This window comes from Carica papaya, chromosome 4 (assembly GCF_054855325.1).
Source record: "Carica papaya isolate Zhongbai chromosome 4, ASM5485532v1, whole genome shotgun sequence".
In the NCBI taxonomy this organism is placed as follows: Eukaryota; Viridiplantae; Streptophyta; class Magnoliopsida; order Brassicales; family Caricaceae; genus Carica; species Carica papaya.
The window spans coordinates 9,327,245-9,398,458 of NC_142312.1; the positions used below are offsets into that span (position 1 = coordinate 9,327,245).

General features: G+C 35.6%; 7 protein-coding genes and 1 long non-coding RNA gene across 13 annotated transcripts in view; 5 read left to right on the plus strand and 3 right to left on the minus strand.

The window, feature by feature from the left end:
• Window positions 1–2,162, plus strand: part of SPPL2 (SIGNAL PEPTIDE PEPTIDASE-LIKE 2) — a 15,011-nt gene extending 12,849 nt beyond the window's left edge. Inside the window, exon 15 of the mRNA XM_022039586.2 lies at window positions 1,944–2,162. The gene's annotated coding sequence lies outside the window, so the exon portion shown is untranslated. The remainder of the gene's footprint in view (window positions 1–1,943) is intronic.
• Window positions 1–4,471, minus strand: part of LOC148266251 (uncharacterized) — a 6,855-nt gene extending 2,384 nt beyond the window's left edge. For 3 of the 4 annotated variants that reach the window (XR_015818400.1, XR_015818399.1, XM_088217779.1), the window contains exons 1-3: window positions 3,592–4,471; window positions 3,214–3,314; window positions 2,981–3,069 (exon numbers count right to left, since the gene is read on the minus strand). Coding sequence is in view for 2 of the 4 variants with exons in the window: in XM_088217779.1 (XP_088073905.1) it covers window positions 2,981–3,069; window positions 3,214–3,233 (109 nt within the window). In the remaining 2 variants the exon portion in view is untranslated. Of the gene's footprint in view, window positions 1–2,980; window positions 3,070–3,213 lie in introns of all 4 variants that reach the window. The other variant, XM_088217780.1, reaches the window with a different exon arrangement.
• Window positions 4,472–9,251: 4,780 nt separating this feature from the next.
• Window positions 9,252–11,060, plus strand: LOC110812748 (aquaporin PIP1-3). The gene is made up of 4 exons (XM_022039588.2): window positions 9,252–9,691; window positions 10,066–10,361; window positions 10,490–10,630; window positions 10,727–11,060. The coding sequence occupies exons 1-4, from the start codon at window positions 9,364–9,366 to the stop codon at window positions 10,820–10,822; spliced, it is 861 nt and encodes a 286-aa protein (XP_021895280.1). The 5' UTR covers window positions 9,252–9,363; the 3' UTR covers window positions 10,823–11,060.
• A 4,198-nt stretch (window positions 11,061–15,258) lies between these two features.
• Window positions 15,259–25,096, plus strand: LOC110812796 (short-chain dehydrogenase TIC 32, chloroplastic-like). The gene is made up of 8 exons (XM_022039644.2): window positions 15,259–15,580; window positions 16,717–16,948; window positions 17,148–17,227; window positions 17,465–17,618; window positions 17,725–17,803; window positions 23,468–23,552; window positions 24,464–24,510; window positions 24,620–25,096. The coding sequence occupies exons 1-8, from the start codon at window positions 15,475–15,477 to the stop codon at window positions 24,782–24,784; spliced, it is 948 nt and encodes a 315-aa protein (XP_021895336.1). The 5' UTR covers window positions 15,259–15,474; the 3' UTR covers window positions 24,785–25,096.
• A 973-nt stretch (window positions 25,097–26,069) lies between these two features.
• LOC110812812 (short-chain dehydrogenase TIC 32, chloroplastic-like) lies at window positions 26,070–36,344 on the plus strand. The gene is made up of 8 exons (XM_022039668.2): window positions 26,070–26,288; window positions 27,283–27,514; window positions 27,709–27,788; window positions 28,024–28,177; window positions 28,287–28,365; window positions 35,498–35,582; window positions 35,832–35,878; window positions 36,006–36,344. Exons 1-8 carry the CDS (start codon window positions 26,183–26,185, stop codon window positions 36,168–36,170), a joined length of 948 nt encoding a protein of 315 aa, XP_021895360.1. The 5' UTR covers window positions 26,070–26,182; the 3' UTR covers window positions 36,171–36,344.
• On the plus strand, window positions 28,372–34,785 carry LOC148266252 (uncharacterized). Its single transcript, XR_015818401.1, has 2 exons — window positions 28,372–30,581; window positions 33,343–34,785. It is a non-coding gene; the product is annotated as an uncharacterized LOC148266252 (long non-coding RNA).
• A 3,890-nt stretch (window positions 36,345–40,234) lies between the features above and the next one.
• On the minus strand, window positions 40,235–58,090 carry YDA (Protein kinase superfamily protein). Of its 3 annotated transcripts, none has more exons than XR_015818403.1 (14): window positions 57,902–58,090; window positions 57,284–57,363; window positions 55,915–56,643; window positions 55,083–55,814; window positions 54,645–54,732; window positions 54,432–54,494; window positions 44,905–45,065; window positions 44,727–44,802; window positions 44,381–44,440; window positions 44,189–44,296; window positions 43,833–44,072; window positions 42,683–42,774; window positions 40,992–41,597; window positions 40,235–40,725 (listed from the first exon to the last, which is right to left on the minus strand). XR_015818403.1 is itself a non-coding variant. In XM_088217781.1 (13 exons), the coding sequence occupies exons 3-13, from the start codon at window positions 56,469–56,471 to the stop codon at window positions 41,090–41,092; spliced, it is 2,685 nt and encodes an 894-aa protein (XP_088073907.1). In that variant the 5' UTR covers window positions 56,472–56,643; window positions 57,284–57,363; window positions 57,902–58,090; the 3' UTR covers window positions 40,235–41,089. The 3 variants fall into 3 exon arrangements, 1 of the variants encoding a protein (XP_088073907.1); XR_015818402.1 differs by having other exon boundaries at window positions 40,235–40,794; XM_088217781.1 differs by having other exon boundaries at window positions 40,235–41,597.
• Window positions 58,091–62,194: 4,104 nt separating this feature from the next.
• On the minus strand, window positions 62,195–64,347 carry CYP86A7 (cytochrome P450, family 86, subfamily A, polypeptide 7). Its single transcript, XM_022031374.2, has one exon. It carries the CDS (start codon window positions 63,951–63,953, stop codon window positions 62,337–62,339), a length of 1,617 nt encoding a protein of 538 aa, XP_021887066.1. The 5' UTR covers window positions 63,954–64,347; the 3' UTR covers window positions 62,195–62,336.
• Between the last annotated feature and the right edge of the window lie 6,867 nt (window positions 64,348–71,214).

The window sequence follows — 71,214 nt, forward strand, 5'->3', positions numbered from 1 at the left end:
CTAGGGTGATATAAATAGGGAGCGGGGGAAAGAAGGAAAGAAGAAAGAAAAAGAAGAAAAGAAAAAGGAAAAAAGGAACGGATGAAGAAGGGGAGCGGGAAAGAGAAAGAGGAGAGGACGGAAAGTTCCAGAAGGAGAGAGAAAGGAAGCGGACCGGAGAGAAGAGGAGACCGCGGACGGTGATAGCGCGATCGGCCGAAAGAAGGGAGATGGAAATGGGAGGTACGGTAACAAATTTCAAATACATATGTTGATTTGAGTTTGAAATGTTTGGATGTGTGGCGTGCGTGGTGACAGCTTACGGAAGTAGCGGTGTACGGAGGAGGCCGTGTAGGGTGAGTGTGTGTAATAAGGCGGGCGGAAGGAAGTTGGCTGCGTGAGAATCGCGGGAGGAGAGAGAGAGAAGGTGACGGTACGGGCGAAGGCCGAGAGAGAGATAGGAGTGCGGAGTGAGTGGAGATCGGAAGAGAGGAAAATGTGCGTGAACTGTGTGAGAGGGAGCGGGTTATGTGAGCAACGCTTGAGGAGAGAGGAAGATATGTCAGGTTAATGAGCGGTGTGAGAGGGAATGTGTTGTGTGAGCAACGCGGGAGGAGAGAGGAAGATGTGTGAGGTTAATGAGTGGTGTGAGAGGGAACGTGTTGTGTGAGCAACAGGGGAGGAGAGAGGAAGATGTGTGAGGTTAATGAGCAGTGTGAGAGGGAACGTGTTGTGTGAGCAACGGGGGAGGAGAGAGGAAGATGTGTGAGGTTAATGAGCAGTGTGAGAGAGAACGTGCTGTGTGAGCAACGCGGGGGAGGAGAGGAAGATGTGTGTGAACTGTGTGAGAGTGAGCGGGTTGTGCGAGCAACACGAACGGAGAGAGGAAGAGTTGTGAGGTTAGTGAGCTGTGGGAGAGGGAACGGGTGGAGTGAGTAACGCGGGAGGAGATAGAAAGATGTTGTGGCGGGAGGATGTGATCCGAGAGAGAGATAGGGAGAGGCAGTGAGTGAACATTGGGGAAGGGAAGGATCCGCGGGGTGAGTGAGGTGCTTGAGGGAGTGGAGTGGGGTAACTGGAGCTTTGGGAGAGAGTAGGACCGGGGAGGAGAAAAGAGAGAAAAAGTGTGGGCCGCGTGAGTAGAGTTCGAGGCGGCGGGGGAAAGACGGCGTGAGTAGGGGCACATAGGGCATGTCGCAGGTAGTGGACGAAGAGGGGCAGTGGGAGTGAATGAATAGTGTGTGTGTGTGTGTATCCCGATAGGGGTCGATAGGTGGACGATGGTCGCCGACGTTGGTGACGCAAGTGAATGAAAATAGTGTACGTGTGTGGCCTGGTATAGGTCGAGAGATGGTTAGTGGTCGCCGATATCAGTGACGGGAGAGAATGATTCGAGTGTGTGTGAGTGGCCTGGTATAAGTCAAGAGATGGCTAATGGTTGCCGATGTTGGTGACGCAAGTGAATGAAAATGGTGTGCGTGTGTGGCCTGGTATGAGTCGAGAGATGGTTAGTGGTCGCCGATATTGGTGACAGGAGAGAATGATCAGAGTGTATGTGAATGGCCTGGTATAGGTTGAGAGATGGCTAATGGTCGCCGATGGTGGTGACGGGAGAGAATGATTAGAGTGTGTGTGCGTGGCCCGATAGGGGTCGATAGAGGAGTGATGGTCACCGATGTTGGTGATGGAAATAAATGAAAAATAGTGTGCGTGTGTGGCCCAATAGAGGTCGATAGGTGGTTAATGGCCGCCGACCTTGGCGGTGGATGGTATCACTGGCACGCCTGGGGTGCCGTCGGGGATCGAAAACCTTGGGTAGGGGGATTGTAGGTACAGGAGGGGAGAAACTGGGGTTCAGTAGTGAACTGTTGGTAGAGGCATGTGATTTATATTGTTGCATTTCACACCTGTATTTTGAGTTTTACTGTATTGGGTTAAATAAACCCACTCTTTTCCTTTTACAGATGATGTAGGGACGGAGTCTGGATCGAAATTGTTGGCTTCCGAACCTAGTGTGTAGAGTAACAGGATAAAGATTCTAGTTTCTTTTGACCGAATGGAATGTATAAAATTGATGGTAGCATAGATATTGAGTATGGTTGTATTGTGTGCGATGACTTGTACATGATTGTAGGTTTATCTTGATCATTGAATAAGGGATTGTGATAGGGTTTCCTTGTGCATGACCGATTAGTTATGGAATTGGTTGCTTTGTTAATTACATCCAACGTGAAAAGAAAAAACAAAATGGAGCGTTACAAAAAATATCTTTGAATAATTGTTCCATTTTGGAATAAAAATTGGGTGATAGTAGTTTCTTTATATTCAAGGCATTATCAGTGCAAAATATTTTAATTTTACATGAAAATTGAATGTCAATCATACTTTAAAATCTTACATATATAGAAGACAACTCAGATCTATTTTGCATCCTATAAATCCATGAAAATTTGGAATAATCATAAAAAAATCACCAAGTAACATGAACCACCCATAGCAGCATGAGGTGCAGTTTCTCAAATGTCAGAGTGAATCAAGTCAAAAGGAGTAGAAGAAATTGTATCACTATTAGAGAATGACAAAGCATGGCATTTGAAATGCTGACTTGAGATATAATCAATATTTTCTGGTTTTAAATGACACAAACAGCCACTAGAAATTAAAGACCCTAATCTAGAACCTAAAAGGTGATCCAAATGAGTATGCCACAATAGATAAAAGGTTTAAGTAAACTTTCAAAACAAGAAAGACATTAGAAAGAGAGAGTTTTGGGTGTTAATTATTCCTATAACTTGAACATGCATAGTTGAATTATCTGCAGTATGAATAATTGGTGTAATTATAGGGCGTGTTTTCCATGTAAAGACAGAAAATCAGATATCATATGTTTGTAACAGTCAGAATCAGGAACCATGAAAAAGAAATACTTGATGTGACAGATGGGACTTGACAGGTAGATTTATTAGATTTTGGTTATAGTTGTTGTAAAAGAGCTTAATACCTTTTATGGAGAATTTAAGGGTGCTTTTAGAAGACGACTCAGTAGTGGTAGCTGCTGATGTACGAGAAGGGTGCAGAAGATTGCTGAGACTGTAATTGATAACACTTAGAGATCACATAGTCATACTTTTTGCAGTAGTTACAGTAGTTTTTTTTGGAAAAATAAAATCTAGATGAGTTCTGAGTGACAGAATTAGATGATGTCTGAACAACAAGAGTATGTTTAGAGGATACCTGAGTAGCAAGAACCACATCTTTGTTCAACTGGAATAATATCTAGACGAGTCTCCTCATAAATCAACTCTTTAATCGCAATATCAAATTTAGAAAGAGGGCTGTGATGGAATATAAAACTCTTAATAGACTCAAACCCATCATAAGCAAATGCCAAACATGTTGGCGATCACAAAGATCAGCAAACATTTTAGTAGCTTTTATGTCAAGCCATATTGGATCACAAACAGACAACTGATCCCACGAAACTTGTAGCTCAAAAATATATGTATGAATGGTTTGTTCAGGTGGTTGTTGCATGTGATGATGTTGATGATACAAGTAAAATTGAGGAATATTATCAGAGATGGAATAACTAGATTGCAGAAAATCCCATACCTCTTTTGCAGTATAGAATCTGACAAATTTTCAATTTGATAACATTGGTACGAGTATTGTGAGATCAAGTCAAAATCTAATGGTTCTTGTCCTCCCATTTCTCAATCATTCAGTTAACTTTTCTTCACCTTCATCTTTTCTTTTTTGTGGGTTTTCGATGTCACCAATCACAATGCAGCATAAAATTCTACCTTTGGGGAAACTACACATCTCTTGAATCCCACATAGCATAATTTGATTGATCAAATATAACATAGATTGGCTTTCAAATATGTTGGAAGAAAATCCATGATGCAAGTATGATCAATAAGCACAAAAATGTTGCGAAAGAAAAATGACAAAACTTGTACTTAGAAGTGGAATTTCAAAAAATTGACTGCAAAGTTGAAGAATGACAGGGCAATAGCTTTTGGTGGTGTCGGAAACTTGAAGAATGATTTATAAATCATTTTTGACACTGCAGCTACCAACAATAGAAGACACCACGAAATGTGTCAACCCAAGAGAGAAAAAGAGAATTCTATGAGGCTCAGATACTAAGTAAGAAACTATGAAAAAGAATGAATCAAACATGCTCTTTATACACAAGAGTCGTAATTGAATAAACTAATTAACTGGCTGTAAAGATGAATATGGACTTGAATCCATTAAGTATGAAATATTTTCTTTTCCGAATAAAATATTTTAGTATATGAAAGAGTGAAAAGGTGTTCTATGTGTTGTTGTGGAATAAGAAACTTTCGTATCTTATTAAATGTATTTAATTTATTTAGGACTAATAGAGTAGAAGAATCCACTTTTTAAAAAAAAATATGAGTTGAAGCAATAATAAGAATATTTTTAAATGGAACATCTTTTATAATTTTTGGACAGAAAGTTCATTACCAGACTAAAACTAAAACATAAGTAATTCGACTTATTCACATCCAAATCATAAATGTTTGAAATATATATATATATTGCAAAAAGACATTGCTTTTGTATAATTCTTAGTACAATAAACTAAATACTAAGTAAACGAGGGAATAAATCTAATTAATACAGTACAATCAATATAATAATTCTAATATAACTAAAATCACATTTTTTAAAAAAAGAAAATTTTAATCTTGATAAATTGTAATTAGACAATCAATAGATTGTTGTATATAAAATGCTTAACAAGACAATAACACAATTGTTACTTGTCAATTTTAGTTCTACTAGAATTTTAGCTGAATTTTGATAAATAACTTTACTTTAAATAGAAGTTTTACATGATTTTAATCAAAATTTTACTAACAATAGATTATAAGTTCATCTAATTCTAAACGAACAATAGATTATATAAATCACGATCACACATATAACATACCTATATATATATATATATTGTTTTCCAAATGTTTTTCAATAATTGAGAAAGAGAGAATACTGCATTTTCTACCTTGTTAATTTCATGATTGACCCTATCAATTAATTTTCCAGCAAACCTACAAATTCCAAGCTCCCGTGATCTCATATACAGTGAACCCACTATACATAAATAAGTACAATATATATCTGCATCATCTACTCCTCCTTAAAAATTGTATTTGTATGGAACACGAGAGTTTAAATCATTTAAAACAAAAAAAAAAACAAAAACAAAAGAAGAAGAAATGTATTCAAAAGACAGAGAACTCTTCTATCCGATAGAGGCTCTCTATTACGTAATTATCGCAATTTGCAAGTTTAGAGGTTCTTAATTTGAGGATTAAGACGTTTAATGTCATTATGATTATAACTCAAAGTGGCTTAATAAACTATTATCCAACAAAAAATGAACTTAATTAGCATTTAATTATTCGATTCTACCCATAAATAAATAAATCGTGACAAATATTTAAATTTTTTTTTTTTTTTGTTTTGGCAACACACGTCTCTTATTGAAAAAATTTGAGGCTATGCGAGAGCTACTGGCTGCACTGCCGGCTGGTCGGTGTGACAGCCGCTATGTTGACGGTACAAAGTAGAAAAATACAGGCACTGACATCTATCATGATTCCGCCACGTGGCTCCATCGTAGAGGTCTGGACGGTTTGACATGATTATAATTTGATGATTTGTATTGTTGTGGGTGGTTGATTTCAATGTCACAGATGGTTGGCAAGGGACCCCACAATTAGGGTTGGTGGGGCTAAACTTACATGTGGTGGTGCAGGTCACAGTGGGGGTTGAGTATGAGTTGTATAGCATGATTGCTCCTTTCTTTTTCACAAAGTTAAAAAATTTCCAAAGATTAGGAGGCCCCACCATGAGGTCCCCACAATACCATTCCATTTTTTCAATAAACTAAGTTTACGCATAAGATCAAGGAATACCCCACAATCGATAGAAAGCTAAAGAAAGTACCAGTGTCGGTTTTACTAGTGGTAAAAAAAACTTAAGCTAGTTTTTATTTCCATTTTCACCCAAATCAAAAAGGTTGAGGATGGCAAATTACGAAAACCCAAAGAAGCTAAGGGCCAAAAAGGTAATTTCACACTGCCATTATCCCGCATGTAGCCGTTGCCCCATCAGCTCATTCAACGCATTAACTTTCCTAACGGTCACTCAACGGTCAAATTTCCGCCGTTGTTTTTGTTGTGGCCCAAATTTCCTTTGCCGTTAGAACCTCGTTGGGCGAGCGTTTTAAATGTAGTTTCTGTAAAATGACTATTCTACCCCCTGCCAAATATTTTACAGATACTCCTTCCGGCTACCAAACAAATCGCAACCGTCCAAACAATTATGCTGAGAAAAATGATTTGACTCCTTAGAGTTTGCTAATAGATGAATGGAAAATTTGTATCTCTTTTTCTTTTAACAAAATAAATATGTAAGTTTATTGAATATGTTTCGTATAAGATTTGGCATACTAGACCAATTAGAAGAATTTATAAAGTAGACTATTAGTTACTAAGTTTAACCAGACCCACAACATACACATTTTACATATGAAGATTTAATATTTAAATTTCGTATATATATAATAAAAAATAACGAGGGTCCGTTAATAGAATACGAATTAGTCTTAATCAAATCAAACTATATATAAGCTTGTTCGTAAAAATCTTCATATTATAAAATTTCAGTTTTTCATTTTGAATAAACGTCTTCTTGACACCTGTGTTCATTGTATTCCATGATTTTGTTTAAAGCTAACATAGATTGATGTTGGTACCATATCTATGGATTGTAGTACAACATAAAAAATAAAAAATAAAAAAGTAGTTTACTACATAAGTAATCTTGATTATTTTCTTTAGACTTTCATCATTTTTTTATATTTATATATACTCTTTACATGAATATGCATTTTAAAATAAAGATAGGTAACTTGTGTGTTGTGATATATTGCATGTGATTTATGTAGATGCTTGCATATTTTTGTTGATTCTACCGTAAATAAAGTAGTTTCATCATAACTAAAACATATGATAAGATATCTTAAATAATTTTGCTTGTTATGAATAGGTAGACTATTGTTGTATTAGTAAAAAAAAAAAAAAAAAGTCATGCCTTAATATTATATGCAGATACCTCTATAATTTGTATATTCCATGTTGAAATATAAACTGTAGCAATCCTATAAATTCCATAACCAGTAATTATAATTTCAAAAAAAATGTTAGTATAAAACATATGTGGGAAGTTGTTAGTGAGGATAAGTCACTATCCTATATGGTGTCTATGTAGTATGAGGATTTCCAAAGTAAATTTAGTAGGTAAATGTAAAAAGAGAGCGTGGGATAAATATTTACTTTAAGATCAACCTATAGGTAGATTATTTAGTGTTACTCCTTATAAGAGGTGTATTTTAAGCACTAAGACTCTTGCGTGCCAGATGTCATACTATAACCAAGTAATCTCTTTAGTCGTGTGTGTAGGAAACAGATCATGTACTAAAAAAATATTTTATGAATAATTAATCCCTATAGTAAGAAAACCTTTTGCCCTTATAAAAAGAGAATTCTTGTAATACGGGGAGAAAAAATAGATAAAGTTGGAATCCAAACATCATCAACTACATGCAGATAAATTAATTGAAATAATAACTTTCAAGTAATATAATATTTATAATTCGAAATATGAATGTATTAGAATATGATCAAAACTTCTAAATCTAATTTACTTTTATGATTAGAAAAATCTAAATCAACATAAATTTTGTATGGAGGCTTTTTAAAGATTTTTAAGAGTTCATGAGGATATTTGGACTTTCCACCAAATTAAACTTGACATTAATAGAAATAAAGTAACCTAATTTGTGTTAATTTGAGTTAGGGATTCATTTTAAGCATGTATTTCGATAGTAAGATTGTTAATTTTAGTAATTTTTATATTAATTTAGCATAAGTCAACACTAACATGTATATATATATATAGAAATTCGAAGTCTAATTTTTTTTAATGTATTTTCTATTTTAGTTTTTAATTTTTTTTACTATAAAATATTTTTAACATTTGACTATTACAATTTAATCATTCAATTAGTTTACCATATTAGAACTAACAAGAATTACTACGCATATATTATATTATGTTTTTAATTTTGTAAAGTAGATGCGATATCATATTTTTATTAATAGTTTAACAAATGTGTTACTTTATAAATTTTATTGATTAACTCCCATTTTTTGTTAATAGCTAAATGTTGTACCAAATAATTTATTGTTATACCATTTTATTTATTTTTATGACCTAAAATTCATCTAAAAGTCAAAATTCATAAATTTATGAAACTTAAGCTCTTAAATTTCACTTATAATAATTTATTATAACTTTATATTATTTTACAACTAATTCTTAACACATTTAGAATTTTTTTAAAAAAATTTATTTATAAATTAATAGTTATTTTATCTAAAATAAATAAATTTTAGTTCGAAATGATAAAAACTGAGTTATATATAATTGCATAGACAATATTAAATTAGTTTCATTTTTTATAGTTTAAATAGAATTTCATATATTTAATTAAAATAAATATAGACTTGAAAAAAGTATACATTGTATTTTTCCATTTTTTATATATTTTAAAATAAATAAATAAATAAACGAAGAAGAAACACCCTGCAAAAAAATGTTAAACCACAAAACCCATGAGCTGAGAAACCACGTTTGCAGTTGAAGGCCATGTTTGGTTGTAAAAGCAAAAAGCTCTTTGTCCCATTGACTAGCACATAACAGAGCAAGAATGGACCACTTGAATTACAAGCTTTTTCTGTCTAATTATTCAATAATCTTGATTAGGTTAAATGATCAGATGGCCCATAACAGCTAATCAAAAGAAATGAAACAAGACACCCCCCCACCACCCTGTACTGGATAAGAACAACCATGAAACCTCTCTCATTCATTCTCATCACCTTCTTTTGTTTCCAGAATCATCCTTTTCTTTTCTTTTTTTTTTTAAAAATATATATATATTTCCACATCCTGTTAAGTTTTCAGAATAATATATGTTTAATTATAAATACTATAACAAGAATATATACAGAGAGACAAACTCCAATCCTCTTATTTTAAAAGAATAATAAATAATTGATAAGAACAATCCTTCTAAAATTAATTGAAAGAATATAATTATTACTGCAACATTATCTGTGTTAATTATATTTATAAAAATGCACCTAAACCCATCTATAAAAGCACCCTTATCCTCACTTTGTCCTTCAACTCAACTTTCTCTGCTCTGCCTTGCTTCATTCTTGGTAGTCCAGTAGCTTAAAACTCCAGAGAAAGAATCTTGCTTTGTTGAGGGTGAAAATGGAGGGGAAAGAAGAGGATGTTAAGCTGGGAGCAAACAAGTTCTCAGAGAGGCAGCCCATAGGGACAGCAGCTCAGACAGATAAGGATTACAAGGAGCCACCACCTGCACCGCTGTTTGAGCCCGGAGAGCTCAAGTCATGGTCTTTCTACAGAGCTGGAATTGCAGAGTTCATTGCTACCTTCTTGTTCCTCTACATCACTATCCTGACTGTCATGGGTGTCAAAAGATCTGATTCCATGTGTGCTTCTGTTGGTATTCAAGGAATTGCTTGGGCCTTTGGTGGCATGATCTTTGCTCTTGTCTACTGTACTGCCGGTATTTCTGGTTAGTATCTCTCTCTAACCTTTTTCTTCACAAATTTCCTTGTAAAATCTTATATGGATATCTCGGATTCTCAGATCTGTTTCATGGGTTTAATCTTCCTGAAGTTTTTTAGTGATTTGTTTTGAATTTGAACTATTTTAGGTAGTATCTTTCTCTAACCATTTTTACTAACTTATTTAGTATATCCTTAAAAACTTTTAAGGGCATGTAAAATTCTCAGATCAGGTTTACTCTGTTTTAGTTGTTTTGAGTTTGAAGTTGGTTTTTTTTTTTCTTCAAATCTTTGATCAGTTGTATATTTGTACTGGAGGTTGCTTAAATTTCTTAATGCAATTTTATTTAGTGGATCTGGTATTATGTGGTGTTGGTAACAGGTGGGCACATCAACCCAGCTGTGACTTTTGGTTTACTGCTGGCACGGAAGCTGTCCCTGACCAGGGCTGTCTTCTACATGATCATGCAGTGTCTGGGTGCGATCTGTGGTGCTGGTGTGGTGAAGGGATTCCAACCAGGTCCATACCAGAGGTTAGGTGGTGGAGCCAACGTGGTTAACCATGGCTACACCAAGGGTGATGGGTTGGGTGCTGAGATTGTAGGCACCTTTGTCCTTGTCTACACTGTTTTCTCTGCAACCGATGCAAAGAGAAACGCCAGAGACTCTCATGTTCCTGTAAGTTTCTGTCTTAACCTTGAATTTTCTTTTTCTAATTTACCATTTTTTCATATGAGTTTTTTAGCTTGATGATAATGATCCAATTAACGATTTTTCTGGTTTGGTTTTGTGTCTATTTATGGCAGATTTTGGCTCCTCTTCCAATTGGGTTTGCAGTGTTTTTGGTTCACCTGGCCACCATCCCCATCACAGGAACTGGCATTAACCCAGCCAGGAGTTTGGGTGCTGCTATCATCTTCAACACTGATCATGCATGGGATGACCATGTAAACTCCGTCACCATTTTTTTTTTTCTGATTTTCCCTCTCTATTTTTTTCTTAGTTCCATAACAAATTTATTTATTTTTTGTTAAATTTTGCAGTGGATCTTCTGGGTTGGACCCTTCATTGGAGCTGCTCTTGCTGCAGTCTACCACCAGATAGTCATCAGGGCCATTCCTTTCAAGACCAGGGCTTAAAGTTTCTTTTTCTTCTTCTTCTAGTTCTTCCTCATTCATCTCCAATCTTATCTTTTTCCTTAATTTTTTTTTTTGTTTCATTGCATCCTTCTCTATGGTTTATATATATAAATATATTCTGGGTTTCATGTGCATTTTGTTATTGAGCTGTTAAATTATGTGTGTAAATTAATTACTACCATTGCCTGTTCTATCAACTTTGTAACATCATCTGAGTTGGAGAATTCTTTTGTTATTATTCTCTCTCTCTCTCTCTCTATATATATATATATATATACATACATAGATACGTGTGTGTGGACAAATTATATATATGTAGCGTGTGTAGAAATTTCCTTGGTAATCATTAACTCTCTCCTCATGGAAAGAAACACTGTATATGTGGAAAAATTATGTTCGTGTTAATTTGATGGTGGTGTAATCACATCAAACACTTGATATGTCAAAAGTTTACGGCTTGAAAATCAGAAGCCCCCTTGAAAAGGAACTTCTCTTTCATCAAACACCCTGTTTCATTTAGTTGCTTTTATAACCATGGACAGACAAAGTTGAGTACGCAAGAAAATAAGTCTTAACATTAGGGTTTTTTGGGTTCGGAATTAAAAATCTGATGCGCCCCCAAGAAAAGATAATTTTGGTTTTGGGATTGATCTCGAGTAGTGGTCATTGTGAGGAGGGTTGGTTGCTTTTTCCTTGCCATGTAAAAAGTAGGTTCTCCACTCTTCTTCCTTATCAAATTTTTAGTGTTAATTCAATAAGAAAATTGTTTTTCCATATAAAAAGATTGAGTTGAAATTTTGATTACTATTCGTATGTGGCTTTTGATCTCACCCTCCTCCTCCTCTATAACGAAAATTTTACAATCGAAATTGAAACGAACCAAAAAATATGTGACAAAAACAAAAAAAATAGCCCTAGCATATTTTTTCTTTCTCCGCCATTTAATGCTTGGTAGCATTTTTTTTAAGGTATTTTGGTGTTTCTTTCCATGAAACCTTTTCTTCTCAATATTATTATTACTCGCTCTTCAACTCTCTGTAAATGATTCTACATATAACCATTTTTTGTACAGGATGAAAAGATAATAAAAGAAAGATAAAGATTTCTTGTCTAATTTTTTTCTCCGATTTTATTATACCTGCATATAGAGTTGTGGACGTTGATAAGTAATTAGAAAAAAACAGTTGAAAGACATTGATAAACTGATTAATTGATTTTGTAAGATTATATGCCATAAGAAACTTCCTTTCTATTATGTCAATACCTTTTCTTCTGAAGGTATTTTGCTTCCCTTCATGCTTCTCCTCGGGGGTGATAATTGTTAGGAATAAGCTTTGTAGATCAATGAAAAAATGAGTCATCTCACTTCTCAAATAGATTATTATAGAAAGTTAGAAACTAATCTGGCACATATCTTGAATTGACACGTGGTGATTCTTATTATATTATTATTCTTTCTTCTCCACGTAGCGTAGCCTACGTTTCAGTCATCTTGATCAAAATCCAAATCCCAAATTAATCCTCTCGTTTGAATAATTCTTGAAGGCTTTGTTCCATATATATATATATATATATATATTTTAATCATAAATTATCTTTTAACCAAGCTTGTTCAAATCTAAATATTTTTTTTTATATGGGTCTGTGTGTGATAATCTGATAAATCACTCAGATTTGAATATATATATATATAGCAAACAAGTGATGAACTATGGCATGCGGGTACTTTTTGTGAACCTGCATTTGTTGAGCCTTTCTCTAACTTTGCTTTGATATTATTATTATTACTTGTGACCTAATTTGTTGTTTGATCAAATCTTTAGTTTGTCATTTTAGTTCTTCAAACCTAAATATCAAACCCAAGTTCAAATCCCTTTAAAATAAAAGCCAACTTTGCAGCCCAACCTAGACAACATATCTCTCTTCTCTAATACGACACCGTTTCGGAAAAGGAATTTTTGCCTTCTTCCGTCTGCTCCAGAGACACACATATAGAAAGGAGAAAAAGAAGAGAGATTGGCGCCAGAAACACAACGAAAAGGAGTAGGTAAAGAATTGGTCTGGAGGTTCGGTGACGATGATACAACGACACGGAAGACGTAAAGCAGAGGGAAATCAGAAGATCATTTGAAGATGAAATGATGAAGCGCGATAGAGGATAGAGTACTGCAACGTTGCAGCTGATGTGAAGAAAAAAAGATGGCGTCTGATAGTAAAGAAAAAAGAAAAAGAGAGACGAACCTGGTTTGATCGTAAAGAAAAAGATGGAGGCGCTTACAGCGACTTGAGAGAGAGAGAGAGAGAGAGAGAGAGATGACTTGGGGAGCAAATTGAAGGAACCTTTGAAATTGAGAGGAGGTTCTTTTAAGAAGAAGAAACAGAGCAAGCCAAGAATCTAAGCATGGGTAAATCTGAACTCTTTTCCTTGGCCATTTTGATTTTAGTTTGTATGTGAAATTTGAAACAATAAAGCTGTCTAATAAAAAAAAAAATATAGTTATATATACTGGAGGAGTGATGAATGAATAAAGGAATTTAATGAAAGAATGGTAGAACGAAGGAAGATTTAAATCATTAACGAAAACTTCGTAATCAAAATCAATGGACGTATGCCTCTGGATGGGTACTTCATACCTTCTCGTCTTGTCCTATTATTATTATTTTTTTAAACGTAGATTCATATTTTGATATCAGTATAATATATTTAACATTTGATCTCACCGTCGGTGCTAAATAGAGCTTTCCGCTTTTGTAATTGGGGTCTTTCAATATGTTGGCCATCCAGGCTATATGCTAATTTTAGTTTTAAGAGGAAAAAATGATAGTAGGTTTGTGCTTATTTACAAGAGCTCGCAGGGATCTAAACTGTAGAGGGGTAAGCAAGTTCTGGCATTTGGCATGCCGCCGCCTCCATCGCCTCTTTTGGATTAGTTGGGTGGAAAAAGAAAGGCGTAACGGGGTTTTTATTTGGGCTCCAACGTGTCCTGTCCGTTCAGCACAAGTTGGGGCATGGTCCTCAAATTATGTTTGGGCTACATTTCCTTCTGGGCGCTGAATTTTGAGGATTTAGAATTATGGTGTTTGCTGGGTCAAATTTGGGCTTTGGATCCATGTGAGCAAAATTAGCTTTTCTGAATTTCTATAGCTTTCCAAGATCACTTACGTGTTCTTGTTGATTATTTAGAGTGGGGGGCCTTTGTCAGTTCCCTACTTGATTCCAACTTGCCATTGTGCATTTAATGAAGTTATGTCACGTCATCAGCTTGGGTCATCATTCTACTGCCCTCTCCTTTTGTCATCTAATAATGACGGGGTGGGGGGTGTTTGGTAATTAATTATCACTAACCTCCATTATCGTAGCACTTTTTTCTTCGACGGAACTAATCTCCAGACCTTGACTTTGGGTCTCGAGGAACATAAATACGTTGGTCGATTTATAATGTACTATGGAAGCTTGAACCTCTTTCCTGGTCTATCGTACTGCAAATATTAACAGAACTCAGATAATTGAATTATACCTAATCTTCTGTATTATACGTGTTAACCTCTCCTCCATCTTCACTTTTTAACGCGGTACGTCCAGCAACCTCCTTTGTCGACTAACTCCACGCACTGCATTCACCTTGTTAGATATTACTACATATAACTCTTTTTATATAATATATAATATTTTTTTTTTAAGAGAATAAGAATAAGACTATAATTTATTTGAAATTATTATCAATGCGATATACAGGAATGATTATGAAAACGTAGCAGCTGAAGTTTGATTTCTTAATATGTACGTGTCGGTCAACTGTGTTAACCACCTAATATACTATGTTTTATAATATTTATTTTAGCTCATTGCTAATGTGTGACACCTAATATGAAATAGACATGTCATAACACCATTGTGAGATGTCATAACTTTTATCAATTTATATTTTTAAATTGAATCATTTACAACCAACAATTGTTCTAAACTTAAACAAAATATGTGGATAATATAATAGTAAAAATATAAATAAATAAATAAATGTAAATTATAACATTCAAATGTCTTATAATATAATTTATTAGATAAATTATCGACTTACTACTACTTAACTAATAAGTTGTGTGACAAATTAATTCTTAATTTTTTTTTTTAATTATAATTTACTTCTTGAAATTGCAAAATCATTTATAATATGATTTTATTTTTATTTTTTGCCCAAATATCTTTCAGAAATAGCAAAGTTTTCTTTAAACATTCTCCTTTGTTATTATTATTTTTTTAATTTTAATTGAAATTATAAAAAATTAGAGTATAAAATATATATTTTAGTTTAATAATGAACAAAAAAATAATTTAAATAATTGATTTTAATCCACACCGATAAAATGATAATTTATTTTTTTTTTGAACCTTCTTTCTTTGCTATGCGATCCACGTAGCATTTCCCTGTACCTGTGCTCGTGACTGAAAACGAGATCCAACGGCTGCCAACTACGGTCCAGTAATCTCATACAACATGGACGTGTTTCCTGTGCATTTCAATGTCAACCCTGACCAAAATTTTATGATTGCTTCCCCCTCCAGCCAAAATACTATTCTCTCCGCTCACTAGCTTTCTTATTGGTCTTGCCTGGTAAAACCATCTTCAACCTGTAAAAACTAGAAAAACAAAATGTGGATTTTTGGGTGGAAAGGACCATCTGGATTCTCTGCTTCTTCGACGGCTGAGGATGTTACTTATGGGATTGATGGCACTGGTCTTACTGCCATCGTTACAGGTTTCTTTTTATTATCCGTTATTTTTTTTATTTATTTTTTTTCTGGTTAATAGAAATACTGTTTGATAGCCGGGAAAACTGAGACGGGACAACATTCATTCGCTTTGGAATCGCTTGTATTAGTTATTTATACCTCGAGTTTTGACTTTTTTCTTTAGTCCTCCTTCTGTAAAGGTTGTGTGCCCATCTCTAGCTTTTCTATCACTAGGGTGTGTACGGATGAGAAAGTATGTTGTCTGTTAGTCGATTTATTTGTTGAATGAATGGTTTCCATTAAAGCGTTAACATAATTTAAAGTGGATAACCTTGCCTATTGTATTTTGCGGTAATGTCTGAAATTTTTAATTGTTAGATTACCTTTGTTGGGTTTGCACATGTACTGAATCAAGCCTTGTAAATGGATGAATAGTAAGCATGTGAAAGATAATTATTGGCATTTGTGGTCTCATTGTGAGTAGAATAGAGGAAATTGTCTGCGATTCGTTTCGTGATCGCTGTCACATTTGCTATAGGCGTGGAGTTGATATCCGTTAATGTACTTATTTTCCTGGTTGATAATTTAATAAATCATGACCCTTGATTTCTACAGACAAATAACTATTGACCTAAATTGGGTGGAGCACATATGTGGGTCATGATGATTGAATGTGCCTGATTTCATTAATTGATTGGCATTCGTTCAATCAGTTTCTTCTAGTACAGATTTTACTGAAATCATTTTCATTGGAAGACCATATTTCCTACTCTTAACATCATTCTTTCCTGATGTGTAATTCTAGAAATCCTAGTATTTCAAGTAAAGTTTGTGGCAGTCATTATGATTTTGCCAAATTGAATGGTGCATTTCTCAAATGCTTTGTGAAACAAAAATACTGTTGTCCCGCCTGTTTCTAAAGGATGTTTCAACTGTTGTGAAGTTTCTTACATTGGAAAAATGTGCATGAAAAAGTAAGTTCTGACTCACTGCTTTTGCTTAGCAACATTACTAATATTAGTCTTTTTTTTTGGTAGCTAGAATGTCTTTTCTCCGCTTCGCCTTTTCATTTTTGTGCAATAACCTACCACGAAAGCAGTATTGAGCAAATGATATAAGTATTCATTAGTCGTATCTTAGTGCTTATATCGGTTCATTCCAGGAGGATCCAGTGGAATTGGTTCAGAGACGGCACGTGTTCTTGCATTGCGTGGTGCCCATGTAGTTTTGGCAGTGAGGAATATGGATGCTGGCAGAAAAGTTAAAGAAGAAATACAGAAGGAAATTCCTGCTGCTAAGGTTGATGTTATGGAGTTAGATCTGAGCTCAATGGCATCAGTAAGAAACTTTGCATCTGAATTCAAGTCATCAGGTCTTCCCCTTAATATACTCATGTAAGATAATTATTCTAATTTGTATTTCCCTTTTTCTGGACTCTCATTCTCTGTACACTCAGTTTATTTTCCTTTGTGGACAGTAGTTCTCTTGTTGCTTATTTTTTATTCCAATTATTTTTTTTTACGTTTTTGAGAACTTTATTTTGATTTGGATGTTATATAAAGTACCGATGTTCTCTATGCTTTTTTTCTGAAGTAACAATGCTGGGGTTATGGCCACTCCTTTCATGCTTTCCCAAGACAACATAGAACTCCAGTTTGCGACCAACCATTTAGGTATGCTACGAGTATAACTTGTTTCTATATTGGCCAAAGTCTGGAAATTCTTTTGCAAGGAGTGGATTGAACAATTTTCTTTCATTCTCTATATAATTAAGTTTCATGTAGTAAATTTGATTTGTCAAGTTTAAAAACTAATAAGAATGATCCCATTAGGAGATTTTGGTTGAATGGCCATCCTTTTGGAGTCCCTGAAACTAGGCACTTACGGATAATCTAATGATCATTTCATAGGCCATTTCCTTTTGACAAACCTTTTACTGGAGACAATGAAGAACACAGCATGCGAGAGCAACAGAGAAGGAAGGATTGTCAATGTATCATCTGAAGGTCACCGATTTGCATATCGTGCAGGAATTTGTTTTGATAAAATCAATGATGAGTCATGGTAATATAGATATCATTTTCATGTTTATGTAATCAAGGTTCTTAATTTTATCATGTAATGTATAATCCTAGCAATCATTTCCTTAATTCTTTTAACTCGTCTACAGGTACAACAGTATATTTGCATATGGACAATCGAAGCTCGCCAACATATTGCATGCTAATGAGCTTGCGAGGCAGCTAAAGGTAATCAATGCATTTTACAAAATTTATTCAATGGTTCATCATACTAGGAGGGTGTGTAGATTCATGTTCCCCTTTTTTATTAGCATATGCCTAGAATTTGTTAGGTTATACTTTGTCACCTGGTTGCTTAAGTGTCTACTTTATGCCTTGTTTGTTTACTCCAAGGGTGAAAAGCACTTACTGCATCCTTCTCTAGTATTCCTTTCTTGGGAAAGTTTTCTTAGTAGATGGAGAGTGTGTAAAAATGTCAAAAAGTAAATGTAGGAAGTATAGACAATACTTGATCTGTTACTTTTAATATTAAATTGCCAGAGGCCTTAGGTCTATATGACACTTCCCTCTTGTTACCCTCTTAAGTCAGGATGATATAAGGGGTTTGAGCCCCAGTTACAGCTTGGCTCTTACAGAGAAAAATAAAGTAATTGTTTTATTTGTGCTACTATTTGATCTAATACGAAGTTTATTATTAAAGTGCTTGCAATTCCTTATTTATTGTTAGTAAGTTGCTTTAAGAAGCATACCCCAATGTACTTGCTTGGTAACATAAGATGCAAGATATATTAAGAACCAAGGAACACTCTCTCTGCCAGATTGTTTGACATCTTATATGTGCAACTTTCAACATTAGCAAGTCGAGTGCGTTGATCATCTTCATGCACTTAGCACAGTAATATTGTTAATTTAGAACCTCTGAGTCGAATGGATAGTTTGTTGATTTTAGCTTCCTGTATAGTTAAGTGATGTGCCTTATCCATTGAATCTCTTATCAGATATTTTTTCCTTGGCTTGCTTGGTTTTTCGGTTTGAGTTTACTTTGTTGACATTTAACCCTTGATGTGGTCCATTAATTTACCTTGACTTATCGCCTTCCCTAATCTGAGTTTATATTGTTTTCAACTTAGTTGATTGATTTTATTGGCTTTTGTCTTCTTGAGCTTGGGTGTACTTCGTCACTTGCTTAGCTAGCCGATTATCTTGACTCTCTACCTACCTGAGCTCGGGTTTACAATATTGACTACTTAGTCAGTTGATTTGCATTTGCTTTCCATCTTCATGAGTCTTAGATTGCCTTACTGATCGATTTACTTTAGCATTTTACCTTTTGAGTTTGGGGTTTACATTGGCATCCGACCACTTGAATTCAAGTTGACTTGTCCTTTGGCTCTCTTATCTGACTTGTCGATTTGTTTAGTTTCCCATTCTCATGGGTTCCACCTATTCCATTACTGTTTTCCTCTTGGTTCCATGGTTAATCTTTGTTCAATTTTTGGCTTTCCACCTTTTTGCTTACTTTCTTATTCTATCTTTCTTGATTTGTTTTATTTTCTTCCTACTTGATTCCATGATTGGTTCTAGTCTTGGCTTCCATTCTTTCTGTTTTCCTTTGTTCTTTGTCCTATAATAGGGTTTTCGATCCTTGAGTGATGTTCCTTGACTTTTTATGTTTTGACTGTTCTAGTTCTTTGGTTTTTAGCATGTTGGCCTCTTGATTTCTTCATTCATTTGAATTTTCTGGGAGTTCTTGTCTTCTCATCTTGATCTTTGACAACCTTTGTATTGACCATTTAGTACTTCTCATATTCCTTGTATCTTCTGGGAGTTTTTTGTTTGTAATTGTTCATCTTCTTTCTAGTATCTTTCATTTTGATTGTATCATGGCTCCCATATATTCTTGTCCCTATCTAGTTTCTAGTTCTTTCCCATTTTTGAGTTCATTTTGTCCTTGCCCCTAAGACTTCCTTATCGGGTGTGGGTGTTAGAACGTTGGTTTTGCACCTCCAACTTAAGTTGACTCAGGTCTTGATGTGCTCCCTTGATTCCACAAGTGGGTAGGCAATCCCTCACAAGGTGCTTACTTTAGTAAGTTTTTGGTGAGTAGCTAGGATCTCAAATTCCTCAACATGTGTGTCTTTTCGATGTGTCTTTGCTCTTATCTTCATTGTCACCATGCTTGAGGGAGATCAATGTCAAATGAGTTCTCATCACCTTGTGCAAATAAGAATTGTACTTAAGGCTTCTATAAGAATTGTATTCAAGCATTGTACTTAAAGACGCTTATTATGGTGGCACTTGGTCTGTGAATGTCTCTAGACACCTTCAAGACTTGAAATAAGTGAATGTATTGATCTACTTCAACTTTTTGACACCATCTGCCTCAATAGAGGCCCGAACCAGCTCATATGGAACTTAAGGAAAAATGGCAAATTCTCTGTAAAGTCTTTCTACAACCATCTGGTAGGTATCATGATAGAACATGCTTTTTTCCCTACCATAACTGTTTTAGGTATAAATGTTGAATCTATTCAAGCAACTAAAGTATTAGACGAAGGGGAGAGATAGTCATATGATATAAAATAAGTAGTGGGATAAGTTGACATAGGAGTAGTGCACTGATGTTTATTTTTACGAAGACAATGGGAAGATCAAGGTTCTGTCCAGCAGAATTAGATGACGACGGATCTAGTGCAGGACATGTATCATCAATTTGTTGTCTGCTGTGGTGGTGTTATTTCGGTCAGAGGCAAACAAACACTATCATCAACTTGTTCAAGTAGAGCTAAAGGCACATTATTCAGAGGAATACTTTTATCTGTTTGCTTAGTAAAGACACCCGGTGTGAAGTTATAGATGAGTCACTCGTCATCCGCTTCCTGATTCGTAGACTTGGACGATGAGGAGAAAAACAATATATTCTCTGAGAAAATCATATCAATTGATACTAAATATTTATTGAGATATGGAGAGTAGCACATGTATCCTTTATAGAGGGAATAATATCTCAAAAATACACACTTCAGTCCCTTTGGGTTTAATTTAGTCACAGTAGGTCGCGCATCTCAAACGTGGCAGGTGTTACCAAATATTTTGGGTTGCACTGGAAACAAAGACTTGTTTGAAAAAAGAAAACTATAAAGAACATCTCCATCAACACTGTAGATGAGATACGATTAACTAAAAAATAAGCTGTAGAAACGACATCAGTTTAGAATTGCTTAGAGACTGTGTTTGGAACAAGAGAGCTCAAGCTGTCTCAAGTAAATACTTATTTTTCCTCTCAACGGCTCCATTTTGAGATGGTGTTTCAATACACGAGTATTGGTGAAAGATCTCATATTGAGTTATATAGTTCTGAAATGAATCTAACTTTTAGTTTTTGGCATTATCACTCCTCAATACATGTAAAGAAATATTGAATTATGTTTTGACTTCAGCACAGAAAGCACAAAAGTGGAAAAATATTTCCGAGTGATTCTTTATAAAATATAACCAAATTATGCGAGAAAAATCATCTACAAATGTAACGAAATACTTGAACCCAGTTTTGCACGGAACAGGGCAGGAGTATCAAACATTAGAATAAACTAACTCAAAAGCAGACTCAACTCATCTATTAACCCTTGGATTTGATGGACTATGGTAATGTTTTGCAAACGGACATGATTCACAATCCAGTGAAGATACATCATGAAACTAAAGACATAACTTCTTTAACACAGGTAGAGATAGAGTCCCAATTGACAATGTATTTCCAATGAAGAGATAATATTAGAGCAGACAATTGATCGAGGTACTCAAGTATCAAGAATGTAAAGACCATCTGATATATTTTCTTTACCAATAATCTACCTCGTCAAAAAATCTTGAAAAGCACAGTGATCTGGAAAAAATATAATATAACAATTCAAATATTTAGTAAATTTACTCACATAAATCAGATTGAAGGTAAGTTTAGGTAGACTTAATACAGATGATAAAGCAATAGATGACGTTAGTTTTGTGGTCCCTGAACCCACAATATTATATGTCGATCCATTAATAATAGTTACAGGAAAATGTGTTTTGTGTGGTCGAAAACTAAATAAAATATTAGGATTACCTGTCATGTGATCTGTAGCATCAGAATCAATTACCCATCTATTTGAGGAAGAGATAAAACATTTTTTATTTGATTCAGTAAGAGCAGAAAATTTATTCAAAGATTCCTGATAGTTAATAAATTTAGCATACTGATAAACTGAAATCATAACATTCTCAGAATATGAGTTACTAGTAGTAGCAACAATATTAGCGGTCTGTGTCCTCCGATTGCGACTCTGTAATTTCTTATAATACCACTTTATATACTCTTATTCATGGCAGTAATAGTAGACAATATTCTCATCCATTTCAATTCAGGAATTACAAAAAAATACCACTAAGAATATGCAAAACACAATAGTCAGAGATACCCGGAAAATACTGCAAATATATCAGAAAATTTGATAAAACAGAGTATCTCTTTAGGCATGGGTATCAACAACTCTACTAGGACCTCACTGTCAACCACTGGAGGACCTGCGCTGCCGCACATGACGCGTTGCTACCGGAGTTACACACGCCGCCACCTGAAACCATCAAACAACCTCTTTTCAGCCGAAAATCACCACATAATTTCAATGTCGGCCCTAATTTGGAATAGCGCTGCGCTCGCAAGAACGCCCCAAATCGTTCCGGAGAGTAGAGAATCGCTTGCTGTTGCGCGATCTGCTCCACTTTGCCTTTTCCCTCTTTGGCCTTCTAGTTCCATGCACAGAACCGGCCGACCGAGTTCCTTGTTGCTTCTATCATCGAAGGGGAACCAAACACGCACGAAAATGCTCTCCTCCGGCAATCTTGGCGCACGCAGCCTCAAACCGCTGCGCGAATCGCTTCCTTAGCTTCTCCTGCGTACACCACCGTGCTGATCGCACTCTGAACTGGCCGAAGATCGGTGGTTGTATTTTTCTGGCGTCGGGAATGGATTGTTTAACCCTTCTTTTGATCTAATGTACTTTGACCCCTAAAATTCTAACTCTAACTCTGATACTACGTAGGGGGTTAGGAAAAGAAAATACTGAATAATTCTTCTATTTTATTATTGAAATAAAAGTAGATATATATATAGATATATGTAGACGCATTTATATATGGTAACAAACATAAATTTACTCTAATTATTTTCTTCATAATTACGCTTATATATTTTGACACACCTCATAGGATTTGTTTGACTCTTCTAACTTGTTCTCAATTCTAGTTCGTGTTCTGTTGGATCTAGTTTTACAATTCATATTGTTGTCATTGTGCCTCTACCAATGCTTTCCAAAACTTAGGTTCTCTCATATCATTCTCGTTTTGGGCTTTTCTCTCCACTTCTAATCTGTCTTCTTTCACACTCTGAGTGTCTTTGTTGATGTTCTTTGTTTTTCTCCTTGGACTTCAGATCCTTGTTTATGTTTATAGCATTTATGCATTTTTTGAAGAAAATTTCTGTACTAACTGAAAGGCCAGGAATCTGAACTTTGTGTCTGGATCCTCATTGAACTCCAAAGTCAGTGGTAATATATGTGCAAAATCAGTGGTTAAAGTACATAACGATGTTGTATTTTATTTATTCAAATGTCTAACTGATTAATTTTTTTATTTTTTTAATTACCACCAAATTACTTTTTAGTTAAAACATCTTCTGCTTAAAAACATTGATTTCAACAATTATAAACACCCTTATGTAAGACTATTTGTCGAATGGACAGCGATAATATTTGGCCAGCACAGGCCATTTGTACATCATTTTTTTTTTTCATGAGAGCATTGTTATTCTGGATGGAATCTTATTAAGTTTCAACTTTCCTTTATTTCAAACAGGAAGACAGAGTGGAAATCACTGTTAATTCACTTCATCCCGGAGCAATTATAACCAATCTTCTGCGTCACCACAGTTTTCTTAACAGTAATTCTCTAAGGCCATTTTATTTTAGATATTCTTTTGACTGTAATACCATTTAATTCTTGAAAATGCACTATCAGAATGCTTTTTCCAATGATATTACAAGGATGTGAACTAAATGATTTTAATTAACCATATATATCATTCTCTCACAAGATGTATACGAGTTCCATTTACTCGCAGCCGGGCGAGAGAAGGTTTTTTACTGTCTGATAAAAATCATATGGCAGAATCAGTTTAAGGTATGATACAAAAATCTGAAGACAGGTTATAGGACTTTGATTGCAGCTAAAGGGAGTAGAACTATGAAACTTCACTAGATATATTAATTAGTTCTGATTTAGTCATCAGTTTAGAAGCTGGATATTTCTCCCCTCCCTTTGCTTGGTAAGTTGTCAATATGGTTATTGTAATCTGGCCTGGATAGGAAGATCGAGTTATCCTTATAGAGAGGTAAAGAAGATTTTTCCCTGCTCATTTCAGCCTGGATTATGGGTTTTCAAGCATCGGTAGTTTATAGACAATGACTGGTTAAGATAGTTGTTCTTCAAGAAGCCATTTTTTGCCTGCTCTTTTGCTTTCCATGTTTATACTTTGCCATATCTTTTGAATCAAAGGATTTTCCTTCAATGGTTGTAGTTGATTCTGATTTTAGGATATGAGCTTTGACAGTTTGAGAAAGAGTGGTCACTCTGGGCATTTCTGGAACTTTCCATAATGGGTTAAACCCAAGATATATTTTTCCTTTGAGTTCTGAATAAGTATGCTAGTTGGCTCACGTAGTTCTTTATTTGCTGCTATATGGAGTTGGTTCAGTCTTTATTGGAATACAAGCATATGCCCTCTGTTTCTCTATTTCACTGGAGTTTTGACATTGTCTCACTTTCGATTAAGAATTCTTGTTATTCATGCAGGAATTGGGAGTATATTTGGTAAATATGTGCTAAAAAATGCTCAACAGGTGCATGCTTTATTCCCTGGACTGGGATTACGTGTTTCATTTTCTTTTTTGCTCTGAAAAATCTGAAAGGCATATGCATATTCACTTGTGTCATTTGAAATGGATGCAGGGAGCAGCAACAACATGTTATGTAGCATTAAATCCACAGGTAAAGGGTGTGAGTGGTGAATATTTTTCGGACAGTAACATAGCTAAGCCAAGCTCTCAAGCTAAAGATGCAGAATTGGCAAAAAGACTCTGGGATTTCAGCTTGAGCTTAACTGACCCACCCTAAGTAATTGGTACGGGGAAGGCATGAAGAGGTGCAGGCTGCTCATTCCTTGGCCTGTATAATAAAAGTACCAAGTATTTTAGTGAAACTGTAATTTCAGTAATTCATTATCTGTTGTTCTAAAGCTGGACTAATTTACCCAGGGAGTGTGGATAGGTTGTGTTGTTATCTATAATGGAGGAAAGAGATTTGAAGATGTTTGTGTTGTTACCTAGGGAGTGTGGATAGGGCATGAGTGATGAATATTCTACTATCCTAAACCTGATATTTTTTATAACTAGGAGTAGGCAATATTCTGCTTCTATTTCTACGAAATTTTTTTAATAGTAATTTTAGAGGTTATATAATTACTCATTTAGTTAAAAACTTAAACCCGATATCAATAGGTATATAAAAAAATTCTCATTTTTACTTGCTATTTTCTTAACAATTCAGTGTTTGATATGAATGTATAATTTATTATTAAAGAATTCAAACTATTGAAATATGCCGAAGGATATACGATTATTGAGTTTAAAAAAATGTTAAAAAGATGTCTTCCGAATGTAATTCGATATTTTTGTCGAATTTCCTATAAAATTATTTATCGTCATGTATCAGGATAAGTAAGAACGGTAATCGATAATTATAAATATTAAAACTTATTATTATTTTGAATCAAATATTTTTATTTGTGTTAATATATAATGATACTCAACATGAAATAGACATATCAACATCATTTGGACATGTCGTGGATGTAATCCATTGGGAAAATACTTAGAAAATAGACAATAAATTCACTATAACCTCTCAAAAATTACTATTTTTGTTTATAAGCTCACGTTAATTATAATTTAAATATTAATATAAATTACAAAGGTATAAGAGTTAGTAAATAATGAAATTTGAAATTTCATAATTTATTAGATAAATCACTATTAGCAATTCAGATCTAATTTTTTTTTTTTATTATTACAAGTTCATTCTTAAACTTATAAAACATAATTTTTAAAGAAATGTTTTTACAAAAAAATTAAAAAAAAAATCCATGTATTATTTTTATTTAGGATTTTTTTTTAAAAAAAAAAAGGTTAAAAACTAATTGTTATATTTATTTTTAATGATTATTATTCCCATGTTATTATTTAATAAAATAAATTAATATTTTTTATTGAGATTAATCTTTATTTATTAGAATTTTTAAATTCCATAAATAAAACAAAATAATTTTTGCCATTTTTTATAATAATAATTTGTCGTGATCTGACGATGAGATCCGCGGGACAATAATAACATAGACATGTCTCCTCATACATGCATCAGATAGTGTCGAAGTCAATACGCCTCGCCAAATTTTATAATTACTCGGATATTCTCCCTACTCACTAGCTTTCTCATTTAGAAACTCGAAGAAGAAAAATGTGGATTTTTGGATGGAAAGGACCATCTGGATTCTCTGCTTCTTCTACTGCTGAGGATGTTACTCATGGGATTGATGGCACTGGTCTCACTGCCATCGTTACAGGTTTCTTTTTTCTATCCTTCACTTTTTTTCTTTTTAAATCTTGATTTCTCTTGTTTATCTTTTTAATTAATAGAAGTATTGTTTGGTAGCCGAGAAAACTGAGAGGAGAAACGCTCATTCGCTTTGCAATCGCTTGTATTAGTTATTTATAACTTGAATTTTGAGTTCTTCTTTTTAACCTTTATTCCCCTTTTGCTAAAGATTATATATATATATGCCCATTTTTGTAGTTTCACTAGGATGCGTACGGATGAGAAACTATTTTGTTTCTTAGTCGATTTGTTTGTCGGATGGATGGTTTCCATTAAAGCATAAACATAATTTAAAATGGATAACCTTGTCTAATGTATTTTCCGATGGTGTCTAAAATTTAACTGTTAGATTACTTTTGTTGGGTTTGTACATATATCTTAATCAAGCCATGTTCATGGATGAATGATAAGTATGTGAAAGATAATTATTGGTATTTCTGGTCTCATTATGAATTGAATGGAGAATGTTGTCTGCGATTCATTTCGTGGTTACTCTATCATATTTGCTACAGACGTGAAGTTGACGTCGGTTACTGTATTTTTTTTTTCCTGGTTGATAATTTAATAAATCATGATCCTTGATTTCCATAGACAAATAGCTAATGACCTAAATTGGGTGGAGTGAATATATGGCTCATGATGATTGAATATGTCTGATTTCATCCATTGATTGACATTCATTGAGTCAGTTTCTTCTAGTACATATTTTACTGAAATCATTTTCATTGGAAGACCAAGTCTTCCTACTCTTACATCATTCTTCCCTGATGTGTAATTCTAGAAATCCTAATATACCACGTAAAGTTTGTTGCAGTTACTATGATTTTGCCAAATTGAGTGGTGCATTTCTCCCATGATTTGCCTTTTCATTTCTGTCCAATAACTTCCTGTCAGAGCAGTATTGAGCTAGTGATAGAAGTGTTCGTTAGTCACATCATAGTGCTTATATCAGTTCATTCCAGGAGGATCAAGTGGAATTGGTGTAGAGACAGCACGTGTTCTTGCATTGTGTGGTGTCCATGTGGTTTTGGCTGTAAGGAATATGGATGCTGGCAGCAAAGTTAAAGAAGAAATACAGAAGGAAATTCCTGCTGCTAAGGTTGATGTTATGGAGTTAGATCTGAGCTCATTGGCATCAGTAAGAAACTTTGCATCTGAATACAAGTCGTCAGGTCTTTCCCTTAATATACTCATGTACGATAATTATTCTAATTTGTATTTCCCAGTTTCTGGACTCTCATTCTCTGTACACTCAATTTATTTTGCTTTGTGGACAGCAGTTCTCTTGTTGCTTATTTTTTATTCCACATATTTTTTATGTTTTTGAGAATTTTATTTTGATTTGGATGTTATATAAAGTACTGATGTTCTCTATGCTTTTTCTGAAGTAACAATGCTGGGGTTATGGCAACTCCTTTCATGCTTTCCCAAGACAATATAGAACTCCAGTTTGCAACCAACCATTTAGGTATGCTACGAGTATAACTTGTTTTTATATTGACCAAAGTCTGGAAATTCCTTTGCAAGGAGTGGATTGAACAATTTTCTTTCATTCTCTATATAATTAAGTGTCTTGTAGTAAATTTGATGTGCCGATCATAAACTAATAAAAATGATCTCATTAGGAGATTTTGGTTGAATGGCTATCTTTTTAGAGTCACTGAAACTTGGATCTTTCGGATAATCTAATAATCATTTTATAGGCCATTTCCTTTTGACAAACCTTTTGTTGGAGACAATGAAGAACACAGCATGTGAGAGCAACAGGGAAGGAAGGATTGTCAATGTATCATCTGAAGGTCACCGATTTGCATATCGTGAAGGAATTTGTTTTGATAAAATCAATGATGAGTCATGGTAATATAGATGGTATTTATTTCACATTTATATAATCGAGGTTCTCAATTTTTTCATGTAATGAACAAGCTTATCGCTCTTTTCTTGAATTCCTTTAATTCTTCTACAGGTATAACAGTCTATTTGCATATGGGCAGTCAAAGCTCGCCAACATATTGCACGCTAATGAGCTTGCAAGGCGGCTAAAGGTAATCAATGCATTTATCAGTTATTCTTCAGTTGTTCATCATATTAGGAGAATCTATACAATCGTGTTCCCTCTTTTTAGCATATGCCTAGAATTTGGTAGGTAAAACCATGTCACCTTGTTGCCTAAGTGTCTATTTTATGCCTTATTTGTTTACTCCAAGGATGAAAAGTGCTTAGAAGAACCTTCTCTGATGTTTCTTTCTTGGGAAAGCTGCCTTCCTTAGTAAATGGAAAGTATATATGAATGTCAAAATGTAAATCTAAGAAGTATAAAAAAGGACTTTATCTTTTACTTTTAATATTAAAAAGGCCAGAGGCCTTTGGTCTCAATAGCACTTACCTTTGATAACCACCCTCTTAGGTGAGGACGGTAATAGGGGTTTGAGCTCCACTTATGGCTTTCCTCTTCACAAAGAAAAAGAATTAATAGGTTTCTTTTGTGCTACTGTTGTCTAATATAAAGTTTATTATTGGAGTGTTTGAAAATTGCTTCTTTATTCTTAATAAGTTGCTTTAATAAGCATATCCCAATATTCTCACTTGGTAACATAAGTAGGGTATCTGTGAGTTGCTATAAGAACCAGGGGAAACACCCTCTATCGAAGATTGTTGGAGGTCTTATATGTGCAACTTTCAACAGTAGGAATGTGTGCTGGGCATTCTCATACCTATGGCATGATAGCTTTTGCTAATTTATAACCTCTGAGTTGAAAAGACAGTTTGTTGATTTTAGCTTCCTGTATAGTTAATTGATGTACGTTATACGTTGACGCTTATCCAATATTCTTTTTTCCTTGGCTTGCTTGCTTTTTGGGTTTGAGTTTACTTTGTTGACATGAACCTTTGATGTGGTCGATTGATTTACCTTGATTTATTTGCCTTGATGAGTATGAGCTTACATTGTTGGTGACTTAGTTGATTGATTTACTTGCCTTTTGCCTTCTTGAGCTTCAGTTTATTTTGTCAGTTGCTTAGCTGGCTGATTATCTTGATTTTCTGCCTACCTAAGCTCTGGTTTACAATATTGACCACTTAGTCAGGCAATTATGTTCGCTTCCCATTTTATGGGTCTGAGCTTGCATTGTTAATTGATTTTCTTTGGCATTTTACCTTTTGAGTTGGGGTTTACATGGGCATCCTGCCACTTGAATTCAGGTTAGTTTGTCCCTTGTCTCTCTTATCCAACTTGTTGATTTGTTTAGTTTCTCATTCTCATTGGTTTTACCTGTTCAGTTATTGCTTTCCTCTTGGTTCCATGGTTAATTTTTGTTCCAGTTTTGGCTTTCAACCTTTTTGCTTACTTATTCTAGATGTCTTTCTTGATTTTTTTTTATTTCCTTCATACTTGATTTTACGATTGGTTCTAGTCTTGGCTTCCATCTTTCCATTTTCTGTCTTTTGTCCTGTACTTGGGTTCTGGATCCCTAAGTATTTTCCTTGATCTCTTTATGCTTTTACCATTCTAGTCCTTTGGTTTTTACAACTTAGGCTTTATGATTTTCAATTCATTCTAATTTTCTTGGAGTTCTTGTCTTTCTATCTTGATAGTCTTAGAGTTTAGTACTTCTCATATTCCTTGTATCTTCTATAAATTTGTTGTTTGTACTGTGTCAAGAACCAGCTCAATAGCAGGAAAGAACAAGGAATAAAATTTTGCTTCTGTTAGTATAATTAATTCTGTTAAATTAATTCTAGAATTCTACATTTTTTTTGGTATACTCAAAAGACATAGGACGGCTTTAGTGTACCTGGAGAATAATATTACTGTCACTAACCATCTATAATTGGCTGCAGTAACCCTATAAATGTTAGGCGTAAACTGATAGGAGTAAAGAAATATCAGAAAATATCTAGTCAACGTCGTCCCTCTTTTCCTTCTTTCAACTGTAAGGAGACGAGTGCAAGGAGAAGAAAACGTAACTGGGAGCAGAGAATTGAAGTCGCTGCAGGTATATGAGTGGAAAACAGCTGGCGAGGCATGATCCAGAAAAGACAGGGACACATGGCAACCATCCAGCAAAAACAGGGACGCGTGTTGAGCTTCGGGTGGGAGATGAAAGAGTGGGCGACGTGTCACAAATCCGAAAGCAGACAAGCAGAGACGTGGTGCAAATTGGTGATTGAAGATGCGTCTTCCGGAAGAAAAAATGCGTGGTGCATATAAGAAGGGATGCGTGGTGAAAATCCGATCACTGAAGAAGAATTTCAAGCTAAGGTACCATTTTCACTTATCTAGGGTTTCTGGGCACCATCTTTTGGGTTCTCCTTATCATTTCTTCGCAAAAATTGTTTTTCTTCTTGAAATTTCGATTCGTAATAGAAAATCCATTGAGAATTTAGCATATTTGGCGAAGGAATTCATGTTTTGTAGCCTATAAATACCCCCAGCCACTATAATGAAGTCATGGTAAGAAAATACAAGAAATTTCAGTCTTCACTCGCAAAATTTTCAGTCTCTTTCTTCTCTGTCTTGCTCTAATTTGTCTCTTTTTCTCTCTCCTGACTTTCTCTCTTTCTTCTTTTTCTCTCTCTTTCTTTCTCAAAATTGTTGTTATGAACCTAATACATGGTTCCTATGTGAAAGAAAGAGGAAGAAAAAGAGAAAGCTGAGAGAGAGAGAGAGAAAAAGCGAGATATTAGAGCAAGACGGAGAAGAAAGAGACCCAAAATTTTGAGACCAGAGACTGAAATTTCTTATATTTTCTTTCCATGACTTTCATTACTATGATTCAACGGATTTTCTGTTTCAAATCGAAATTTCAAGACAAAAACGCAGTTTTTGCAAAGAAACGTGAAAGAGAACCCAAAAGACAGCACCCATAAACCCTAGATGCATGAAAATGGTTCCTTAGCTAGAAATTTTTCCTCAATGTTAGGATTTGCACCACGTTTCCCTTCTTCAACGGTCGGATATGCACCATGCATTCTTTCTTTTGGAAAATGTATCTTCAATCTCAGATTTATGCTACATCCCCACTAGTCTGCTTCAGGATTTGCGACATGTGGCCCACTCTTTCATCTCCCGCCTGAAGCTTGACATACATTCTTTTTTTTGCTGGATGGTTGCCACACCTCCCCGGCTTTCTTGATTGTTGCCACATGTCCTGTCAGCTGTTTTTCATTCGATTCCTGCAGTGACTTCAATTCTCTGCTCCCAGTACCAATAAATTCTAACAAAATATTCAGAAGAGAAAATTACAGGAGTAGTTTTTTTTTATATTTTTTGAGTAGAAAAAATACTATATATTCACAGAATACTAGTGGCATGCAACTTGTATACAAAATTCTTTACAAATCTAACAAAATATCAATAATGTCCCAAGATCCTCACAATAATATAGGGTAGCCTCTAATAAAAAACTTTGGAATCTAGTGTCTTTAAATCTGTGAATATTAGATTCAACACCCTCAAACCCTTATATTCATTTCCTTCCAGATGGCGAAATGGTAGCAAGCGGGATAAGACTAACAATCATCTTACCATTTTGAAATCTTTGCACACAGCTCCCTGATACTACTGACAATAACCCAGCTCACTCCCAGTAAATAATAAACCACAGACCAAAGGCGATAGGCATACAGGCACTAAAGGAGAATATGATTGCAGGTCTCCGTATCATTCTTACACGAATAATCTCCATTTGCTGGGATCTTACCCTTTTGATCAGCCTATCTTAAGTCGAAATCGCCCTCAAACTGCTTCCCAAACAAAAAAAGCCACCTTGGGAGTGGCCTTCACTTCCAGACCAGCTTAGATGGAAACTTAATAAAATAATCTTCATTCTTTGTCAACCCAACATACCCATATAGAATAGGACGGATAGTGGCAGGTTAGTGGGTAATTTGCATCACTAGGCATCCATATTCCTCACCTAGAGAGCGGACACGTTCAACAATAGCTAGAGTTGTTCATGACTGGAAACTACTGGGATTGGTTTAATTCTCAGTTTACATTGGAAATTGTATGTATAGAATAATTCTTCTCCCTCTTGTGAAGAGTTATCTACGTCCCTTGGCATATTTGTGGCTACTGTAACCCATAGGAGGGTGTTTTCCATTTTCTTTCCTTCCAAAAGCATTCAAGTTATACTCTTGAAATGATGAATATTTACTCATGGTAACCACACTTTGTTTTTTACTTTTCCATGTGATTAAGTTACTTCTTACAAGTGTGCAATAACCTATAGTTGATTTTTTATCATTTAGGGATCCAACCCAATTGGCATCTGTAAATGCTTCTATTTTAAGGTGATCATACTTAGAAAAGAACAGATTTTTTCTTGGTGCATACTTTATGTATCGTAATATGCGGAAGATAGCATGTAAATGAGTTTCACGAGAATTATGCATATACTGGCTCACAAGACTAACTGTATATGCTATATCATGTCTGGTATGTGAGAGATAAATGAGTCTTCCAACTAGTATCTGGTATCTTCCCAAGTCAACTGATGTACCACTAACTGCTTGCAATTTATGGTTGTTCTCAATAGGTGATTCTGCTGGTTTGCAACCCATCATATCAGTCTGTTATAATAAGTTTAGAATATACTTCCTTTGAGAAATGAAAATCTCTTTATTGGATTTGACAACTTCAATCCCCAAAAAGTATTGCAATTTTTCTAAATCGTTTATTTCAAACTCTTGAGTAAGAAGTTTTTTCAACCGAACCATCTCTTTTGTGTCATCTCTATTTATGACACTAATAGATAAAAGATTATCAGAAAAATTAGACAGATGTAAAACTGAAAACAGTATAATAGTAAAAGTACAATTAATGGAACATGTTACCAATACGGGGATGTATGACTCATCTGTTATACGGACTTTATTCCATTCAGTACAAAAAGAATAGGTTAAGAATTTTTTAAAGGAGCCTATTGTGTGTCTGTTAGATATAGAATCTATAATCCAATTATCAGGAGTTGAAATATGGTGAACAATACCTGATTTTACCATATTTGATGTGCAAACAGTTGATGAAGAGTTTAGTTGATTCAGAATGTGCTTCAGATTTTGAATTTTTTCTATGGAAAAGGCTCCAACGGATGGTGAATTAGGTATTTCCCTAACTTCAACAAAATTTATTTGAGCTCTTGTGGTTCCACATCTTCTTCCTTCCTGACCTCTAATTGGTCTTTCATGCAACTTCCAACAAGTTTTCCTAATGTGTCTTGACTTGCTACAATAGTCACTTTTCAATATATCTCTGGATTTATTAGACTGGCAACTAATCCAGTCTTTTCAACTGGTGCAATGTAAAGCATGATATTTCTTCTACTCTTTTCTTACTGAACATAAGTATAAGTTTGTTCTAATGAAGCAAAGAGATCCTTACAAAGCACTTGGACCGTATTTAATAATATTCGGTATTCAGATCAGGTAAAAAATTATAAATTCGCTCTTTTTCTATCAATTTTTAAAATGTAACTGCATTTGCATGACACTCTACTTGAAAATCTTGATAATAATTTAACTCCTGTCATAATTCATTCAGTTCAAAAAAATATTGAAAAATAGTCATCTCTCATTGCTTTGTGTCATGAACTTTATTTCGGAATTCATAAATTTGGGCGTCATTATCTATCTATGAAAATGTAAGAGATGTTGTATTTCATATTTTTTCAGCAGTGTTAAGCAACATATATGTTCTGGCAATATGGAGTTACATGGAATTTATGAGTCATGACATTACCAATGAGCTCTCAGAGTCTCATCTATTATATTCTAAATTATCAACATCTGGTTTTTTCGCCTCACTAGTAATGTAACCCTGCAGTCCTCTATATTTGATGAACAATAAATAAGATCTCGACCAAGCAAAATAATTAGTTTCATTAAGTTTTATAAGATTGATTTGTAATGAAGGATTATCAAAGCTAGTAACACTTATTTTTTTTAGTTTTATTATCTTAGAATGTTAAAAATAAGAAGAAAAAATACCTAGTAATGAAAAAGAGACCTCCTATCTGCACCAAAGAGCCAAAAAAAACCAAAAAAAGGGAAAAAAAAGACAAAAAAAAATGGAACTAGATTTGGCTCGGCTCGGCTTGGCACCGGCTCGGATGCAGACAGTTCTACTTAGGCACGGACGGACCAAGTCAGAGTGGTTTGGCGCGCGGAGTGGCTATACCAGACATCCTGTGCGCAGAAAAACGGACTGGCGCGAGGGAGGGGCTCTATTCGGTCAATGCAGCACGACTAAGCACGCGACTAGAGCAACGTGGTGTGTAGGAGGATCGGTCGACCCGTCTCCAAACACGGATCGGCCGGATCGAAGTGGCAGAGGGCACAGAATGATAGATCTTCCGAACGCACGCAGCCGCATGAAAAAAAGGTCAGATAATCGCGATCAAGCTAGATTTTGTGCGGAAGGGAATCAGATTTGTCTCAATCGGACTTTTCTGGCAGTATTCCACCATTTTTCGGATCGAATGGGATGAAGCCAGCTGCGCGTGTGGCTCACGCACCTCTGTTGCCGGTGGCGCACGACGCGCGCGGAAACTGTGGTTGTTCTGGCCGAGGTTAAGCAGCGACTCCGTTTGGATGATGTTGGGTTTGGTTTCTTTAGTAGTTGAGTACTAACTTTGGTCTATTTTGTTTATTCTATGATTTTTTTTAAAACCTTAAAATAGCTTTCTTTTAGTTTTGATATCATGAAATTTTTGGAAAAAATAAATTTTTAATTTTATTATTTATTTTTTATGTTTAAATTTACAAGATATATATAGAGTGATTATTTTTATTGTAGTTGAACTTTTATTATAGGATATAATTATATTATTAGAACTTTAATTAATATAGTATTTTATTTAACATGAAATTCTTGTCAACAATATGTAAAATCAATGCTTATGTTTTTCAGTAAGTTCTTTTATTTAAATATATAATTGTTTATTTATTTATTTAAATTACCACCAAATTACTTTTAAGTTACTTAAAACATATTCTGCTTAAAAAACATCTGTTTCAACAATTATAAACACCCTTTACATAAGATTATAACTAATTTTACAACACATGGACCACGATAATATTTGATTAGCACCTGCCACTTTGGCATGATTTTGTTTTTTCATGACAGCATTATCTTTCTGGATGGAGTCTTATTAAGTCCCTTATTTCAAGCAGGAAGACAGAGCGGAGATCACTGTCAATTCACTTCATCCTGGATCAATTATGACCAATCTTCTGCGTCACCACAGTTTTATTAACAGTAATTCTCGAAGGACATTTGACCTTTAGATATTCCTTTTACTGTAATACCATTTTAATTCTTGAATCGCTATCATAATGCAACTGTCAAATAATGTTACGAGGACAAGATTTATATGGTTTTAGTTAACGGTATGTATCATTCTCACAGAAGACTTATACAGAAGATTTATACGAGTTCTATTTCATCTTGGGGTTCTGAATGACAATGCTAGTTGGCTCATGTGGTTCATTCTTGTAATTCATGCAGGAATAGGGAACATATTTGGTAAATATGTGCTCAAAAATGTCCAACAGGTGCGCGCTTTATTTCCCTGGCTCAGATTAATGCAATTTTTATATGATGGTCTTTCATTTTTTGTTTTCTCTGAAAATCTTAAGAACATATACATATTTACTTACACGTCATATGACATGGATGTAGGGAGCAGCAACAACATGTTATATAGCATTAAATCCACAGGTGAAGGGGTTGAGTGGTGAATATTTTTCGGACAGTAACATAGCTAAACCGAGCTCTCAAGCTAAAAATGCAGATTTGGCAAAAAAACTCTGGGATTTCAGCTTGAGCTTAACTGATCCTAAGTAATTGATACGGGAGAGGCTTGAGGAGTTGCAGGGTGATTAAGCGTATATAACAAGAGTAGAATTGTATTAAGTCTTTCAGTTAAATTATAATTTCACTAATTCTTTATCTATTGTTTAAAGCTGAATTTGCCTGAATTTTTGTTAATCTATGGAATGTGATTAGCTTGCCCTGCTACCTATAGAAGGACAAGGAAATGTATGAACGAGATTGAAAATGATGTTTGGTAGCCTAGAAAATGATGGAAAAGGGAAGGAAGATAATTGGGGAAAAAAAAAAAAAAAAAGGGATGTAATTTTAGGGTTTTAAACATAAACTAGTGATGTGACAAATTATAAGAGAAAAAAGCTAGGGATTTGTGTCTAGTAATTTCTTAGTTAAGTTGATTTATGTTAAATTTTTAAAAATTGAGAGGATTTCTGTATGTTTTGTGACATTTACAAACTCCATTAGCTCTCACTTGAGGTTCAGTTTTAGAAATTATAAAATTTTGATTTTTGGTTTGGGTTTTTTGGTTTTCAATAAAAAAGTTCAGTTTGATCCAAAAAATTAAAATTATTAGGGTGTTTTTGAAAATTTTATAATATTAGGGGTTTTGCTTTCATAAAAAAAATAAAATATATAAAAAAATTTAATTTTAATTTATCTTTTTTGAAATTTGATGAGGACTAATCTTATATTGATGGCCAAACTCCAGGTAATCTTTATGTCGTAAAAATACACAGAAAAATTGTATGTCATCTAATCAACCCACATCATATAATCTATATTTCTAATGGACTTAATTAATATAATTGATCATGTATATTATACAATTCAAATATGTTTCTAAATCATGTCTGCTATGTATAAGCCAAAACATACTAACCATAGTTATACCTCATATATATATAATAAATACACTAATTATTACTTATAGATCATATAATCATAATTAGTAAGTTTTAAATATCAAAATTTAATTCAAGATTAAATTATACATCACTTAGTGATGCAATTTTTATACAATCATACATGATTCATGCATAACCTAAAAGGATCATAGCTTGCAACCTAAAAGAGTAATATAAATTTTTGTATGATTTTGATCTCATGAAGTCCAAGGTAAATTTTTATTCTCATATTGAAACTAAATGTCAAACTAATGTGATTATATTTTCAATTGAAAAACTAATTTTAGGATCAAGTTATTTTTCTTATTTTTTCATATAATCGAAATTTAATTTTTTTTTTTAAAAAAAAACATTTTTCTTTGCGCTTTTTCTTCTAGGTAGCTCATGAATTTTGAAAAAAAATTAGAGAGATTCTTCCCTTGTATTCTTCAAATCTGAGTCACATTAAATTTCTACTAAAATTCTTATTTTATTTAATTCTCTTGAGAATATGATCTAAACTTAAATTTTAATGGTTTTTAGATATTAGTTTTAGTTTTGAAAAATTATTTATGATACTTCTAAGTGAATGATTCTATAATGATTAAGTGTAGCAAGGAAGAACAAATATCTATTTACAAGCGTCCAAATTAATATTGGAATCACAGTAGAAGAAGGTAGAAGGTTTTGGAAGATGTAAAGAAAATTTAATTGGTTTTGGAATGCCAAAAGCCATTTCTTCCTTTCAAGCATTTGGCAAGCCTTATTCTAATACCCTTAAACCAACTTTTCTCTTCTTCTATTCTATCTTTGAGATAGATTCAATTGATATCAAGTTCTCAAACTTTGAAGTTTAGATTAATTCAAACTATTACATGCTTAATCTTTGTATTGCAATAACATGGAACATTTTAGCATTAAGTGTTTACTCTTTTATCTTGAATACTAAATTTAAGGTAATTGAGATAACTCTTAACAACTCAGGTTATTATAATAAATAGTCTTTCATTATAGAAAATGTTTAATAAAGAAAATAATACCCTTCAAGTAAGTATGATTTCTGAAGCTTTACAAAAAAGTATAACGATTTGGATTGCTATAATGTGTTTAATTAATCCTTAAGCATATCTTTGCAAAAACCAAATTGCTTACTGAATTTGAAGGTAAAGTAAGTTTCCACAATGAATTTATTATTGTGATATTAAGTTAGATAATTTCATCTATAATAATAAAGTAATCATAAAATTTAAAAGATTATTTTTTTTCTATTAGAAATAAATAACATTTTATCTGTAATAAAAGATTATATTAATAAATTTTGACTTTAGTTCTTGAAAAACTTTAGATACTTCATCATAAGTAAAATTTTCTATCATATGTTTATCAATATACCTTGTTAATAGTGAGTCAGATTTTAACTCAACATAAACAAAAAAATGATGGTTTTATATTCTACAAATCAGACATATAAATAATGAATGAAAAAGCGAGTATTACAAATCATAAATTATTTAAAATCACATTCTCTCGTAAATTACAATACTCTCTAAATCACTAAAGAAACACAAATTCATGAATAAAGTGGCTTGCAATTTTCAAAATATAGAGAAGAATAAACTTGACTTTTTTGTTAGGTAGCAAGGACTTGCATAACCAACAAGAGATGAAGTGTTAAATGCATTATTCGCGTCCTTTAGAACTTCTTCAACATTTAAGTCAATGACTTGTTTTCAAGTTTGAAACAAGGGGATGACCCTGGAAATATTACCTAGCTGAGTTCTAGACATTCTTCAACACCTTGCTTCTAATAAAAAGGTTGTGGTACTTGTCTCAATCACAAAGCTAAAATGTCACCCAAAATCAATTATATTCACGTTAAATAGGTCATCCACTCCATGATTACATTTTTGAAAGGTAACAAATAAATATTAGCAAACTATGGAGGAGATATATTGTTTCACCTTTAAGATTTATATTGAATCCTCAATAAAAATAAATAAATTCATCATAAAAGAGAATGCAGAGAAAGGAAGTCCCACAAAATAAATGTATGTCATAGAGTAAAATTAAAATTCACATGTTGTCTGTTTGCAGAAAGAACTTTAATACTAATAAAAATATTGTATGAGGTTTGCCAATGATTATAAATAAAAAATGAGGCATCAATGACACCATAAACTCTCACATGAACTAGAGTCTGCTTGCTATGTCCACATAACTCTTTAAGCTACTCCCAATACTTTCAACAATGAGAACTTTTCCAAGTCAATTAGGAAAAACCCTTAAAGCACTTCACCATTGTGAATATGCGTTGTAAGTTTTAAGATAGACTTTAATATATGTATGAATGTGATCTTCATCTACTCACAACGCTCATTGTAAACTGCATGAAGAAGTTAAGTGAATTCAAAGTTTTTTTCTTTCAAAGCTTATGAAGAACTATGACAATTATAAGAAAAAACGTGTAGTAAAAAATAATGACCGAAATAAATGAGAAAAAAAAGGTGGACAAGATCTTTGAGTGAGCATTTAATGTGTTATGTATTCATATAAATACAACGTTTACATATATTCTCCAACTTTTGAGTCCAACAACCGCAACCAATGAACATATGTGTGTAATATATGTGTGTGTATGAATATATAGTCCTCAGACATTTTATTTTCTCCTTGAAAAACAAAACTTGTCAATATGAAAGTCCCCCCCCCCCCCACCCCACTATGGCAACCTAAAAGAACCTTTTCTTGTTGGCTCAACAAAACTCAAGCCCCAACTTAGTGGGTCAATGTGATATCGTTCTTCGACCTCAAAAGACGCTGTCGATTATGCAGAAAATGAAGTGTTATAGATGGAGAGTTTAAGGCGTGAGCTCAAGATAAATGATGAAAGAGAGGCCTCCGAGTTGCTGCATTAGCTTTGACATGATGACATGGTGAAGACGATGCAAAGAGATGGCTTTGGCAATGCAACAATGGTGAAGATGATGCAAAGGAGATGACTTTGGCAAAAGTGAAAAGAAACCAAGAACAATAACTCAGTGAGACGTGCTGTGGTCATCTCATCTTTAACGAACTTCTGTTCATATTTCAAAGAATTACAACATGACCAGAAATATGTGCTCGGTACTTTCGGTAATCATCAGCAGACAACTGAAATCTGACCTGAGTGGAGAAGCTAAATGAAAACCAAGGGCATGAATAAGAACATATGGTATTCAGATAATAATTTGATCTTCAAAGATTTACAGCTTGGATCATAATCAAGAAGAATTCACTAGTAAGGAACAGAGGTTTTCAATTAGATTTTTCAGTCTGATGCAGGTATACAATTAGGTACAACAGTACCAGCAAGGCAGCCCCAAATTTAAGTTTTGTATCCGAGCTGCTGTTATAAATCCACGCAAAAAATGGGATCAGATCGTTCATTAGACATTGTCTGCCAAATTTTCTCTATTCTATACTTCCAGCCTTCTGTACAACGTGCTTTGACCCCCACCATTTTCTATCCAAGTAAGTCCACCATGATAATAGAGTTTTTCAGGTCTGATAAAAATGTACATTCCTTTACACCGCACCACCATATGTATTCTCTTTCTTGGAGGAATTGTCGAATATGAGATCTTCATAGGCGTCTTCTCCAGCAAAATCACAGTATGTTACCACCATGTTGTTTTCCATTTCCAAGTCTGGTGATGTTTAAGGAAGATGTGTCAAGGTAACAAAAACCATAAGAAATCAGCCTAATAAAAGGACACCTGCATGAACAAATTATCAGTGATGATGATTATCCAGCCTGTTGAATCTTGGGTATACTGACATGCTCACAAGAAGGGCCTAAAGACTGAAAACTGCAGCCGCTTCAAAGCATTCTCTCGTATGCTATTCAAGCTTTCAAGAAACCCAAATGTTTTGGTCACCTGATTAATTGATTCTAAGCATAAAAAAAGAGTACCTTTCTTGACCATGAAAATGATGGCCAGCTTGAGACCTAAAGGATAGGCCAGGGTACAAGGCCTGGAAGCCCTGCCCTAATCATAGATCATGCAGAGACTAGATTTGATTAGGGCGACCAGGTGCTGATGCTCTTGGATTCAGATCAACCGACTGTTTTAACTTCAGGCGCTCACTCAACGACTGCTGAGACAAATGATCGACCAAGAGTGACCGTCCATCATAGGATTCCCTAAGGTCTCCAGGGCATGATCTTCCGAACAAATTTCCAGCAACACCATTATCAGATGAAACTAATTCCGGAAAAACATGAGCTTGTTGAGACATCCCTTGGAAAAGGTCAGACTTGACTTCTTGATAACGACTACTTCCATAGAAACTGCTTTGGGACCTTGGGGAAACTACCATTCCCTCATGCAGGTAATTTGCTGGCTGCTTTTGGTGATGAAATGGCAAGGCACCACTGCCACCAGTCAGAGGTGTGGATGAACCAGAAGCAGTATGAGGGCTAGAAATTGGAGAGGGTGACATCCTACCACTCACATGTTGAGGTGACCTTGAATGTAAAATGGGACTCGCAATAGGTGAAATTGGACATGACATATTCCTGAGCATGTAGACCAAAAGATACCTGTTATACTTCTCTTACATAGAAAAGCGAAATTCAAAGGATTCATCAAGGAGATTCACAAGACAAAGTCTGTAAAAGCTAAAATTTGTTCTTGCAGAGGTATTAAATTTAACAACAGCAGAAACTACATGAAGATTATTTTTCTACTTCAAGCCCTTTAGAAACTTGAACCTTAACTTCAACTCTAGATTTTAAAATACCTATGCTGCATTTCAGCATTTGAACATCAGTACCAGAAAAATATGTTGATGGTTGGACTGGGACCTCATGGACACAAGTGGATGAGAAAAAGCTTTCTATTTCAATCATGCATCAAATAAATCTGTAACATGTTATGACATTAGCTTACCAAGTGCATCCCATAAATTAATAAATTCAAAGAAGAAACATTAAAAAATTGGTGCACTACTTACAACCCATTTTGGTCTAATTCCTATTCAATTCCTACCTTATTCCTTTATTTAATTATTAGACTAATTCTAGTGAGTAGAATTGCATCATGACTTTCATGTTTGAATCGCCTCAACTCTCAAGGAATTCAAGTTAGGCATGGATGAGATTCAAATATGAAAGCTATGATACAATTTTGCATATCAAGGTTAATCCGGTAACTAAGTGAAAGAATAAGATCGGAATTAAATGAAAATTAAACAGAATGGGACCTTAAAACTGTTTATAGATACAATATTCTAAACAAAGGATTTTCTTTTTGAACAAGTTATCGACTCATTGTGGACTATCTCCCTTTATGTTTATGCAAACATGAAGGGAATTTGTATTCATTGCTATGATAACTCGATTTTAAGCTTTAACCATCAGTCCCCGACGCCTTCAACTTTAAATGTTTCTATTATCAGGAACAAGTCCTCCCATAATGCACAAGAACCTATAAATTACAACTTGAGACTTTTTGTATAACTTTGATCGCTTAAAACACGAACACCAACTAATTGGGATGCTCAAGCATGCAAGTATTTCTCATACATGCTTCTGAATTAATATTGTTTTGCTCTCATACGTGAGAAGCAGATGTGTGTGCATTTAGCAAGAAAAAGGCTTACTTAGGTCCTGAACTTGTTTTTAATCCCCTTGAATGCTGGCTTGCTACCCCTTCTGAATCAAAGCATGGAAGGTTTCTTGCATGTCCAATTCCCTGACAGAAGATCCAAGTGTGTGAACCAGCAGTTAAGGAAAATAATCAGAACCAACCACAAAGAAGTTGATTAATTTAGCCAATTTATATTGATCCACTTAATTAGCCATCATTGATCCAAAGTCCCAATCTTTATAAAAATTGACTGCATCATGTCATTACGAGGTTAGTCAACTCCTAAGGTTCAACAGAAATAAAGAAAAAGAAATTGACAAACACTAATCATATGAGCGTCCTATGTCAAATACTAGGCCTCAGTCACAAATTGGTGGTAGTTAAGCAATCTTTTTCCCAACTAACCCAGACTCATAGACACATAAAATGACTTATACTGTTGAAGTGATCTGTACATTCACATGAAGACAGAGTTTACATCACTATGATGATTATGGGGAAACATCAACTAATGTTTATACAACTGTTTCTAGTTAACCAAATAAAATTACATTCCCAACATGATAAGACATTAAGTTCAAAACAATCTTATCTAAGTTAAATTGTTTAGTTACAAATTCACAGTTTAATAAACTTTCAGCATAGCTGCTTTGCTAACAGTACTAAACTCATCTCATCATGCTTTAGTGACATGAAAAAACGTATCTCTTTTAGAGATCAGCATGGCCCACAGTCTTCTACTGTTTTTATTTAAGATTCTCTCCTGTGACTATCAGGTAAGATTAAGAAAACTAATAACGGAGATAGTAGATATGGAAAAGCCAAACTGTTTAGGAATAGAGTTAATCACTTTAAAAGAAAACTATGGAAGTTTAAGTCTAAGTTCAAAGTTTCTAGCTTAGCCACAAGTAAGTTCTGATGTTCGACCGGTAATACAAACTTCTGGAGGAAGTAGACGAGACCAGAAGCATCAGAAATTCCCTAAAGATTTCTCACAAGGCATAAATCTAGTTGTTCTAGTCAGATTGGTTCTCCCACAACACTGCTTAAGCAATAATGGCTAGAGGTACGAATACAATTCCACAACTATGATTTACGTAACTGATATGAATTTACAACAGGATACAGCACCAAGCACACAAAAAATCAAACCAAGTTTGTACCAGTGTTCTTATAGCATTGGTTACTGCAGGTTGTGTTTCCATAGGCTCAGCATTCAAAACAGGCCTTTCCAGTGGTGCAGAATTTTTAACAAATGGGTGCTCTAAAAGTTGAGCTGCTGTAGGACGATGCAATGGGTTCCGTTGTAAACACTGTCTCACAAAGTCCTTTCCCTCATCTGATAGATGATCAGGAATTTCTGGAAGTTCCTTGCTGTTCCCGATCTTAAATATAGCAGCCACCTTAAGAAGCACACAAAAGTAACACCAAAACTCAAAAACATGAAATAATGTTTGACATAACTATATTCTACAAAGAAATATAGTTTTAATACTATAGCACCAAAAGATTCACTAACCCCTTCATACTGGCTCCAAGGTGGTTTTGTCGTAGCCATCTCCAGAACTGTGCAACCAAGACTCCATATATCAACAGCAAGGTTACTTCCACTTGAATTCTTTATAACCTGAATTTAGAAAAATAATATTAATTACAAAAGAGCACAAGAAAGATTGGTAAACAAAGAGCATGACAAGAAATATAGGCTGACCTCAGGTGCCATCCAATATGGACTTCCCTTGAATGATAACAGACAGGACGGGCCAGTAATCTGATGTTTTTGGAAAGAGTATACTTTAGAATGCAGGTTATTATTAATAGGCACAAAATGTCCAAATAGGACTTTAATGTCACTAGCATAACAATTTTCTTTTCAGACATCTTCCCTTTCTTCTTTTCCATTGTAAACCAAACAAGAATACCTAGGTAGACTGCTAGATTACAATGACATATCAGTGTTTCCCTTTTTTGGAACTATCAATACATAAATTTGACATGTCGCATCTCTTTAGAGAAAAAAACCACTCAAAGATGAAATTAGAGAAGAAGATCCTTACATGCTTCGCCATCCCAAAATCTGCTAATTTCACACGGCCATTGGGATCTACCAATATATTAGCTCCTTTGATGTCTCTGAAAGAGATCAAAGGCTAACCATGAGAACAATAGTCCATATAGAGTTAAAAAAAAAATTCATGGTGCTCCTGGTATAAGAAAACTAATAAGATGACTAACCTATGCACAGTACTTTTTGTATGCAAATAAGCCAACCCCGACAAAATTTGTTGCGTATAATTACGAATGGCAATCTCACCAAACTGGCCATACTCCTGAAGAAGTTTATAGATAGAACCACCAGAGACATACTCCAAGTATATATAAAGCTTGTCCTCAATCTGTTTTAAAAAATAAAGAGAACAATAAAGTGTATGCTTGTAATAACTGAAAAAAAAAAAAAAAGAGAATTTGTATGTATGTATAGATGTATATGTAGGGTGAGATTTTAAGAGGTAAACGGCGTCGTTTGGTGGAGAGGGGGAGAAAACGACGACGTTTGGAGAGGAAGAGGAGGAAAACGACGTCGTTTGAGGGAAACAACGTCGTTTGGTGAAGAGGAGAAGGAAACGACGTCGTTTGGAGAAGGGGAAAGTGGACGGTTGGGATGAGGTGAGATGGACGGGCAGGATGAGAGGCTGGTGGAGTATAAATAGGAGAAGAGAAAGAAAAAAAAAAGGAAAACAAAGAGAGGAAGGGAAGAACAGAAAGAAAACAGAGAAGAGAGAGATCGAGGGCGGGGAGAGAAGGTGAGAGAGAGAGAGAGAGGAGTCGGATTGGAGAGAAACGACAAGAGAGAGAGAGCAGGAAGGAGGACCATGACAGTGCGAGCCACGGGAGGAAGGAAGATGGAGATGGGAGGTACGGTAAATTTTGAGTTTTTGTATAGGTTTGGTGTGAGTTCGGATTAGTGATTTTAGGTTGAGAAATATAGATTTTATTTGGTGTATAGAGCAACAGAACTACAATGTAGGGACAGGTGAATGTGGATGGCAGGGTCGTGGAGGTGTTCACGGAGGAGACCGCGGGAAGAGTGAGAATGAAGATGTTGAAGAGTGGGAGAGATCTGTGAGGGAGTGAGGATATTTTGTGTAAACGAATGTATGTACATGGTGAAGGTCGCGGGAGGAGAGATTTAACGAAGGGATCGGTGAGTGAGGGAGATCCATGAGAGCGAAGAAATTTTGTGTGTGTGCAAGCGGTGTGTGAGGTCGGTGAGAGGGAGGAGCGTGATTGTGTGAGTGTGAGAGTTGTGATGCTTGGAATAGGATGTGGGAGGTAGAAGAAGAAGAAAAGCAGTGTGTGAGGTCTGTGAGAGAGAGGAGAGTTCAGGGTTGCGCATGGGGTCTTTAGTGTAGGCTGCGGAAGGAGGGTGAAGGAGGAGTTTGGTGTGCGAAGAGGTTCGGGTAAGAGGAGAGATACGGTATGGCTGTAGGGGGAGGTAGATATAGAAGGGGAGGAGAGCGTATATGCTGGAAATTGGGGGAAGAAAAGGGAGGCCGGTAAGGCGTGGTTCAAGGGATCAGGATGGAGGTGTGGGTTGTATATAGGTTGGTATAGCTGCTGTAAATTTAGTGGTTGGCGAGGGAACATTACCGGCGTGCGTGTGAAATGTTAGAGTGTGTCTTAGGGGGAGAGGTATGTAGGTTCATTAAACCGGTTAAAGGTTTAGGAGAGCTGCAGGACAATATGGTAAAGAGAGTATGGGATGGTCTAGTTCTTGAATTGGTAGTATTGGGGGACGCCGATATTGGTGGTCGCTACCTAGAAAGAGTAAGTTGATCGCCGATAGTGGTGATGGTCAGGAGACCCCGACGGACAAGGGGTTGGGTCGCCGATGTTGGTGACGGGAAAGAATGGTCTTTGTGTGTGTGAGTGGCCTATTAGTGGTCGAGAGATAGAAGGTTGAGTCTTGGTCGCCGATATTAGTGACGAGTGAGAACATTTGTACTCATGCTGTGACCTCAGAAGGCAGTCACATTTGATAGGCAATGTAACTAATTTACCGAGACAGGTTAGTTCTGTGTAGTCCCAGGGTGGCACTAGAGTAGGACTTAGGTGGTATAGATGGGGTACACATAGGAGTATTGGGTTTTCTGTTGTTGCATGTGCTGTTTGTAACCATAATTAGATTTTCGGGATAAGTTGATGCTGTATAGTTCCAGGATGGTACTAAGGTATGGTTTAGTTGCTTGGGTAGAGTGCATATAGAGATACTGAATGTTCTGTTATTGCATGTGATACTTGTAACTTGATTTTTACCGTATTGAGTTATGTGAACTCACTCTTTATCATTAACAAATGAGGTAAGGATGGAGCCGAGAACGGAGTTGCTGATTTTCGAGCCTAGTATATAGCGCAACGGGCAAAGATTCTTGTTGTGGGCGGAATAGAGTCTGTAAAAATTTATAATAGTATGGACGATGTCTGCTGGAAGTGTATGAGATTGTATTACTTTGTGATGTATAAGTAAGATTGCATGTTTATCTTGATTTTGAATAATGAATTGCGAAAGGGTTTTTAGGTGTGTGATTGATTTGAAATGAGAATTTCGTGGTTGGTCATGAAATTGTCTTAAACCGCGCCGTTAAAAAAAAAAAAAAAGGGCGTTACAGGGCGCAAGGCTCACCGGGAAGCCCTCGACGAGCATCGGGGTTCCACCAAGTGCCACTCGCCGCATTTCAAGGGCTGCCCCCGTACCACGCCGTGCCTCCTTCCGCACAGCCGAGACCCGCACCTGGTCCATCGGCACCCTAGGCAGAGTAGTCCGGCGTGCAACAACAAGACTTTAACCAGCTTTGCAGAGTAGTTGAGAGTCTGGCTACTATGATCAGAGATAGAGAATTACAGTCGGAGGCAGCCTCGATGCCACAACAGGAAATTCATCAGGGTGTAGTGGATACAAGCAACATTGAGAAATACCGAAGGCTAAACCCTCCTGCCTTCAATGGGGGTTCTGACCTATTAGTGGCGGAAGATTGGATAAAAGAGACAGAAAAATTATTTGAGGTAATAACCATGACCACGGAACAGAAGGTACAACTGGCTACATTCATGTTTAGAGGATTCGCCGAGCGCTGGTGGAAATTGAAAAGGAGAGCCCTGATCCCCCCATTCACTTAGGAGGTGTTTCTAGAAACTTTCAATGTAGAGTATTTTCCAGATTCTTGAGGCAGCGGAAGGAAACAGAGTTTGCTGAACTGAGACAAGGAAGATTGTCAGTGGTGGAGTATGCTGAGAGATACATAGATTTGGGCCAGTTTGCGTTCGAGGTTATTATGAATGAGGCGCATAAGGCCCGAAGGTTCGAGAAAGGGTTATGGTCAGAATTGTATCACCAGGTGGCTGTGTTTGCGTTACCTACATATCAGATGGTATTGGAAAATGCATAGTTAGTAAAGGCACCGTATAAGGAACAGGTTGAGAATAATAGGGGATCTTCCAGTTATAGACGCCCACCACTAGCATTCGGCCAAACAGAGAAAAGGCAGAGAATGGCACAAGATGCCGCCCTAAGTCATCAGGTGTCCCTGAGTACCCGAATTGCACGCGGTGCGGTAAGAATCATGGGGATCGGCCATGTATGAGTGGCAGTCGAGGCTGCTATCGGTGCAGGAACACTCAACATTTTGTATGGGATTGCCCTTTGCCGAGAGAGCCTGGTAGACCGTTGGTTCAAGGACGGGTGTTTGCCATAACAGTGCCGGAGGCAGCCGCTACTTCGGAAGTAATACAAGGTATACTTTACATTTCAAATATTCCTGCTAGAGTACTAATTGACCCTGGTGCCATACATTCATTTGTATCACCTAGGTTCGCGTCTAGAATAGGGAGGGAACCTCGGGTGTTGGATCGAGTATTATTAATAGCTACGCCAACTAATGGCGCTTTATGTATCGATGTAATGTTTAACTCATGTAGCGTAGAAGTAGAAGGGAGAAAATTTAAGTTAGATTTAATTTTACTAGACATTAAAGACTTTGATGTAATACTGGGGATGGATTGGCTTGCGGCACAACATACTCATGTAGATTGTTTCCGTAAGAGGGTAGTGTTTAAGATCCCTAATGAAGAACATTTTTCTGTATGGGGAATATCAATGAATAAATAAAGTTTTGCATTAACGTAATGTGTTAGAAAGAAAATATATGCATGAGTTACAACTTTATCTATGTCTTTGATAGGGAACAAGAGTAAGAGGCTTATACTTCAGGAGATGCCAGTGGTGAAGGATTTCCCGGACGTGTTTCTGGACGACCTTCCGAGACTGCCACTCAATAGAGAGGTCGACTTCACCATAGAACTCCAGCCCGACACCCAGCCGATCTCCAAAGTTCCATACAGAATGGCAAGGTCAGAACTATTGGAGCTAAGTAAACAGTTACAAGAGTTACTGGATAAAAAATCCATTCGACCGAGTGTATCACCGTGGGAGGCCCTAATATTGTTTGTGAAGAAAAATGATGAGACTATGAGAATGTGTGTTGATTATAGGGAACTGAATCAAGTGACAATAAAGAATAAGTATCCGTTACCAAGGATTGACGACTTGTTTGAACAGTTGCAAAGGGCACAAGTATTTTCAAAAATAGATCTGCGTTCGGGGTATCACCAACTACAGGTTAGAGCAGAAGACATTGCTAAGACAGCGTTCTGCACCCGGTATGGGCATTATGAATTTCTAGTGATGCCTTTTGGATTAATAAATGCTCCCGCAGTGTTTATGGATTTGGTGAATCGAGTGTTCAGACCCCCTGCTGGATCATTATGTTATTGTTTTCATAAATGACATATTGATTTATTCAAGGGATTCAGTGGAACATGCAGAACATCTGGCAACTGTGCTAGGGATGCTTTGGGAAGCCAAATTGTACGCAAAACTCAGTAAATGTGAGTTCTGGTTGGATCAGATAGCATTCTTGGGCCATATTGTGCCAAAAGATGGGATATCCGTGGATCCAGCGAAGGTAGAAGCAGTGGTGAAGTAGGAAAGACCAAAGAGTATAACAAAGATCAGAAATTTTTTGGGGTTAGTGGGGTATTACCGTCAGTTTGTTCAAAGGTTTTCGAGTATCGCGGCACCTCTTACTAGGTTGACGAAAAAGAATGTGAAGTTTGAATGGGATGAGAGTTGTGAGAGCAGTTTACAAGAATTGAAACACAGACTTACTACTACCCCAATATTGGTCATTCCGTCGGGAGAAGGTGAGTTTGCAGTGTATAGCGACGCATCTCATGTTGGATTGAGTTGTGTATTAATGCAACAGGGGAACGTTATAGCGTATGGGTCCCGACAATTAAGAGTACACGAAAGGAATTACCCCACCCATGACTTGGAGCTGGCTGCAGTAGTCTATGCCTTAAAACTGTGGCGACATTATTTGTATGGGGAAATCTTTGAAATTTTTACGGATCATAAGAGTTTACAATATCTATTCATACAGCGGGAGTTGAATATGCGACATAGGAGATGGATGGATCTGTTGAAAGACTTCGACTGTAGAATCAAGTATCACCCCGAACGAAGAAATGTGGTGGCAGACGCCCTCAGTCGTAAAAGTACCGGGGTACTGGCACATTTGATGGTGTCGGAGTGGTGTTTACGGGTAGCCATGCAACAACTATGTATTTAAGAAGGGGATAATGGAAGGTATGTGGCTCGTTTAAGGGCACAACCTACCTTGGTTCAAAAAATCAGAGAGGGGCAAATGGTAGACACCGAGATGCAGAGGATCCGGAAGGGGGTGGAACAGGGGATAGTGAGAGATTTTGGGGTGGAAGGTGATGGTGTACTCAGATTTCAAACCAGAATGTATGTTCCCCGTGATCGTATGCTACGAGAAGAAATACTTAGTGAGGCACATGACACCAAATTTGCCATACACCCCGGAAGTACTAGGATGTACAAAAACTTGCAGAAAAATTTCTAGTGGAGAGGCATGAAGAGAGATGTAACCGAATATGTGTCAAAGTGTTTGGTATGCCAGCAAGTGAAAGCGGAACATTAGAGGGTTGGGGGTTTGTTACAGCCTTTACCCATACCCGAATGGAAACGGGAACATGTCTCCATGGATTTTGTGACCGTGTTGCCAAGAAACCGCAAGAAGTATGATAGTATTTGGGTAGTAGTTAATCGCCTAACTAAATCTTCTCATTTCTTAGCAATGAAGGTGACTGATTCAGTGGAGCAGTTGGCCAGACTGTATGTCAAAAAGGTAGTAAGGTTACACGGTATCCCCGTATCAATAGTTTCTTATTGGGATTCTCGATTCACCTCTAGGTTTTGGAGAAGTTTACAACAGGCGTTGTGTACTAAATTGAGTTTTAGCACAGCTTTCCACCCACAAACGGATGGACAGACGGAGCGGACAATACAGGTACTGGAGGATATGTTGCGAGCCTGTGTCATCGACATGGGGGGAGATTGGGAGGATATATTGCCTTTAATAGAGTTTACATACAATAATAGTCATCACACTAGCATCGGTATGGCTCCTCATGAAGCTCTGTATGATAGACCCTGTAGGTCGCCAGTGTGTTGAGGGAAGTAGGGGAGATACGGTTGTTGGGACCGGAAATGGTGGAGGAAACTACGGCTAAAGTGGTGGTGATACGGCAGAATTTACGAGCTGCTCAAAATAGACAAAAGGGATACGCAGACAATCGTCGGAAAGATTTGAGCTTTGAAATAGGAGATCATGTGTTCTTGAAGGTATCTCCCATGAAGGGTTTGTTGAGATTTGGGAAGAAAGGGAAGTTAAGTCCTCGTTTCATAGTGCACTTTGAAATTCTGGTGAAAGTGGGGGTGGTTGCGTACCGGGTAGCACTTCCTTCTCGGTATAGTGGGGTTCACAATGTATTCCACGTATCCCTACTACAGAAATACTACCCGGATCCGAATCACATTATAAGGTATGAATTGTTACCATTGGAGAAGGACTTGTCTTATGATGAGGAACAGATCCGGATTCTCGAACGTCAGGAAAGGAAGTTGAAGAGTAGGGTAATACCTATGGTGAAGATACAATGGAGACATCACGCGAATGAGGAAGCAATGTGGGAACGAGAGGATGAGATGAAATGAAATTATCCGCAACCTTTTGGAGGTTAAGTAACAAAATTTGAGGAACCAAATTTTTTTTTTTTTTGGAAAATATATATAATAACTGAAAAAAAAAGGAGAGAAAATTTGTATGTACGTGTAGATGTATATGTAGGGTGAGATTTTCATAAGTAAACGGCGTCGTTTGGTGGAAAGGGGGAGAAAACGAATCGTTTGGTAGAGTAAGAGGAGGAAAACAACGTCGTTTGAGGGAAACGACGTCGTTTGGTGAAGAGGAGGAGGAAACAACGTCGTTTGGAGAAGGGGGAAGTGGACGGTTGGGATGAGGTGAGATGGATGGGCAGGATGAGAGGCTGGTGGGGTATAAATAGGAGAAGGGAAAGAAAAAAAAAAGGAAAACAGAGAGAGGAAGGGAAGAAAAGAAAGAAAACAGAGAAGAGAGAGATCGAGGGCGGGGAAAGAAGGTGAGAGAGAGAGAGAGAGAGAGAGAGGAGTCGGATTGGAGAGAAACGAGAAGAGAGAGAGCAAGAAGGAGGACCATGACGGTGCGAGCCACGGGAGGAAGGAAGATGGAGATGGGAGGTACAGTAAATTTTGAGTTCTTGTATAGGTTTGGTGTGAGTTCGGATTAGTGATTTTAAGTTTAGAAATATATATTTTATTTGGTGTATAGAGCAACAGAACTACAATGTAGGGATAGGTGAATGTGGATGGCAAGTGGACTCGTGGAGGTGTTCACGGAGGAGACCACGGGAAGAGTGAGAATGAAGACGTTGAAGACTGGGAGAGATCTGTGAGGGAGTGAGGATATTTTGTGTAAACGAATGTATGTACATGGTGAAGGTCGCGGGAGGAGAGATTTAACGAAGGGATCGGTGAGTGAGGGAGATCCATGAGAGCGAAGAAATTTTGTGTGTGTGCAAGCGGTGTGTGAGGTCGGTGAGAGGGAGGAGCGTGATTGTGTGAGCGTGAGAGTTGTGATGCTTGGAATAGGATGTGGGAGGTAGAAGAAGAAGAAAAGCAGTGTGTGAGGTCTGTGAGAGAGAGGAGAGTTCAGGGTTGCGCATGGGGTCTTTAGTGTAGGCTGCGGAAGGAGGGTGAAGGAGGAGTTTGGTGTGCGAAGAGGTTCGGGTAAGAGGAGAGATACGGTATGGCTGTAGGGGGAGGTAGATATAGAAGGGGAGGAGAGCGTATATGCTGGAAATTGGGGGAAGAAAAGGGAGGCCGGTAAGGCGTGGTTCAAGGGATCAGGATGGAGGTGTGGGTTGTATATAGGTTGGTATAGCTGCTGTAAATTTAGTGGTTGGCGAGGGAACATTACCGGCGTGCGTGTGAAATGTTAGAGTGTGTCTTAGGGGGAGAGGTATGTAGGTTCATTAAACCGGTTAAAGGTTTAGGAGAGCTGCAGGACAATATGGTAAAGCGAGTATGGGATGGTCTAGTTCTTGAGTTGGTAGTATTGGGGGACGCCGATATTGGTGGTCGCTACCTAGAAAGAGTAAGTTGATCGCCGATAGTGGTGATGGTCAGGAGACCCCGACGGACAAGGGGTTGGGTCGCCGATGTTGGTGACGGGAGAGAATGGTATTTGTGTGTGTGAATGGCCTATTAGGGGTCGAGAGATAGAAGGTTGAGTTTTGGTCGCCAATATTGATAACGAGTGAGAACATTTGTACTCATGTTGTGACCTCGGAAGGCGGTCACATTTGATAGGTAATATAACTAATTTACGGGGACAAGTTAGTTTTGTGTAATCCCAGGGTGGCACTAGAGTATGATTTAGGTGGTATAGATGGGGTACACATAGGAGTATTGGGTTTTCTGTTGTTGCATGTGTTGTTTGTAACCATAACTAGATTTTCGGGATAAGTTGATGCAGTATAGTTCCAGGATGGTACTAAGGTATGGTTTAGTTGTGTGCGTAGAGTGCATATAGAGATACTGAATGTTTTGTTATTGCATGTGATACTTGTAACTTGATTTTTACCGTATTGAGTTATGTGAACTCACTCTTTATCATTAACAGATGAGGTAGGGATGGAGCTGGAAACGGAGTTACTGGTTTCCGAGCCTAGTATATAGCGCAACGGGCAAGGATTCTTGTTGTGGGCGGAATAGAGTCTGTAAAAATTTATAGTAGTATGGACGATATCTACTAGAAGTGTATGAGATTGAATTACTTTGTGATGTATAAGTAGGATTGCATGTTTATTTTTATTTTGAATAATGAATTGCGGAAGGGTTTCTAAGTGTGTGATTGATTTGAAATGAAAATTTCGTGGTTGGTCATGAAATTATCTTAAACCGCGCCGTTTAAAAAAAAAAAAAAAACAGGGCGTTACAGTGCTCTTTAAATAATGAATTTCCTTCTATTGATTTAGCCTTACTTGATGGAACTTCAAATAATCATATACCAGCTACCAGTTGAGAAACAAGTACATTAGAAATCCCAAGAGTTAAATTATCAAAGAATAGAGATGTTATGAAATAATGAAGTGCTGCAACTTTCTATTAGGGCCCCGTAAGTTTGGAAAAGTGGTAATAACTGATAATTTTCAGAATGTTTCAAATAATTGAAAGAGATTTCTCTTCAACTAAAAAACACATTATCAGCAATTAAACTGAAATAAAACAAAGAACTTACAGTTTCAGATCCATAATACTGCACTATGTTCGGATGCCGTAAGCGACTTAGTAGCGCAATTTCCTGTCAAATATCATAGTTACATATAACTCTTCCTGAGATACTTGAAAAAATTGCAAAGAAACAACTACTTATATAAGTGTATAATTTTTATCTTTTTCATGTCACCAACCCGAAAAAAATCCACCCAAAAAATAGGAAAATAAGACTCACCTGTCCAAGTTGTTGCACACTTTCCCTCGATTTTACATCATCAGAAAACAGAGTTACCTCCTTCATTGCACACATCTCACCACTTTCCCTAGGATACAAGCAACAAACTCAAATCAGACATGAATATTTAAAAATGCAAATGACAGTAACAAAAAAGTTGATAATAATATTGCAAAGTGAAAATCACAAGAGGAACAACAATCTGCATCATGAATATTCCCAGCCTAAGATTCAATAGAATAGTATGGCAAGGATGGATTTGATGATCAATATGCCTTAAAAAAGTTAAAAACTAGAACTAGCGTTCCTGTCCCATTTATATCTTGATAGAAGTTAAACTATGCAATATGAAGACGACTGTATCATACAAGCAACAATAAGAAATCAAAATAATACAATACAAAATGTAACAAAGATAGGCCTCATCAGATCACCAACCTGTTAAAACCAAGATATACATGTCCAAAGGTGCCCCTCCCTAACAGCCGTCCCTTTTTCCAGCGTGATCCAGGACTAACTGGGGTTTCTGTCCTACCAGGACTTCGGGGCACCGACGGAGATGTTACTGTTGAATAAGAGGGAGAAAATGGACAGGTATTTGAGATTGTTAGGGGCGGGAGGGGCAACCGGTGGCTTTGCTTACCATCATCAGGTCGACTAGCAGGTGACTCAATTGTAGCCCCTGCAACTCGTGGATGGAGTGGGGTGACAGCACCACTGTGAATTCTGGAGCTGGGACCCGGGCTTGTCATTCTAGGACTAGGTATTGGAGAGCACTCAGGGCTACACCTACTTTGAGGCCAAAACATCTGCCCATACATATCTCCACCAACTGAATTATGGCCAGAATTATGACCTGATCCCGGACTTGAACAGTGTCCAGAACCAAGCAAGGCTATGTCTGAATACTGTTTTGGTGTCCACAGACCAGAGTTTAACACTTGCTCTTGGCTAAATGCGCTAATTGGACTTCTAGAAGGACTTGACATTGAGCTGTCTACAGCACCATAAAAAGCAACTCGAGGAGGAATCTGTAAACTTTGGACATGGGTATTTAGCGGATCCCGCTTAGGTGACGCAGATAGAATCTGATTATTGAAAAGGTTATCAGCTGCCGTCAATGACTCTGTTGAGTTATGAGTCACAATAGGAGATTGATCCTTGTGTTTTCTGCTTCAGCAAAACCAAGAAAATCTTTTGTCAGTGTGTGAATCAAGTAAGGATAGAGACCATCCAGAAGAAAAGTAATTAATAAATGGAAGAAACTTACCGCAAAGGGCTACTTGTTGCAGTTTGTTTTCCATTTTCGTAGTCTGAAGTCAGAGGACTCAAGAGATGTGAGTCAGATGGATCATCACTATCAATAGAACTATCACTGGAAACAGAAGCAGTGGCTAAATCAGCCTCAGCCTCAGTATGAACCAACCCACTTGGAACACAACCAGGTTTTGGATTTGGAAGAAACAGAAAAGGCTTAGATCCTCTTTCACATCCAGGTTTCGTTGATATGCTTATTCCAGAATCAGTACGACTGACATTATTTAGGTGCATACCAGGTAGTGGAAGCGGTTGAGCACGAGGCCTTTCTGCAAAGCTTTGACAGCGTGATACATGGGTAGAGGGTGAGGGTGACCTTGATGGAACTCGAGATAGAGATCCCCTTTCAGAAACAGCGTCATTAGAACGTCTCCTAGACCCTCCAGATCTATTGTTGGACTTCTCTTCAGATGCAATCCTAAATTTCCTGTGTATTGCGTCGATGAAACTTTCCTTGTTTCCTTTTTTCTTTTCATCTTTTGACGAAGATTTTCCCCACCAGGAAGGCATATTTATGTAAAGAAACTTACAAGAAAGAAGGTCAATTACAAGATAATAAATAAGCTAATGCCAGTGTAAAGACGAAACTTGCAGCCCACATGGATCAATCACAAACTTTTAGATTGATGCCAAAGGAATGGGTATAACTTCATTAGGAATGTTAAACCATATGTCCAAGCACCTGAAGAGTTATTTGCAGAAAAAGAAAAACTGTATAAGAGCCATATCATCAATCTCACAAGAAATAATCATGACGAAAATGAAAATGTGAAAAAAGATGGATAAATGAAATAGGACAAACATGATTTGGGGAAAAAACAGAAAATGATTCCATTAGAATGGAAATAGCCAGAGAACTCATTGTAGAAAAGGTATATCAATAGGCCAAAATGGGCAACCACTGCCATAAAAAATTGATCATAATAGGCAGATATATTAAATCAAAATTGGTGAAAATGGAAATTAATCAAAGTATTAGAGTTTGTCCTTTTTCTATCCAAATAATTAAAGTGGCAAGCAGCAGCACACTCTCTATTTTTCCTTCTTAGTTCGTGAAAGGAAAACATTAATAGAATCCAATATTTTTTCCAAAAATACAAAGGCTTCGAGTACAATTCAATCCACCCGGTAAACTTAGCATCAACAAGGAGTATTTGAGATCAAACCAAGAGCCCAGGACAATTCATAAAATAAAATAAAATCATGTGGGATCAGTATACAGTGACAAAAACAAATGAATTCCCTATCATTCAAAGGATTAGATACCCTTATGAAAAGTTTGAAGAGTGTATGGATGCAAGTAACTTCAGAACTTTAAGCACCTTATTTTTCCTGTAAGTAAAGAAGATGACTCTGCGTTCCAGTTGACTGCTCAGCTATTGACCAAGCGATGACCAATCCCCTGGCAACAAAATAACCACTTCATATACTTTTGTCGCCCATATCATCACTAAATCGAGAAAATAATACAATTTACACAGACATGAGCAACCTCTGGGCATTCAATTATCATCACCCGGGCAGATCCATCATTAAGTAAACGATTTTCAATAAAAAGCACATGATAAAATGCTGAACCCAAAAATAATCACTCAACATGCATCCATGAATTCAACTATCCAGATACATCAACCACACCAAAAGACGTAAAGTTAACAAACTAAAGCATTTTAAAAAGACCAAATTCGATTCAGATAAATCATTAACAGGAGGGGGAGGGGGTAGTTATACTAGCTTGCAATACTAGAATCTGCTTGAATTTGAAGAAGGAAAATTAGCTATAGAACTAAACAACACTTCTGAGAACAACCACTGCCACTTCGAAGGCTCAAGAAACTGACAAACACACGCACAATCCGATAAATCAGGAGCTAAAATCTCGTAAATAACCCAATTATGCAGCTAAAAAATCGAAGCTGAGAACCCTAATCGTTACTTACAGTGCAGCAGATGTGTGGCCCAAAAGGCTCATGTGCTGCAGAGACGGCGAGGAGACTGAACTGAAAAGGCAGAGAATGCGAAGGGAAAGCAATGTAAAAGCAGATGGGAAGGAACCATTCAGTGTAGCAGAGAGAGAGAGAGAGAGAGAGAGAGAGAGAGAGAATTTTGCTGGTGCGTTAATTTTGTAATGAGAATGAATGATAAATTAAAAATCATGTTATAAATTATTTACTCGTATTATTGGACAAGGAAAAATCCTTGTACTACGCGTCATTTTAATGTTAAACTGAGACCTCGAATCAGAACCGTTCGTGTATCTGTGATCTGACGTGAGTTGACTTCTCCGTCAACGTAGAAAGATAGGAGGTTTGAGATTAAATGTGGTACGTGAAGCATGTGATTATTGAATTTAGTTATTTTTTAATTACAAGTCACTCAAAGAAAAAGAAAAGATATTTATTCCCCACTATAGTTTATATGATGATGATGATGATTTATCCCATGTGCTTTACGCGATCCATTTTTTCTAATTTTCTTTTAAAAAAAAAAAAATATCCTCCTACTTTTGTCATAAATTTTAAAAGTTTTGGGAAATTTATTTTAATTTTTGATTAAAAAATTTACAAAATAATAAATAATTCATTATATAAATGTGAGTATGAACTAAGTGAAGAATGTTTATTTTAAAATTATTTAAAGAATAATCATAATTAATCATAATATAAATGAAGAATACATAATTTTAATATGACCTTAAAAGTATGAAAACACTTATCTAATTAAGAAAATTTTTTAAATACCTTTTTTGAATAAAAAAACATCAGCAGTATATTTATACGTCTCACTTTTTTTAGGACATTAATATTTTCGCTTATTTTATATTTGTCACTTTAAATATTGTATATAAAGTTATTAATGACTTAATATACTTTTTAGAAGATATAAACTAACATGAGAATATATTATTTTTTGTCTTTATTTATGGTTATAGCAAAATAAATAATTAAAAAAAATTTGCCTTATCTGAAGCTTAAAAGAAAAGCTCGAAGTTGATGAAGTTAATATAATTCGAGGAAAAAAGACCTTGTGTCTAGTATTACTGTTTGATATAAATTTTAAACTTATCGTATCTATTGATCTTGTTCCACTATATAACCCAAAATGATTGATCTTTGTTCTTTAAACAGCATGACTATAACATATATTTTAAGCTTTAAAATACGATTTGAAAGCCTAAAATACTTGATTTTGTTCAAAAATTTTATTGTATAAACATAGTAAAAACTATCTAAACTATCAATTTAGCTTGTATATATTGTTAAAAATTAAATATATTATTTCATTATCTTGTACTGAAGAAAGTATGTAGTCATTAACTTTTCTGAATATATAATTTGTATGAGTAAAAATGATTTTTTCTTAAAAATATTTAGAATTTTTTATTTTTTATACAGACACAAATATTATCTATCTATAATGGCCTTAAGTGAATCATCATATTTGTAAGAAGAATATCTCTAAAAATTTATAATGTTGTTTTACCATCATTAAGATCACCCCTTAACCATATTCAATTTTTAAAATCTACTGTAAAAAATATGAGATCTTCTATATTTGAATTAAAAGATATAAGGAGTTATTGCTCAAAAAGGCAATTGCTCGTCTACTACCTTTATGGATGATAGGGAGGATTGATCGAAAATCTCCTCCAAAAACAATAACTTTACTACCAAAATGTTTTTCTAAACTAATTGAATTTAAAAATTGAAAATGTTTCTTAAAGTTCTATTTAATGCTTCATAACAAATTTATGCATCATAAGAGCCCTATCCCAAGTTTTTATATTTACCATTATATTGAAGCAAACTCCTTTTTTTTGTGAGAATGTCATCAGTTCATAACTTTTATATTCTCTCTTTAATAAATTTTGGTCTTGATATACTATTCAATAATAACAAAGTAGAGAAAAGACACCTTAAGTATGATCCAATTCCTCATATGTTTATTTATGTTATCACATGTATATACTTTTTACCATCATCTAATAACTCATTGCATAACATGCATCTTTTAATGAACCACATACAATTTCATTAATAGTTATGATATCTTCATAACTAATGATACTATTGATAACATTTAATATAATTCTCTCATAATACATTTCATCACATTCTTAAGGAACACAGAAAATTCATCTGGTAGAGAAATTTTATTTCTTTAGGGCCTCTTGATGATCTTTTTGTTTATAAACAAATTTAATAGGAAACTTAAAATAAGTCAATTGACTCATCTCAACAAAATTTTCATTTTAGCCTCCATCGAACAAGAAATTTGGACATTTTTATTTCTTCCCTATAGAGGACATCGTCAATTGAATCATCGTTAGTAAATACAATTTATTCATTAAGAAGATGGAACGACAAAAGTTCAACTCGATACATGGAAGATCTAAAGCAAAAATTTGCCAAACTACTTTACATTGAGATATATACCTATAATCTCATGGAGATATATATATAGATGTATACTTTGGATAATCTCATAAACTTCATCAAACTGATAATTTCTAAAATCATAATTTTTATTAACATATTTCGGTAAATACTTTATTAACGTTGACTAATTGTAATGTTCAACAGTATTTATATGTCAACGGTACTTTATTAAAAGTTTTGAATTATAAGAAATCACAAATCTATGATCTAAGGAAATACCATTCCTCTTAACTATATTTTTGTCGTCCCTTTTCCTATAGACAAGAAATCCATATTCATCTACAATAGTTCTTTCTCTAATTTATTGTGGAAGTGCTCAGTACATTTTCTATCTTTTATGCACATAGACCATGAATCATGTACATCTTAATAGCATCATAAGAAATAAGATGATCTCTTTGGCTAGGAATTTATGCAGAAATAGTTCTACCAATATCTTCTCATATACGGAACTTATCATCATGTTGTAAAAATAACAATAATATATGAACATTGGGAAGTTCATGCTTCTGGAACTCAACCGGATATATCACTGTATAATAAATACATATTTTATTGCTTAACACATTAATAACATATTTTTAATTATATGATTTCAAGAATTTAAAATTTCAGAATTAAGTTTTGGTAATATGCATTAACTATTGTGTAATTTTTACAAGGCATACCTGCTTTAACTTATGTTTAATCCAAGCGAAGTTTTTAATCCTTTTTTTAGACCCAAAAATCCTGAGATCCTCAAGCCCAATTAAAGCCCAGAACTCAAGGCCCACATATCCGTTTACTTATCGGCCCAGTTCTCTCCTCCCCTAAACGGCATCGTTTTACGCCAAAACTTCCATCTTTTTCTTCCTTGCTTTAAATGGATAGAGAGAGAGAGAGAATTGGGTTAGCTTCGACTGGAAAGAGGAAAGCATGGTGGAGCAGAAGAGTGGTTGAGGCGTGACGAGGGCAGTCCAGGTGAGGAAATGATGGGCTGACGGTAATAGATCGAGGACGTGACAGAGAGGTGCAGTGTGAAACGAGGTCGAAACAGGGATTTTGCTTCTGGTTTCACAGGAAGGATGATTTTGATTGCTTATGGACGTGATGGGGAAGTATTACTCTGGTTCTACAGAAATACCAAATGGAGGTCAAGTGAAGCAACAACGAAAGGGAATTGAACGGACAAGGAAGAGCGGAGTGACGATGGAAGCAGAAAACTGAGAAAGAAAAGAGAATTGCAGGCAAGGCAAATCCCTCTTGGGAGAAACAGTACATCTGAATTCCCTTCCTTATGGTTTAATTTTCTTTACTTGATTGCTTAGTTTTAATTGAGGGAATTGTGTTAAAATTATGAATTAAAGTGAGAAACAATGAATTATGTCTCTTGTTTTTTGGATGCCAGTAACGTTGTTAATGAATTAATTCATAAATTATTATTGAGAAATCAGATTGATTAAAAATTTTAAGAGTATAACAAAGAATCTGTCTGAATTGAAATGATGGTTTTTTGTAATATTTCTGGAAACAAATAAACTTTTTTATTTTATCATTTAACTTAGAAAAGAAGTATCAAACAATATATTATTAGATTGTTTAATTTTTGTAAATACTTTTGTTTTGCAGTCGATCAAAATAGACACAGTGCATATAAACATAATAATAAATAAACCAAAGTACAGTTGGACACACACACACACACACACACACACACACACACACACACACACACACATATAGTACTGATAAAATTTTTTTCACAAGTCCTTATATATATGGTAAGTGAAGATGGTTCATAGCCGGTGATAAATATGATTATTAAATGTCATGATCTTGATAATATTTAATATAGATATCATATCATTGATGACATTAATATGCATCATAATGTCGACCCAGAAGAAATAAGAAACAAGTTTCACATATAGTAATAATTTTCTCTTCATCCTACACTTTAACTCATTTCTACCCCATTGAGGAAATCAATTTTACCACATTCATCATTTCTTATCTCACAAATTTTCTCCATTATAGGCTTCAAGTCTCTATTCTGCACGTTCATCTTCAAACCATATTTCATGAACAACGTTAATGACATCTTCTGCTCGACACGATGGCCGGGTACCAAACTCAGCCGGTGGCGAAGCAAGACTGCAGCTGCAACCGTCTTCATTTGTAGGTAAGCTAAATCCTTACCTAAACAAATTCTCGGTCCGGCATTAAACGCGACAAATCTGAACTGATCTTGAAGCTGAATCTTCTTGCCGTCTGATGATAACCATCTTTCGGGCATGAATTGGAGACAATCTTCACCCCATATAGATTTCATCCGACCAACTGCATAAATAGAATATGTTACATTTGATCCTTTTGGCACAAAGGTTCCACTGGGCAATACATCATTTGCAATAACATGTTTGGAGTCTTGTGGAACTGATGGGTATAGTCTTAGTGTCTCTGATAAAGCTGCTTTTAAGTATATCAATCGATCAACTTCTTCGAAAGCTAGAGGTTCTTTAAACCAGTTTGTGGTGTCACTACCTCGTGTCTCCATTAGAATGCTGCAAAGTTCCATGAGGATTTTCTCTTCTACTTCTGGGTTCTCACTGACCAACCAAAAGAACCAGCTCAATGCGACTGATGATGTATCTCTTCCAGCTAAGATGAAGTTGAGTGCCACATGTTGCAGAAATTCATATGTGTATGACTCCTTTTTCTTCATAAAGCGAGATAATAAGTCATCATGGAATGAGTCACCTTGTTGCTGACTCACTAACTCTACCTTACGCGTATTGATGATATGGGACAAATACTCATCAATAAACTGAAGACTTTGGCTCAAGCTTACTTCCATTCCAAGACGAAGCCATTTCTTCAACTTCCATATGATCTCAGGCAAGATCATTCGTTGAAGAGTAGCTTCAGTGGCTCGATCAAAAGCCGTGGCGAACCCATTTTCCGGGAGCCCTGGTGATAATGTTTGTGGGTCTTTCCCGAAAGCTAAGCCGCAAATGTTATCAAAGGTAAGTCGAAGCAAGATGTCTTGAAGGTCAATCGGCTTGGCTTCCAGCTGAGCTGCGTCAAGAATAGGACAAAGCCGGTTCTCGATGGACCGGTTCACCCATCGACCCATGGCTTGACGTAGAGTCCGGGTGGTGAATTCTAGTGCAGCAGTTTTACGTTGGAAAAGCCACGTGTCACCATCAGAGTTGAAGATTCCATCACCAAGCAAATCATGAAAGACAGAATGCCAAGTAGGTCCCTTTGGGTAATTATCGAACCGGAGCTTAAGTATATGTTCTATGTTCTTGGGATCGCACGTGACAGTCACGAGACCTTCACGTCGGCCTATGATTGGAATTGCGCAGATACATGTTTGGTACGTGCCGTTACAAGCACGAAGATTTTCTGCAATCCAGTCATGGAGGCGATTAGCGTTTTGAATAAGACCGGGAAGACTACCCAATAAAGGCCAGACACGTGGACCGTTGGTGGATCCAAAGGCCAGCTTGAACCATATTACGTAAGCTGCAATAGCTGCTAACACCATTACAGCTGTTGATAGATCCATGTGTTTCTGCAACCCTAGCGAAATAAATTAGTATGCACTGCAGGGAAACTCACATGCTTGCCCAAAAACACAAGGAAAATTACAAAACGAGTGCTGATATCGCACTTGCTTCGATTGAAAACTTGAGAAAGGAAATGAAAATGGAGACGATGAGCAAAACCCAGATGAGTTCAGGTGAAGAAAAACGAATGGTGGTTAGTTTCGATGAGAAATAACAATGTGAGAGTATGTGTATATAAAAGAAAGAGGCCTTGAGATGTGTGAAGGAGAAGGAAAATGGAGAGGAAGAAGTAAGGAAAGCAGCAAGGAGAGTACGAACGAAGGGAAAAAAAGGGGAGTGATTTTATAGAGAAAGAATATTAATGGAGAAGAAAGAAGCAATAAATACGGTAGATAGCTCAAACATTATTGTTGAAAATTTATCGCTCTTAACTCTACATGGACCAGCTTGTCTATAAATACACAGCCGTTAATGACCATTGGGATTGTTGACAACTCTCCAATATCTATATATGTTATATAATGTGAAATTAAAAAATAATGCGAGCACTGTAACATAAATTTTTAAACCTTAATTACTTGATTATGTGAATTATTTTACGCACTCTTTTTCTTTCTCAATATGTCCATTAAGCATAAGCTAAAAAAACAATGGGGAGAGAATGTTTGAAATTACAAAAATATTGTTTAAAATAGTATGATATATATATATATATATTTCAAGTTATTTACAGCATATTTTAAAAAAAAAAGATAATTGTTTCTATATATATAAACATGTTTATATAATTATAATGACAAATATTTAAAAAGAACATTAAGAAGTGCTTATGTTTTATATTATAAAATTTACTTTTTGCAAAACCTAATAAATATTCTTGTTTTAATATTATTTAATTTAAAATTTTAAAATAAAATGCTTAAACTAAATTTATAAACACTAAAGAAAAATATATCACGTGTTTTCTTAAATACTAATTACATTTTCTTAAAAATTTTCCTTTCCCATTAAATTATTATTATTTTTAATCTCTATATGGGAAATATAAGCTGTCACCTAATTTTGGACGTCACCTTAAATTCAAGCATTAAATGAAGATGTGAAGGATTTGGAATTGGTTGAAGATTTTTCTCCTTTTTTTTTTTTTTTTTTAATCTTTTGGGGATAAAATCTTAAGTTAGAATTGAATTTTTATAAATTTGACTTTTTATATGTTACCATTTATGAAGTTTATAACAAAGAAAAAACAGAAATCATTTATTAAATAATATATATTTATTAGTAAAATAAATAAAATTAATAATCTCATAATTTCTTAATAATTCAGTATTAGTATTTAAGTATCTAATATTTGTTCTAATTTTTTTTTTCCCTTTTGAAGATAATTATCTAAAACTAATTAATAACGTCCTAAATGTTAAAATAATGGCATTAACTAAAACCCTTTTAGATGAAATTGAACAAAATTTTAATGTTAATTGATCAAATACTCGTCTAGCTTTAAATATTTATCGTAAATGTTTAACCTATTAATATGTATTATTAAGGGTTTAGTTTACGTTAAGTGTTTCTATGTAATTTTGTTTTTTTATTTTTGAGCAATTACTTAATTTTGATATTTTTGAAATATTCATAATAATATCATATAATTTCAACAATTTTGTGATTAATTTTTATATTTAAAATAACCCTAAAAGGGTTATTTAATTTATGATTAGTTATTAAGGAAAGAATTAAGAATACTAATCTTTAAAGTTGTTGTAAATTTATTTAAAATTTGTTTGATAATTAAATTGTCACATTCATATGATATTGGTATATAGTATATTTGGAGTACACGTCTAATTTAAATAAAATAATTTATCATATAATTTTTAAAAAATAAAATTTATTTGAAAAATAAATTAAAAAAAAAAGAATCAAATACATAAAAAGTATCAATATATAAAAGCATATTCCCATAAATATTATGAGAGATATATATATATATATATATTATCATTAAAATCAATCTGTCATTTCAAAATCAAATATTAATTATTATAATTTATTATTTGGCCATTTTTTTTTTTTTGGGGGGGTTAGAATAAAAATTGAAACACAAAATTCATTCCAGAAAGTGAGGAAGAAAAACCAAACCGACCCCAAAAAAAGAAAAGAAAAAAGGTTTACATGCCCAATTACTCTGTGCTAACATTTCATTTCAGCCTTTATTGAATAAATTAAATGGCCTGCATTATTGGCATGAATAATAAATGTGCCTTAAATTATAATTGTGTATAGTTATGAGCAGTCTGCATATTTATAGGTGGCTTTTAATAGAAAATGATGTATCCAATTAACACCACCTTACAAAAATACATATTAAAACATATAATTTTAGTTCATACCTCAACATGTGTTATTTCGGACTACACCCTTTTACTACTTTATGGTTCTAATTTTTTTTAAAAAATAAGTTTAGTTGATGTAACATGATTGTAACTTTTAATGCATATAGTTTAATAATTAATTAGAAAACATAACATTATATGTAATATCCAGTTCCGAAATTTAGTTTGGGATTAATTTTTATTTATAAAAAAAATTAAAAATATTATTTTAATTTAATTTTATGAAATTATTCGAGAAAAATAAGTTATAGACGAAATTGAAAGTAATTTTGGAGAAGTGGAGTGAAAATTTGAGTTCAATGAATGTTTTTGAAAGAAAAATTAGAAATATAATATCAAAATGTAAAAAAAAAAAAAAAAAAAAATCGGTCATGTGGGACAGCCTAGTCAACAGTCACGGCGACCAGAGCACATCGTGTGGCAAAATACACTAACATCGGTGCCACGTGGGCGATCCACATGCCCAGTGATCCAACAGTCTAGATTCAATCTCGCGTACGTAAACAACTCAGATGCATTCCCTCCTTAGACGCGATCGGACGAATGAGATCAATCACGATGAACAATTCAGATTCACTCATGCAATCGGCCTAAACGGCCAGCGATCAAACAACTCTCCTTACTCCACATCGACGCGAATAGATGGCCTAGATCGACGTGGAATAAGTATATAAACATCACGTCGCAAGGGAACCCTAGCCCTAGCCGCACCTGTTCTCGCCGAAGAAGAAGCACCAGCTGCCGAAGAAGGAGATCGACCCTCGGCTGCCGCCACACCAAAGCCACCACCGACTGTCAAAAAAGATAAAATTCTCCTTTACCTGTTCGGAATTCGATTCTGAGTCTCCCTGTGGCCATATTAGAATAAAAGGGATGGCGGGTGAGCCAAAAACTGCGGGCCAAGCCCGACAAAGCCGCTGCGGCCAAAACTTTAAAACCCCTATGATGAGCCCCTTCCCGTTTTCTGTTTCATACAATTTTTTGACCATTGTATTCACTGTCCCTTTCTACACAGATTAACCGAAGAAGAAACCCCAACCGCGAAGGAGAACCGGTGGAGTCACCGCACCTGGAGACCTCCCTCAAACCGGTAGGTTTAGTTTTTTATGATTTTCTGGCCAATCGAGACTCCCTAACGTGTTCTTCCGCATGGATATGTGTAAAATTGGATAAAACTGGTCAAAATCGACCAGGCCGAGGCGAACTGCCGTTATGGAGGGTAAAGCCGACACCAGAGTACAGCAGCGGTGCCGTGCCAGAACCCTAAAATGGGCCATAAGGAATTTTCAACACCGATTTTAGGTTTTCAGGGTATTTTTAGGTACGTGACGAATATTTTGTATTTTTGCATGAAAAATTCAGGAAACTCGGAACTCATTAAGAGACGTAATAGATAGCATAACAGTGCTATTGTGTGTTGTAAAAATTGAAGATTAATAATCAATAATTGTGTGTTTTGTGAAAAAATTAGAACCCTAAAAATATTATAGATTACTAGTGGAGACAGAACTGGTTAGTTCACGTTTGTCCTAATTCCCTGTTTATTTTTCTGTACTGTCTATATTTGCTTACTATTATACTATGCATAATTGAATTGATAGTTTTTTATGGTCTTCTCGATTATTTGGTTATTTGGTTCCTATTGTATTGTTTATTCGGTATTCTGGTTATTGGTTATTTGGTTATGCTAAACTATATCGCTTGTTTAAGTGCTATTTGAATTAATATGTGAATATGAACTGAGATGTTGGTATACTTTAGTAGTTGTTTGGATGATGAAAGTCTAAATAAATGAAAACTTACTGGGCATTCTGGGAAAAGGTAAACGGATCTGGTACATAGAGAACCCTACTGTGAGCATTACTTCAGTCGGATGGGACTGAGAAGTCTTATACCGGAAGGGTTTTGGAAGATATGGTTCACTCTCATACCGAACAGGGTATCGAAGTGATGGTGTTTTTAACTCCCATTACTGGACAGGATATGGGAACGACCAAGTTAATTGTTCAATATTGATATTGGGTTCACGAGTAGAGTTGTAACACCCAAAATTTTTCTTTATTTTATTTTATTTTATTTTTATTTTTATTTTATTTTTTTATTAGAATTTTGTTTAATTTTATTCTATTTTAATATTTAATTTATAAGGTTTTAATTTAATTTAATTTAATAGAAATAAAAATAAAATAGGGTAAAATTATTTTTGGGATTTAATTGAAATTGATTTTGGAAAAAATGGGTGAAAATTTGGATTCTAAGGGTGTTTTTGAAAAGAAAATCGAAAATCGGGGGTCAAAACGTAATTTAGAAAAATAATGCCACGTCAGCAGCCCGGTCAGCAGCCCCAGCCAACCAGGACACGCCGCGTGGTAGGGACGCTGATGCGGGAAGCCACGCGGGACGAAGACACGTGGGCGATCCGCGTGCGCGCGATCGGACGGTTCAGATCCGTTCCCGCATGCATGGACGGTCCAGATCAAAAGCGTGCATGGATGGCCCAAATCTCACGCGTGCGGACGGCCTAGATTTGATCACACATGGACGGTCCAGATTCATTTCCAATTTAATTGCGATCAGATGGTCCAAATTAAATCATGATAGATGACTCAGATTAAAAGGGGAATGTTATAAATAATCGCATCCACACCCAACCCCAAACCCTAGTTGCCAGAACCCTCGCCGGAGAAGATGACCCAACCACAGGAAGAACTGGGCGCCACCACCCGCCGCCGCACCGGAGGATTTTTCGGCCGCTAAACGGGGTAAAATTTCTCCCATTGTCTCATTTTTCGATGCTGAACCTTCCTGTGGCCAAATCAGAGCAAAACCACCGGCCAATTGGCTGAAAAATACCACCGAATTCTAGCGGCGCCGCCACGAATTTCCTAAATTTTTGCCTCCGATGAGGCCCTTCCTGGTTCCCGTTCGATATAATTTTTATACCAGTGTGACCACCCTCCTTTTCTCTACAAGTTGACCGGAGCAAAATACCAAATCGCAACTCTTGCCGGAGGAGCTGCCGCACCCAGGAGATTCGTCGTCGGTAAGTCTCGATTTTCTAGAATTTTTTGACCCACCAAAGGCCCTAGGGGTGTTTTATAACAGGAACCAATGCAAGTTTGGCCGAATCCAGCCGAAAATGGCCAGAAACGGCCAACCCGAGGTGGATCGGCAGCGGCGTTGTCGCCGGAGCAAGGCGGAGCCGTCGTGCCGGAATTTTAAAATTGGCTGAAAGGGCCCTGGTTCTGATTTGAGGTTTTTTGGGGATATGTGCAGGTACCGGAAGTGTGTTTCAGTTTTCAAGAAAAAATTCAGGGAATCTAGGAATTGCCCGTAGGCGCAGTGAGAACCCGATTTCAGACTCCGAAACAAGTAGTGATCTCTCACCCTATTTCCTATCACGGTATTAAAGCTTAATAAATGATAAAATGGTATTCTATGAATTAATAGATATGTATAATTAATTAAGATTGCTAATGGGGCCCGAACCTGATGTATTTGTTGATCTGTTCTTGCTTGATTTATTTTACAGTTTTAAATGCATTATGATATCTGATCTATTTATTTTATGATTTTGAATGCATAAATCATGGTTTCATTTATTATGGTTTGAATTATTATGAACCCGATGTTGTGTTACCTTGTTTGGTGTCAATTACTGGTTTACGTGTTTATGTTTGATTGGATAATTGAGATTAAGAAAAATAGAAAAATGTATGTGAATTGATAAATGGATGATGTCGAAAACCTGACTAGATATCCTGGGAGATGGTGGACAGACCAGGTCCATAGAGAACCCTACCGGGAATATGGTCTCTCATATCGGACGAGTTATGGAGACTTTATGTGTTTTGGCGACCATACCGGACGGGGTATGAGAACGACTCGTTTCACCCTCATACTGGACGGAGTATTGAGGTTTATGGTTTTGGCGCCCATACCGGACGAGGTATGGAGACGGCCCTGAAATTAAGTTATTAATGTGAATGGTTCACGTATAGCGGAGACCCCTTATGGATCCCTATGAATACTAGTAGGCTAATAAAAGAGGAAATTTGTCGTCTGATGATTGAAATACAAAAGTATGATATGTGTTATGTTACAGAGTGTGCATGATCTTATGATGTTTATGATGTTATTGTCTCTCATAAGTTGTTTTCATGAATCTCACTGAGGTAAGTGGACAGTAAAGGTTTTTATTATTGATAAATGAGTTTGTTAGAAATTATGCTTCATTGGTTGTTTTTGTTTTCTACCAACCTTTACTTCTATGACAGTGAGATAGTGTGATGTCTTTACTGGGCTAGTGTAGCTCATTCTTTACTTAACCATTTAATATCAGGAGGATTTGGTTCTCGAGCCCATTCTGCAGGAATACAGCGAGTAAAAACTAAAGAATTTATTAGTTTTCCTTATAGCATTCATTCATAGTATTTCCATTAAGTTAGTTTATTCTTTCATACGTTTAATTCGTTTTGGTTATCGTATAAGGGATGTTAATCATAATCTATTTTATTTCACTTCCGCACTTAGAATTTAATACATACATTTCCTTTTTATTTCCGGGGCCTTTATAGTTGGTATCAGAGCCACGTTCCCTGGACCCGTCCCTTATACAATAATACTTAGAGGAATACCAAACTGAGAATTATTACTCAACCCTTCCTTGTGAAATGCAGGTACAGAGAGATGAGGAGAGGGCGACCCCCACTAAACCGGGCAGCCCAAGATGATTCGCTTCGGGAATTTGTTGACAAAATATTTGAGATGCTCGAAAGGATCATTGCTGCTCAGCAAGGTCAAGAGGAGAGAAGGGAATTACCTAACCCTCCCCCACTACCACAGTTTGAACCACCGCTGCAGCGAG

Bases quoted from the DNA above. Each gene is read 5' to 3' on its own strand.
- LOC110812748 (XM_022039588.2), top strand. From the start codon at position 9,364: ATGGAGGGGAAAGAAGAGGATGTTAAGCTGGGAGCAAACAAGTTCTCA. The intron at 9,692-10,065 runs GTTAGTATCTCT...TGTTGGTAACAG, and splicing joins CTGTACTGCCGGTATTTCTG to GTGGGCACATCAACCCAGCT. The intron at 10,362-10,489 runs GTAAGTTTCTGT...TATTTATGGCAG, and splicing joins CCAGAGACTCTCATGTTCCT to ATTTTGGCTCCTCTTCCAAT.
- LOC110812796 (XM_022039644.2), top strand. From the start codon at position 15,475: ATGTGGATTTTTGGGTGGAAAGGACCATCTGGATTCTCTGCTTCTTCG. The intron at 17,619-17,724 runs GTAATATAGATA...ACTCGTCTACAG, and splicing joins AAAATCAATGATGAGTCATG to GTACAACAGTATATTTGCAT. The intron at 24,511-24,619 runs GTGCATGCTTTA...AAATGGATGCAG, and splicing joins TGCTAAAAAATGCTCAACAG to GGAGCAGCAACAACATGTTA.
- LOC110812812 (XM_022039668.2), top strand. From the start codon at position 26,183: ATGTGGATTTTTGGATGGAAAGGACCATCTGGATTCTCTGCTTCTTCT. The intron at 27,515-27,708 runs GTACGATAATTA...CTTTTTCTGAAG, and splicing joins CTTTCCCTTAATATACTCAT to TAACAATGCTGGGGTTATGG. The intron at 27,789-28,023 runs GTATGCTACGAG...ATCATTTTATAG, and splicing joins GTTTGCAACCAACCATTTAG to GCCATTTCCTTTTGACAAAC.
- YDA (XM_088217781.1), bottom strand. From the start codon at position 56,471: ATGCCTTCCTGGTGGGGAAAATCTTCGTCAAAAGATGAAAAGAAAAAA. The intron at 54,495-54,644 runs GTGAGTCTTATT...GATATTTGACAG, and splicing joins GTGTGCAACAACTTGGACAG to GAAATTGCGCTACTAAGTCG. The intron at 44,441-44,726 runs GTAAGGATCTTC...CAAAAACATCAG, and splicing joins ATTTTGGGATGGCGAAGCAT to ATTACTGGCCCGTCCTGTCT.
- CYP86A7 (XM_022031374.2), bottom strand. From the start codon at position 63,953: ATGGATCTATCAACAGCTGTAATGGTGTTAGCAGCTATTGCAGCTTAC.